Source organism: Chelonia mydas, chromosome 19 (genome assembly GCF_015237465.2).
Source record: "Chelonia mydas isolate rCheMyd1 chromosome 19, rCheMyd1.pri.v2, whole genome shotgun sequence".
NCBI classification, from domain to species: domain Eukaryota; kingdom Metazoa; phylum Chordata; order Testudines; family Cheloniidae; genus Chelonia; species Chelonia mydas.
In genome coordinates, this window is record NC_051259.2 from 15,786,767 (window position 1) to 15,857,826 (window position 71,060).

Below are 71,060 nucleotides of genomic sequence, written 5' to 3' on the forward strand. Positions count from 1 at the left end.
ACTGTATTTTTACACCTCTGCAGCCTGGCCCTGAGTCAGGTGACCCAGGCCAGCTGTAGGTGTTTTACTGCAGGGTGGGTTCCCTCCTGTACCTCGGTGTGCCAGAGCCCAGCGTGTATCCGGCTGTCACTAAAGCGGTGTAGACATGGGCTGTCAGTGAGCGAGGCCGTGTGAGCCCATGACTCACAGCCAGGGCTGAACGGGGATCCTGCCCTTTGATCAGCCCCGGCCCCCCCGCCATCACGGACTCCTTTGCTGCCACATGCAAAACGCACCACCCCGGGGGATGCTGAGGGGAGCCCTGGCCAGCTAGGAGGGGGAGCGCGGCATTGCGCGCCCCAGGCTGGCACAGAGCGGGCTGGTCTCCGGAGGCTGCAGGGGCCGGGGAACGTGGGCGCCCTTCGCAGAGCCCGGGGCCGCTCCAGCGGGTGCACGGCCAGCGGCCAGCCCAGGGACCCCGCGCCAGCCCCGCCCGGCCCATGCGTGACTCAGGCCGGCCCGCCAGGTGCGGGGCGGGCGGGGCCCGGCGGAACGAGCCGAGCGCGGGGGCGGAAGGGGCCGGAGAGCGGCCGAGCGCCGGGAACATTGTAACGCCGGGAGCCGGCTGGAGCGGGGCTTGCTGCGCCCGGAGCGTCCTGCGCCATGGGGGCCTGCCTGGGGGTCTGCTCCCTGCTGAGCTGCGTGAGTGCCCCGGTCCGGGCAGCGCCCTCTGCGGCGTGCCCCGCCGCCCGCTCCCCTCTGTCCTTTCTCCGGGTGCTTCTCTCGGTCCGGTCTGCTCCCGCCAGCCTTCTGGGTCCCTCTTCTTCCCTCCCCTTTTCGTTCTCTGTTTCCCCCGTCCCACTTTTCCTGTCCCCCTCTCCCCTGCTGATTGTCTCTCTCTGCTCCTTTCTTTCCCTCCGAGTTCCCTTTGTTCCCGAGGGCGAAGATCTGCCTTTTTGCAGGGGCTCAGATTTGTTCTTCTCTTCCCCCTGAAATTGACTCTGTCCCGCTAAGCCTTGTTACCTGCGGCTCGCTGGCTGTAACCCTCTCTTGAGTTGCTTTTTGTTCTCTGTTGAAATATAAAGAGTCATTTGAAAGTTTGATATTTTTTTTCTTTCATAAATGAACGTGTTCTCCACTTCTCTTCTAGACAAAATGCTTCAATCACTATAATTTCTTAAAGAGAACAGGAGGACTTGTGGCACCTTAGAGACTAACCAATTTCTTAGTCATCTTTCCAACCTCCTAAACCTTCAAATAAAGCCAACAGTGTAAATTAGGGGAGTGAGGTCAGAAGGAAGTCCATGTATCACCATATGTTGTGCAACATAAAACTTGTGTGGGAGCCTTTTTGTGTCTCTAAATATTTCTAAAGTGTCTAAAATATTTATTGCAAAACTTGATCATGGTATTTAATTTCCTGTCTACAAATTCTTTGCAAATTTTGGATTCTCCCAATCTCCCTAAACTTAAAAGCCGGAGTGTATAAAATAATACAGAACTGTGTATGGCTTATTGTTAAAGTGACTAGTTAGTTGTTACTCAAAGCTTGCACGTATATATACACACACATACGCACGCTTGGTTTTAAAATGAGAGAGGACTGTGTAGCCAGTTAGAGTAATTTGCATGAAATTTGTTTCTTGTTCTTTCAAAGCCAGAAACGGCTTGTGTTTGTGGCATGCATCTTTTGTGACTGTTTATGAGACAAACTTAAGGAAGTTCTTTATCAAGAAAGACTGTGTGGTTTTATGGCTTAAAGCAGCAGTGTAATGTTTTTACATGTTGACATTTTAAAACAAAATTGCAGATTTTGTTAAGGCAAATAAAACCATGAGGTGTAAGGAGGCAGGACCCAATCCTGCGAACACAAGAATGAGTACTCCCAATGGGACAACCCTCATGACCTCGGGTTTGCAGGATCAGACTCGAAATTGGTAAATGTGGCACTAGCATAAATTCTTCACAACAGAAAGTAAAGAACTCTTAAAAGGTAAAACACCCTTCCACTTCTCAGATAGCCAAAAAGAATCCCCTAAACCAGTGGTCCCCAACGCGGACCAATGCCATGGCGCCCACTGGGGCATTTTTGTGCGCCCACAGGACACCACGCCGTGGAAATGCCACCGCCAAGCGTGGCCACCGGAGAACCGTCCACCGAAATGCCGCCGAGAATATGCTATTCCCACAGAAAGGTTGGGGACCACTGCCCTAAACATTACTAGTTTTTTTTCTTTAATGTAGGTATTTTAGTTAGATCAAGTTAAAATAAGTAATGTTTGTCTATTAAATACCAGGGCTTTGTCAGTTTTTAGTTTTCTTTCAAACTGTGCCATGTGTAATTTTAACGTATGGGAGGGTCTTCTAGACTTCTGGGGTAATGTTTGGGAGTTTTCTTTAGCAACACTGTCATCTGATCCGGGCTTTCAGTGGCATGTCCTGTCTTCCTTGTCAAATGTTTCCAGTGCTTCAGACCTGTCTATGATAGGCACAGTAATAGAGTGAAAATGCTTAGGAGCTTGAAAACACACACACACACAAAATATATGTACAAATGTGCTCTGAATCTTCTTTCTCATCTGAAGAAGTGTTTTTTTTTACCCACGAAAGCTTATGCCCAAATAAATCTGTTAGTCTTTAAGGTGCCACCAGAATCCTTGTTGTTTTTGTGGATACAGACTAACACGGCTACCCCCCCCCCCCCCCCCCCCCCCCGATACCTCTTCCTTATTGAATCACGTGTGCCTTTGCAATCGACTCACACCCTCCTTGTGTGTGAAAGCACCAAGATATTGTTAAAGGGACCTACCCAAGATGGAAGTTTAAAAACCAGTTTGTTTTCCTCTAAACACACCTCTATGTGATTACCTGTTGGAAGGAGGCCAATGTAAATTAACTTCAGAACAGGATCACCAGGGCCTACTTGTAGCCGCCAGGCCTAGTAATTATTGCAACACAACTGAGAGTAGTATCAGGTGGCCGATACTGGCTGGAACTGAGATGGTTTCACAACCTGACTAAATGCTCCAAAGGCAGTTGCAACAAGTGGCCTGCAGCCTCCTGCGCTAGGGTGTTTAAAACTCAGTTTGTATGATTTTGAACAATGTTTGGAGGCCTCAGGTAGGAAATGCATCGCAGACTCTAGCTGCACATTCTGTGTGCACGTATGTAAGTGCCAGACAATCAGTCTGTGGTCTGAGAGCACGTGTTGGCAGTTTGCAACCCCAGTTCTGGTTTTCTCCCCCAAAAGCCAGAGGGTCATTCTGGGGGCTGGGACTGTGGTCTCTGTGGCAGATCCACAGCTAGCAGAAATGGTTGTATTTCCTTTGACTTCAGTGGCGCTGTGGCAGTTGACACCAGCTGAGGATCTGTTCTCTTATGGTTATGCACGCGGGCCCCTCACCAAGTGACAGGAATGATGCAACCTCCCTGGCACAGATTATTTGTGCTGCTGGTGGAAATAATCCATGTGGAGGCTGATCCTCTTGCCAGCCGGGATCTGGTTCTGTACTGTGGTATGTGAGCTCATAGCTGTGAGCCTATTTTGGAGGCATTTACACAGTGCACCAGAATTTGGCCCCCAGTGTCAGGTACTGCAATATGACAAAACACATTAGCTGCTCAGTTTCATTTTTGTCTTAAAGCAACCCTTCCTCCCAGTCTTCTGGAGGATGCACTGGTGAGGGAGGAGAGATGTGTGTAATGAGTGGGTTCAGCAGACTTAGGTGAAGTGGTTATGGCCAAGCTTCTTCTGTCTAGAAAGTTTTTAAATTGCAAGCACATGTGAGAATGGAACTGGATAAGTTCCTGTAGGATAGGTCCATCAGTGGCTAGTAGCCAGGATGGGCAGGGGTGCAACCCCATGCTCTGAGTGTTGCTAGCCTCTGTTTGTCAGAAGCTGGGGGTGGACGACAGGGGATGGATCACTTGATGATTGCCTGCTCTGTTCATTCCCTCTGAAGCACCTGGCCATTTTTGGAAGACAGGATACTGGACGAGAGGGACCGTTGGTCTGACCCAGTATGGCCATTCTTATGTTCTCTCTTAAAGTGCAGTAGCCTGCTCTGAGAACGAGGAAAGGGATGGTAAGATATCAAAGAGACCACAGTGCCCAGGGATTCAGTATTACACTGGAGATTAATGATATTTAATACAAAAAAACTGTTAATGCAACACTATAAAGCAGTGGCTCTCAACCTTTCCAGACCAGTGCACCCCTTTCAGGAGTCTGATTTGTCTTGTCTACCCCCAAGTTTCATCTCATTTAAAAACTACTTGCTTACAAAATTAGACATAAAATACAAGTGTCACAGCACACTGGCACTGAAAAATTGCTGAGTTTCTCATTTTTACCCTATAATTGTAACATAAACCAATTGGAATATAAATATTGTACTTACATTTCAGTGTATAGTATATAGAGCAGTATAAACAAGTCATTGTCTGCATGAAATTTTAGTTTGTACTGACTTTGCTAGTGCTTTTTATGTAGCCTGTTGTAAAACTAGGTAAATCTCTAGATGAGTTGATGTACCCCTTGGAAGACCTCTGCATTCTCCTACGGGTACACGTACCCCTGGTTGAGAACCACTGCTATAGAGCACCCAGAATTTAACCAATAGGTAATGAATAGTCATGGCAGAGAATTTAAAATTAGACTCTCTACTCAGGATATGCAAAGTTCTGGTATACTCAACCACTGTAACGTTGTTTACATTCTTGTAGATGTTAAATGTTATGCCTTTGCCAACCACATTATTAATATTTTGCAGGTCACCTTTTAAATTCAGAATGAGAACTATAACTTGAGTTTCCTGGCTTTTGTGCCTGTTGATTCTTGGCAGTAATGCTGCACTTTTGGGGGAGACGGGTAATTTAATTTCTTAGGGGTTTTAAAAAGGAAGAACATGAGTGGCCACTGAAATAAATGTTTACAGATCACAGCATACTTTGGTCTGTAAGGAAAGTAATGTCTGGCACATGTGTCACATGTTAACTTCCTTTATGCAACTTCTTTAAATAACTTTTCTTTTTCAAGCTTAGTAGATCACACATTCCGTAGCGAGAAGATGGTGAATAACTTTTTTGACCGAAAAATCACTCTTTCTGGGCTATCCAACAGGAAGAAACAGCTGCATAAACTTTCAGCCCAGAAGTTTTGTTTGAAACTGATCTGCTGGAAACGGGAACGAAAGTACAGTCTCGGCTGTGAATGTAGCTTTGCTGTCAGGACTAATGTCTCCCAGGCGTGTGATGGTAGCATTGCCCTGCAGTCTGGTGCTGATAGTAAGCTGGACAGCACTCTTAACTGTTCCATACTCAGGCAATATCTTCCCTACTAAAGAGTCTGTCGCTGTGGGATAACTTAACTGGTGTTGGCTATCCTGCTATAAAATCCTAGTGGAAGCTACACACCTGTAGTGCCTTCCACGAGGTCAGCCCTGTACCTGGCCCGCAGATGACCTCACCTGCCTCACGGGAAGTCTCCACTAGGTTTTTACAGTGGGGTCGCTAACACAGTGAAGATGAAACATTGGAGTCTGATCTGGCTGGACTTCAGTTGGGCTACTTGTGTCAGTAAAGTGAGCAGGACTTGGGCCTTTGTCTTGAAAGAGTCTCTCTCTCTGAAGCTGCTCAGCATGCCACAGCCTGTTCATATTATAGGTGTCTGTGACTCCCATTCCCCTACACGGAATAACTTTCTAGCTAGAGACATTCCCCCGCCACCAAGTTTGCTCTGGGGACGGTCTGCTGAAATGAAGCCAGCTGTATTTATTTTGCTACTTCTGCCCTGCTAGTGTGGGGGAAGTGAGCTAAACGTAGAGGTAAAACTCAACTGGGTAGAGATTCTATTTTAAAATAACAAATCTCTAGACGCCCTGGCTTTAACGCCTTTAAAGTCTCCGTCTGCTCTCAGATGATACACAAAGCTGAGTGACTTTGCAAGTGGGTTCACTTAAGAAACAATTTATTCAGCTGCTGCTCTCTCTGGAGCTGAACCACTAAATTCTGACACTTGTACCAACTGGGTTATACTTAATTGGATCCTCCTTCACCCCTGTATAAAATCTGCTTGACTTCACCAGCACCCCGCCCCCCCCCCACTAGTTCACACCATGCAGGGTCGGCATATACGACATTATAGGATCTTTTTGCATTTCTCCATAGATGTGCTGGTACATGGATTTTAAAGACAGACTGGTAACATGTTTGAAAAACATTTTTCACATTAAACCTGAAGACTAATTGGTGCATTGTTAGGCTCTGTTACGCAGTCAGAACTCTTGGGTATAAGCTGTGTGGTGGTGTTTCCTGGTCCCCTTGAAACATTTCTGAAGAAGAGTTCTTTGCAGGTTTTGAGCATGTGCTACTGACATATTCTCTTGGAAAATCCTGTGTATTTTTGTCTCTCTATTAGAATCATAGAATATCAGGGTTGGAAGGGATCTTAGGAGGTCATCTAGTCCAACCCCCTGCTCAAAGCAGGACCGATCCCCAATTAAATCATCCCAGCCAGGGCTTTGTCAAGCCTGACCTTAAAAACCTCTAAGGAGGAAGATTCCACCACCTCCCTAGGTAACCCATTCCAGTGCTTCACCACCCTCCTAGTGAAAAAGCTTTTCCTAATATCCAACCTAAACCTCCCCCACTGCAACTTGAGACCATTACTCCTTGTTCTGTCATCTGCTACCACTGAGAACAGTCTAGATCCATCCTCTTTGGAACCCCCTTTCAGGTAGTTGAAAGCAGCTATCAAATCCCCCCTCATTCTTCTCTTCCACAGACTAAACAATCCCAGTTCGTTCAGCCTCTCCTCATAAATCATGTGCTCCAGCCCCCTAATCATTTTTGTTGCCCTCCGCTGGACGTTTTCCAATTTTTCCACATCCTTCTTGGAGTGTGGGGCCCAAAACTGGACACAGTACTCCAGTTGTTTTTAACACTCTCCAAAAATATTGTGGATGTATTTTTTTCCCTTGAGGATAACAGAAATGTAGCGAGGAACTCAAAACAGCTGTATTTAATTTTTTAATTAGCATTTGCTCCCAGTATACTTCCTTTGGAATCAATAACAATCCATGCGTTTAACATCCTGCTGCCCAGGCACGACCGAAACGGCTTACGGCCCCAACCCAGCAAAGCACTGACGCGCATGCTTAACTTTGGTCTTGCACTCTTGTGATTGTTTTGGTTAGTGTGAAGCCCCAGATGCTTGAAAAGTCACTGCATGAGAACCCCAACTGTCTTTTAAAAATGAAAAGTAAGTATCTAGCTCTCATAGTTGTGGAGAAAAGCCTGAAAATGTGAATCGAGTGTGCCCTAAAGGCTCAGAGAGCAAATAAAAAGAAACCCAAATTAAAAACAATAAAGATCTCATATTTTTTTAGGCCCTACACTTTAAAAACAAACAAAAGAAAATTAATGTTAGGATTGAAATGCATAGGACTATTTGTGCTTAAAGATAAGCATGTGCTTAAGTACACTGCTGGATCAGGGCCTACATTAGTCAGTAGCAATAAATCAGAAAATACCCAACGAAATTACTAAGAAGTTAAATAGAGAAGCATTGCTTTGTTTGAAATACTTTTTTGCATAAATTGCAAGTTTCCCGATGTTTGCATTATCAAAACCAAACAATAGCTGTTTAAAAATTGGAAGCAATTGACGATGCCCTCCCTCTCCCAGCAAACATTAATTTGCATCTTTCTCCCACACAAATTATCCCAACAGAGCTGAACTGAACATGTCTTCTGTATGTTCGGGGTAGCGATGCTGTTATTTCCAGGGAGTGCTGTTTCGCTAATGTGAGTTTCTTCTCACTGGCTTGTTAGAGGGATCAGATCGAAAATATTGTAGGCTCAAGATGAACTCTGGCCTTACATGTTCCAAATTGACTAACAATTATTGGTGCCCAACTTGACACCTTAAGGAGATCTCATTTTCAGAAACCATTGAGCACTTGCCCCTTCTAAGGTGTCTTGTGTCCTTTTGAGAATTGAGGCCTTTGTGTGTCTAAGTAAGTAAATTCTCAGTGAGCAGGTGGACTATATGGTCAAGTGTCATAAGATCTCTGGCAATATTAGATGATTCTCTAATTTGACGTTTGCATAATTTTTAATTCAGGTGACCTGTGAAGTGGGGCAAAAGTGGGTTTAGTCCATTTTTGCTTTTTAATTAGATACAAAAAAAAGTCTGAAAATAGTTTTTTTTTCCTTTCTCTTGTGGGTGTGAGTGGTTCTGTTTGGTTGTTACGTTAGAAATTCAGATGGTGTCAATCCTGTTTTTCCTGTTACTCTGTAAATGCCTGGGGGATCAGTAGCATTATTATGTCACAAATGCCCTGGAAGTGAAACTGTAGCCACTTCTGTACATCATAAAAAAAAAAACAAAAAAAACAAGCCCTAATCTTTCCATTTTAGGTTGTCCTTATTGGTGGAACTATTGATCGTTATTGATGTATGGTCCGGCTATTGTCCGACTTGTGGACATAGCAAGGCTGTTTGCTTTGTTACTGCTCCAGGGCCTTGCTTTAGCAGTATCACATGGTGTTACGTTCTGTGCAGGGAAGTGTTGGGAGGGTGTCACCAGCAGCAGTTATGTTGTAATTCAGTTACACTAATTCTAACATACTGGTTTCCTGGCTATTTTTATCCCCAAATATGGATGTAACATCACTTGGATGTGTCATGCAATCCCCAAGTACGGTTGTACTGTGCCCGTATCACACAGCAGGAGCAGGACATGTCCACTAGGGTGAAGGGTGGAAAATAGTTTCTCTTCTAGCCCCTTGTTTTCAGCGACTCATAATTCTCCAAAACATGAAGTGAGCTGTAGCTCACGAAAGCTTATGCTCAAATAAATTGGTTAGTCTCTAAGGTGCCACAAGTCCTCCTTTTCAGTTTTAGGACTGAAATTTTCCATGGCTGATCTCTGACCAAAGGAGAGTGAGACTGTTTTGAAGCAGAAAATGGGAGAAACAATATTTGTGTTACTGCCTTTAAAAAAAAAAATCACAACTTTTGTTTTTACCCGTTTAAACTATAGGAAAACTGGATGAAATTTTAAAATTGAAATTTGGCCTGGAAACAGTGAGAATTAGCATGGTCCAGTGGACTGAGTCTATTCCTGGTTCTCTCACTTGGGCAAACCACTTAATCTCTCTGTGTCTCAATTTCCCAATCTGTAAAAGGGTTGGTACTCAGCTTTTTTTGAGCTCTGTGGATGAAGGGCTAGATAAGAGCCAGCTGTTAGTATTAGAGTATGACCTTGATTTGGAAAAAAGTTTTGATTTGCCAAAGTTATGGGCACTGGGCAAATCATGTATGAAGTATACATGGGAGAGATTTTCCTTAGCAATTTAGCTTGTGTACACTGCCATGTTTTGGTCTCTGCGCTGGGACAGAATTTGACAACCTTAAACACCCTTATGCTCAAAATTACAGCAGTGACTTTTCATTCCTCATACTTGTCTTAATGTTCAGCTCTTGATTACATCTTAAAAGACAAGGTCATTTTTTTGGTTCCCTCGCTTCTTCCAGAAGTTTTGAGCATGTGTCAGTCAACTAAGGGTGGTATCTTTCTCCTCCATGGTAACTTAATCTTTTCTTCATGGACGTGCTGTCCTAACAAGGACCTACTGCTTGTGTTAGCTTCCTTCCAGATGGGGTAGTGATCGCTGCTTAGGGATTCATAGATAACAGAAACTAATGCTTTCTATTTTTTTATTTTGCTTTTTTCTTAAATCCTCTTGTTATTTCTCCTGCTTTAAAAAACAAACCCTTTGAAAGTTCCATACAAATGAGCCACATTCAGAGAGCAATCAAGTTGCACAATGCAGGATTCAAAAAGCCAGGAAGTCAGAAAGTTAGAGTAAGACGAACACGCAACTTTAGCTCTTCCCCCTTGTGTGCGTGCAGGGTCACGCTGCCTGCTTTAATACAGTACTGACCGTTTTTGCCTAAAAATGTGCAATTTAGTATCCTTTTAACTCCTGACCAAGTGAAAAGTCTCTAAGGTGCCACAGGTCCTCCTTTTCTTTTTGCGAATACAGACTAACACGGCTGCTACTCTGAAACCTGTCATTGACCAAGTGAAGTGAGGCCTCACCATCAGCTCTGGGAGGCATTTCTTGTCTGTCACGTGATTACTCTTGAAGACCACTCGGACCAGTTCCAAAGTTTCAGGCACCAATAGGCAGAACCCTGTTGATTTGGGTGAATATTGGAAAAGCCACTTCTGCATAATGAGAAGTTTAAAACTAGGCAGGTAAATCGTGGCTGTAATATGAAAGGTTGGGTAACGGAGCCCAGCTGAGGTAAACACATGTAAGGAGGGGAATAGGCCCGCTATTGTGGGGAACTTTCCTGGCTTCTGTACTATCCCGGTGAAGTGGGCTAGCAAAAGGATCTGAGTCCTCGCTCCCACTTCCTTTACCCAGTGGCCTCCCTGCCCTTGAGGACTCCCCTTCCACTCTCCTGCCTGGCAGAGTCCTCGCAACCCCAACAAGGATGGGCCCAGGATTCCTGGGGGGCTCGACCCCCAACCCTGCTGTGGTCACACCTAGGACAGGGACTAGGGTGTCCCCACTCTGGGGTACTCTCTCTGCACTGGGCACTTCTCTGACCCACTGACCATTACGCACAAGTTAAAGCAAATGCAAGTTATTTAATCAACAATTTAATTTTAAAAAGAATAAGGGAAAATGGGAAAGGTTGAAGGAAACACATCACCCTGCTCTGTGGCAGGGAACGTCACAAACAGTGTCTCTGGAACGTCAGGGCAGTTCACAGTCTGTTCCTTGTAAGTCCCAGGCCTCCTGCTCAGGCCCTGGCTGTGCTGCAGGGATGCTGTGGGTTGGACACTTGCTCTGGTGGTGGCCACAGGCTCTAGGTGGCAGGGCCCTTCTTCCCAGCGTTGCCCCTGCCCGCTCAGGGTTACCAGTCCCCCTCCGAGTCTGGCCTGCAGAGCTTCCTCGCTGAGGGGTCTCCCTGTGCTGGGCCTACTGCCCAGGGTCCCCACTCGCTCTCCTCAGCTGCTCACGACACCCGGCTCCAGACTGCTCCAGCCCCAGCTCCAGCTCCACTCTGCCTCAGCACGGCTGCTGCTCTGCCTCCAGCTCCCTGGGCTGCTTCTCTGGCCCCTCTGGCTCTGGTTGCTGCAGCTCTGCTCCCAGGACAGGTCTGCTCTGCAGGCTGCTTCTGTGACTCTGCTCCCGGCACTGACCTGCTTCCTGGGCTGCTTTTCTGGCCCCTCTGGCTCTGGTTGCTGCTGCTCTCCTCCCAGGGCAAGTCTGCTGTCTCTGGGCTGTGCCTCTGGCTTTGGGGCTGCAGCTCTGCTCCCAGGGCAGGGTCTGCTCTCTCTGGGCTGCTTTTCTGGTCCCTCTGGATCTGGCCCAGCTCTGCTCTCCAGCGCAGCTTGGGCCCCTGCTTTTTCCTTAGCTCGGCCCCACTCTGTCTGTCTGACCCAGGCAATTCCAGCTCACACAGAGGACGGGACCTCCCTGGCCTCCTGACTCCCTGATTAGCCTGTCATTCAGGCTGACCTGGAGCATTAGCCTCTCCCCATTGCTCCTGGGGGCTGTCAGTCTCAGGGTCCTGATTCCCCATTGACCCTTCCCCCTTTTAGTACTGGGAGCTAGCAACAGTCCCCTTACGCACAGAAGCGTGCGACTCTGCAAAGAAACGCCAAAGAGGAGAACTTCCTTTCCCAGCCTCTGTCAAGCAGCAGTCAGTCTGTCATGCTGGGGGTTTTACGGGTTCACTTTTCGCCGCACAAAAATGCTAAAATTTAAATCCGCTTTCAATTCCTGTAACATTCCCCCCCATGACTTAACTTCAAATGCTCTTTTTTCTTTATGCAGTTTGTCATATAACATATACACACTCCTCTCCAGGAGGCCTCTTCAATTGTGTAACCTGAACAAGACAGTACTTCTACCCCATATTACACTAGAGGCTGTCACGCTGTCTGGAGTGGCTCATGACTCTGAGTGCCTACCACAGGGCAGACACCCCAAATCAGTGGTGTTGTCAGGATTCCCTCCCCACTCTGAACTCTGGGGTAGAGATGTGGGGACCCTCATGAAAGACCCCCTAAGCTTATATTCCACCAGCTTAGGTTAAAAACTTCCCCAAGGCACAAATTCCTTCCCTTGTCCTTGGACGGTATTGCTGCCACCACCAAGTGATTTAAACAAACATGCGGGGGGGGGGCCACTTGGAGCCCTATTCCCCCCCCACAAATATCCCCCCAAGCCCCTTCACCCCATTTACTGGGGAGACTTGAGAATAATATACCAACCAAATAGGTTAACAAGGTGAGCACAGACCAGACCCTTGGGTTTTTAGGACACTAAAAACCAATCAGGTTCTTAAAAGAAGAACTTTGTTATAAAAAAAAAAAAATAAAGTAAAAGAAGCACCTCTGTAAAGTCAGGATGGAAGGTAATTTTAGAGGCTAATAAAAAGATTTAAAACACAGAGGATTCCCGTCTAGGCTCAAGTTCAAAGTTACAAAACAGAAATAAACCTCCCTCTAGGCATAGGGAAAATTCACAAGCTAAAACAAAAAAGAATCTAACGCATTTCCTTGCTATTACTTACAATTTCTGTAATTTTAGATGTATCGTTTCAGTAGGAGCTGGATTACCTGCTTGGTCTCTCTCTTTGTCTCAAGAGGGAACACACAGAGAGCACAAACAAAACCTCCCCCACCCCCCCCAGATTTGAAAGTATCTTCTTTCCCCATTGGTCCTTTTGGTCAGGTGCCAACTAGGTTAATGGAACTGATTAATCTCTTACAGGTAAAAGAGGGATTTTATGCTACCCTTAGCTGTATGTTTATGACAGGTGTGTTCTGGAATTAGATTTCACCAAGTCGGTAACAAATGTGATCTCCTGGATTACCATAACCGTCTTACCATGGAGTCACAGACAGTCCCCTTAGACTCTCCTGTCTATCTTGTCACTCATACAAACTGGATTTAGTGATAAATGGTCACTTACCCAAAAAACCACATCAGGTTCAGGTTGCTTCCGGTCCCAAGAGACCAGTCATTTACCCCCAGATGAATTGGTGCCCGGGATCTTACCCCAAAGACAACGCCTGTAGCCGATCCTGTAATAAACTACCTAAACGTTTATTAACTAGGAAAAAGGAATAAGAGAGTTATTTACAGGTTAAAACAAGGGAACATACACAAACCAATGAGTTACCATCTAAATCCTAAGAGTGATAGAGTTGTAGTGATCTGTCCATTCAAAGTGTCTACAGGGCAGGCCAAGGAATCAGACCCTGGAGATCTTTGGTTTCAGTTTAGAGCCTCTAGCCCTTTAGAGTTTAAACAGCCAAAAAGATGGAAAATTTTCCTGTGGCTTTGTTTTTATTTTCTTCATTCAGCTTCCAAGCTGACAGAAGGAGCTTCCTTGCAGGTAGCATTTCCCAGGTGCAATAGGGCCGTGAACCAACCGATCATTCTTTATGGGCTGTTTGATATCGAGAGCCCTTCTGGGTGGGCAGGGTGATGATTCCAGAGCCTGAGTTCACAAGTTCAGGGCAAACATTTTTTAAAGTTATAAACCAAAACGTATGTGTTTTCTTATAGCCTGGAATCCAGACGTTACAAGGGAGATAAACGCAGGCAGCAGTTGACAAGCATTTCACAGAGTCTAAACACTGAATACAATCCTAGGAGACTAATACCTACTTTGAGCAAAATTAACATACAGGCGACTGCACTGGTCTCCAGCTACGAGGCTGTTAGTTCTTAGCGAATGCCCGCAGCCTGGGCAAGAGCTGGCATCTGGCCTGCCAGCAACACAGAGTCCTTTTCAGGTATCCTCTCAATCCAGTATTCAGACTCTGTTTGCAGTGCACGGCCCGAAGGGAGGAAGGATCCCCCTTGGCAGTGGAATGACCATGTAGCTGCTCTGCTGTCACGTCTTCAGCCTATGCTGAGTTAGCTAAGCCACCGCTCTGCACTCTGGCGCCAGTGGTGCTGGCAGCCTGGCAATCCAGAGCAGGCACGGTCTGACTAGGTGAAAGTGGAATAGGTGCAGTGGAGGCAGTATGGCCTGGTGGCTAGGGCACTGAACTGAGACTAGAGACCTGGGGTCTATCCCTGGCTCTGCCATTGGCCTGCTGTCTGATTGTGGGCAAATCACGTGACAGCTCTGTGCCTCAGTTTCCCCATCTGTAAAAAGGAGGTAACGATACTGACCTCTTTGTAAAGCACTTTAGGATCTACAGATGAGAAGAGCTAAGTAAGAGCTAGGGATAATTATCATCGATACAATGCAAATTGCCCTGCAGAAGCCCGTTATAGTTTGACCAGCCAGTGTGGTTGGAAGCAAACTGTAATAGAACTCACTAAAGCTCTGTGTCAGCACTGGCCTTTCCCCTAGGATTTCTCACTTGGGACAGCTCTCTGGGGGAGCCCTGGTGTAGCAGGCTGGGAGTCCAGTGCTGTTCACCTGTTCAGAGCAGAGTTGGACCACATGGTGGTGAAAACACTGACTGCTAGTCCACACTAGTTCTTCCATCCTCGTTGCTACCACTAGTGCCCTAAGGCACTCGGGGCCAGACTTTGACCTCATTCTGGTTTAACTCCTTTGATTGCAATTGAGTTATTGCAATATTTGATCAGTGTGAGACCAGCATCAGGTCCATAGGCTACAGTGCGCTAAAGGATGGTCTTGTGGTTATGATACCAGCCAGGGACTGGGGAGTTCTAGGTTCAATTCCTGGCTCTATTACAGACTTGCTATGTAACCTGGAAATCAGCTCCTCTGAGAGGAGACTTGTGGGTGGATGCTCAGCTGGACATGAGCTTCCAGTGCGATGCTGTGGCCAGAAGGGCTAATGCAATCCTGGGATGCGAAAACAGGAATCTCGAGGAGGAGTAGAGAGGTTCTTTTATCTGAATTCAGGGCAGTCCTCAGGCCTGTGTGATGCAGGTCAGACTGGCTGAGCACAGTGGTGACTCTGGCCTTAGAATCTCTCAGCCCGGGCTCTGCCCATCCCACTGCTTGTCAGCCAAACCTTGTCATACCCTGGGTCTCTCACCGCCCTGCCTAACCTGTACCTTCCCCTTTGTATAATGGCCCCTCAAGGTTAGGTTTGGGGTGGCAGAGGGAAGCCCTCTCCTTTTAGGCAACCAGGTGCCGTTTTTTCATGGGGGCAGGGACTGCGGAGTCCAGGTTCTAGTCCCGTGGCAGGAAGCAAATTGGCCATGGCACCCAGTACCATCCCTTGTTCTGCGCTGTTTGCTCAGTCTGACTTTTCCGTTGCCAGGTGTCATGTCTGTGCGGCTCAGCTCCCTGCCTCCTGTGCGGCTGCTGCCCCTCCTCAAGGAACTCCACCATCTCCCGCCTCATCTTCACCTTCTTCCTCTTCCTGGGCACACTGGTATCCATTATCATGATCATACCCGGTGTGGAAGAACAGCTGCACAAGGTAAGCAGCATTTCCAGTGTCCCGCCCTACCTCACTGATGTGGGACCTCTGAGCAAAGGCAGAAGCAAAGCGTGAACTGAGGTTGTGGGGGTGGGTGTCAGAAAACGTAACAGGGGAAAGAGGATTTAAATAATGAAGCCCTCTGACATGTTGAAGAAAGGAAAAATGATATTAATACTTAGCACTTAGTGTTCCCTTCCCACCACCCAGAGATCCTAATGTGCCTTATAAAGAGAGGGTGTTATTAACTCTCCTTTCAGATGGGGAAACTGAGGCACAGTGAGACAATGTGACCTATCACCCAGTTCTCACAACTCGCTGTCCATTGGGCCATGCTGCCTCAGTCCCGTTCTGGCATTGTAACTGGCTGAGTAACCAATGGGTCATGAAGACTGAATTAATAGATTAAGTCTAAATTATGCTGTTAGGGGGCTTATTCCTTCACCCGCTTCCTTCCCTGGTCCTTCTCGCATGAACAGAGAGCAACAATATCCGAAGTCCAAAGGTGCAAACAATTTGATGTTTATTGGGGTGAACTTCCAGCAAGCATGATTCCAGTTTCCTTCCTTAGTGTCCTCCTTCCCAGCTCTGACACCACAGAGCCTTACACCTGTGTCCTTGTTCCCATTCCTGCCCTTAGCCAAACATGATTCCAATTTCCTTACCCCCATTCCCTGTTCCCATCTCCCCCTTTAGCAAAACATGATTCCAATTTCCTTACCCCCATTCCCTGTTCCCATCTCCCCCTTTAGCAAAACATGATTCCAATTTCCTTACCCACATTCCCTGTTCCCATTTTCCCCACACACACCCACCCCCTCACTTCCTGATTGTCTGCAGACTATATAGTAAAACTTAAATTCAGCTTAGCTATACTTTAACCAATCATTTTCCTGAAATTTAACTAACCAATCCTAACATATTGTAACATGATTATGTAACCAATTATATCCCACACCTTAATTAGTTTACACCCAGCAAAATTAATTATACAGCAGACAGAAACAATCACAGAACCAGACAGATTATACAGACAAACAATAGCAAAATGGGAACTATAATGACAAAACAATACAGAAGTGAGGCTTTCACATCCCGGCTATTGATAAGTGAGTTCTTGCCAGACAGGATGCTATCAAACTAAGTTTCCTTTTACATTTTCTAGGCACTTCCCTTTCTCTGGAGGTGATAGGCACTATCAGGACAGGATTGTATTCCCAACAGTCCAATAGCACCTTATTTCAATGTGACTAGTTTGGAATGGGAGGAGGTGACCGGTCGCTTCCCAGCTTATGGCTGCCTCTGCTGCTTAGCCAAAGGTCTTAGCCTAAGCACAGGGCCTCAGACTGTCACAGTAAGAGAAGGACCTTACACTGGCAGACAGTGATTTTGATTCTTTCTTTTGTACCTCTATAACTAGCCAAGTGATAAGAATACACCTAAATTCTTAGAGTATAGGCCTTTACAGACAGGCCTGAATATCTATATCCTAACATATGCTAAACTAATTTGCCCTGTGTTATGCAGCTCCTAGAATGTCACCCCATAATTCCTGTGTGGAGCCCAAGGGTGTGTGGTTCAATGAGGGGGTGTCTTTCAGGACCACAGCCAGTCTTCATTTAAAGATGCCCAGGGATGGAGGATCCACCACATCCCCTAGGAAGATGTTCCAGGGATTGAAGTGTGCATTTTAACCCCCCCGCACCATTGCTAGAAGTGGTCACTCCATATTAAGGCTGAGGCTCACTGGTGGGAGATGATACTCCCGCTGCTAGAGCTGTCTGCATATTGCGGACTGCACCCTTGCCAGCAGCACATTCACTAAATGTTTTCTCCCAAAGAGGAACAGTTACATTTCTGGTGAGAACTCGGTGAATTCTCATCAGTCCTTGTGTACAAGCTACAAAGAGATGTTGTGAAACCAGTCAGACTCTGGCTACCAGCTCCCTTTGCCTAAACTTGTAGAGAATTAAAGGCCCCTGGTCCTGCAAATAACTCTGCCTTTGCACAGAAACAGTAAAGGGTTTGCCAGCACAGAGCTGCTTGCAAGACTGGGACCTATTTCCCCTGAAATCCCAGTTAAAAAGGAAAAATAATTACCTAGCATGGTGGAGTGACTAGAGTACTAGACTGGGATATGGGAGGCACGGGTTCTATTCCTGGTTCTGCTGCTGGCCTGCTATGTGACCTTGGCCAAGTCACCTCACCTCTGCTTCCACTCTCACCCCTTTGTTTTGCCTATTAGCTCAAGGGATGGACTGAGTTTTATTCTGGGTTTGTCTACATGGGGAGTTATTCCAGAATAGCTGTTCCTGATTAACTCAGTTCCAGAATTAGAATGCCTTATTCCAAATCAGCTGAATGAACTTATTTTTTGGAAGTTGGTTAAGCTAATTTGGAGACACTCGTTCTGGAATAAGAGCATCCACACATGCAGTTGATCAGGAATCATTAATCTACTTCAGATTCACACCTTACTTTATTCTGGATTAATTTTCATGTGTAGACAAGTCCTCTGTATAAATTCAGTGCCTAGCGCAATGGTCGTGATCTTGGTGGAGTCTCTAGGCACTGCTCTGAGATAATGTTCTGAGGTGCTCACAGAAGTGTTTTCTCCCCATCTCTCCTTGTAACAGCTTCCTGGCTTTTGTGAAGGAGGCAGTTCAAATCTAGGCATCCAAGGTCGTGTCAACTGCAAGTCCTTCCTGGGTCATAAGTCCGTGTACCGCATGTGCTTTGCAACGGCTGCGTTCTTCTTCCTCTTCGCCTTGATCATGATCTGTGTGAGGAGCAGTAAGGACCCAAGAGCAGCAATTCAGAATGGGTGAGGCTACTGTGATTTATCTCACCTCCCTGATGTTAACAGGAAGCGCTTCACTTAAGTCACAATTATTTTAAAATGTTCTTGGCATATTACTAACCAAGCCACTGATTGTTCACAATGAAGTAATTCAAAAAAATCTTGTCTGCTTTATATTGCGGATGCTTTTTCACCTCCATGGTGGGAATCTGCTTTTCAGTTTTCAAGACCAGAAAGGGATCCTCTGATCTGACCTCCTGACTAATGCAGACCACAGAAACACACCAAAGATTTCCTGCAATGAAGGCAATTAGGATTCACCCCCTTTGTAGGGAAGGATATTGAGTCCAATAACTAGGCAACGCCCCGTTTTGTTTTCTGTTTCTCATGCTCTAGCCCAGGGGGTCTCAGACTTTTGTACTGGTGACCCCTTTCACACAGCAAGCCTCTGAGTGCGACCCCCCCCCCTTATATATTAAAAACACTTTTTTATATGTTTAACACCATTATAAATGCTGGAGGCAAAGCAGGGTTTAGGGTGGAGGCTGACAGCTCGCAACCCCCCCCGTAATAACCTCACAACCCCCTGAGGAGTCCTGACGCCCAGTTTGCTCTAGTCCAATTGCATTGTTTAGTTTGCAAACCCTGCAGGGGAACTGGTACAAAGGTAAATCTCGTAATGGTAGGTATGTAACATTTCTCTTAAAATAAACAAACACTCAAATTTTGGCCCTGAATTCCCTGCAGCTCTCATGGTCGAAGCAGATGTTACTGCAGGGTAATGGCCTCCTGCTGCTAGATAAATACTGCGGTTCTTACTCATTTTAAAGCAGGCGTCGCTGATCTATGACTGCTCTATTCCATAAAATGCTGACTAGAGCGTTAATTATTTTCCCTAATGAATGCTGGTGCAAGAAAGGAACAGTTCTTCTGTCTCGCATTATTTAATAGCTGTATTCTGATTGGCTGCTGCATGTAAACATTCTGTTTTCCAAGCCAATCACGGAGCAGATTATCTACAACAGCAGATTTTTTTTTTTAAAGGTAACTATTTTCCTGACCAGAGAGAGGTGTGGCTTGTTTTTGACTGGAAACAGGGCAGCCGGCCAACACCTGCCATGGATTCCATGCGCTATAAATAACACGAGTCAACTGCACTTCTGCTCGTTGGTTGAACTCCAAGTAGAAGTAAAGAGCGTCAGTGGGCGTAGGACTCGGCCCAGATGGGCCTCACCAGCTTGCTTCCCTTCCTCGGTCTCACATGGCTTTTCTTGGCTCTTGTCTTCCCATCCAGGTTTTGGTTCTTCAAATTCCTGATTTTGATTGGAATCACAGTGGGCGCTTTCTATATTCCTGATGGATCGTTCACGTCAGGTAAACACACGTACATGTGTAAACACATCCATGCCTGTCCGCGGGTTACCTGCGACCTAGGCTGTGCCTTAATACAACTGTACAGTCAGTGTTTACAGGCTGCTCTTCCTGTTGGTCCTTGGAGTCTTGCACAAATATCGGGACGTTCTCAGGCGCGGTCATAGAATCACAGAAGATCAGGGTTGGAAGGGCCCTCAGGAGGTCATCTAGTCCAACCCCCTGCTCAAAGCAGGACCAATCCCCAGTTTTTGCCCCAGATCCCTAAATGGCTCCCTCAAGGATTGAACTCTCAACGCTGGGTTTAGCAGGCCAATGCTCAAACCACTGAGCTATCCCTCCCCTCTAAGAGGTCCCGGCCTCTTAAATCCACTTCCCTTGGTGGTCTGCTGGAGCCCAACTTTAGCTAGCTCAGGGCCTTGATGCACTGCTGGTTCACGCAGGTCTTATACCTGGGGTGGGGTGCGTGCCCTGGGGTGCCCATTGTAGGACAGATAAAAGAGCCATGGAGAGTGTCTTTACCAAGTTGCCAAACTTTTGAGCACTGCTCATTTCCCCCAGCTGAGGGCAGTGGTGCATATACAAGTGGGACTGACTAGCTACAGAAGCGTGGTATTAATGCCTTATTAACTGCTCGTGCGCCTGGCCTTCCAGGGATAGGAAAGTCGCTGCTGGTGGGTGTGCACCCTGCAGAGCCAGGACAGGCCACAGAAGGGAAGTGGCACTCTCCTCGTGGCTGAGGCGGGTTTCAGGATAGCTTAGCTGACTAACAGCAAGAAATAAGTTATGACGCAAACCCAGTACTGATGCTGCTGTAATCCAGTGGCTGTATTCTGTGTCTTAGCAACAGGTCCTTGTTTGTGTAAGGGCTTGTCTGCACAGGGGACTTAATCCAGATAAGATAGGGTGTGAATTTGTAGTACTAGAAATATTCTGCTATAGCTGTGTGGGTGGACACTCTGATTCTGGAATAGCTATTCTGGTCAGGTTCCCTGCGTAGACAAGCCAGAAGAGTTAACAAGGGGGAACAGCATGGTGTCTTGCAAGATCCATAGCAACTGTAAGCTGGTTGATAAAGTGTGTCCCTTTACACCTGCCTTATGGCTGCATGTTCTTGGGCCGGCCCCATCGCACTCTGCCCAAGGCATTCCTTTTTTTGCAGACACAGTTATTTGCCCCGAAGTTGTTACCTAGAGCTCAGCTGCCTTCTGTGGTGGGAGTAAATTTCCCAGCATCCCTCTCTACCGAGAGAGCAGGGCTTTTATGGCTCCAGCAGAGTGAGATCTTGTTGCACGGTAAATTGACAAATCCGGCTCATCATTCTGGTGCAGCAGTTTTCAGTGCTGGGAGAAAGCCCTTCAAGGTGGGAGTGGGGACCAACTCTGTCCTGTGTATACTTTCCATGCCACGCTGCTGCTGTGTCTGTTACAGCATTGTCCTCTGGCCCTGGATTTGTCATGCACCCTTTCTGTTCATGCTTCTTATTATGGTTCTGTGTATAAAGTGTTCATCTATGTTTGAATCAATTGCAGATTGTCCAGGGGGTCACTAAGTTGCTTATAACCATTTACAACAGCTTCTACTGCTGTGCTTGTAACCCTTTGTAATATGCCCTCACTCCTGTCTGCAACATGCTATAACAGTGTCCCCAGCCTTTCTTGTGGGAATAGCATATTGCTATTCCTAGAAGACTATGGCGAGCGCCAAACACCCCGCCGCCGAAATACTGCAGAGAAAAAAGCAGCTGCGGGAAGAAGCGCCACCGCTGAAATGCCGCCGAGAAAGGGCAACGCTTCTCAGCAGCATTTCAGCAAGTGATGACGTATGAGGGTGTGATATAAGTATAAAACCAAGCCTCTCCATTAGCTGGGGTGGGGACAGAACGTCCATTAGTCCCTCCATAGGAAATTATCTCCCATTTCTCTGCCAAAGCAAAATTCCCATTTGGGGGAAAAAATCTAACTAGCCCCTGGTGCAGCCTGAGCCTTTGGGAGCAGACTGGGATGTAATAGGATCAATACTGTGTGTCTGATCACATGGGCACGCTGGCAGCAGAGCGACATAAGAAAATGACTCTCCAGGACAAAAGGGTTTGTGTGTTTCCTGATCTGGTTCATCCGTGCGGTTAGCTTGCTTGTGCTTGGCATAGCAGTCACGTGCTTGCAGTCTCACGACTGTGAGAGGAAAAAAAGCAGAGATCTGGGAGGGAACATCCAGCTGAAAATAGAGCCAGGAGCAGAAACCTACACAGCAAGGCTGTGAAAAAGAAGCAGGGAGGGAGAGAGCTCCATTAAATGGAATAATGCGGCATGGTGAAGGATCCTTCGGGTACCAGCCTGGCTGTCTGTTGCAGGTGAGAGCGGGTGGCTGTCTCCAGTGCGGTCTCAGGCGAGGTTAATTGATTGTTACAGTGACTCTGTCGCTGGGCTGTTTGATCTCAGACTGGCAGATCAGTCTGTCTATTGCTGGGTGCTCTTTGAAGAGGCTGCGAAAGGTGGCATCCGGAGCATTGTATGGAGGCTCTTCAGCTGAGTTTTTACCACTCTCTACCGGAACAGCGCAGAGAGGGAGAGCGAGCTGCTCTCTAGCTTGAGACACGTGGTGGTTTTTTGACTCTGTCTTGGTGGGTGGTCTTTCTTTTCTGTTTGTACAGTGCCTAGCACAGTTGCGCCCTGCTCCGTGACTGGAGCTCAAAGGCTCCAGTGCAATACAGATAATAACTAATGCTCTAAGCTGAGCCCTAGGATACCCCATGGATGTTTGGGGAGTGCCAAGCTAGCCTTGTTAGATGTGTTCATTACCCTGAATTAACTGGTAATGGGGTAACAACTGGTACGGTGTTATCTACACTCAGGAGAAGTTGTGTCCTTGACTCAGGTTAGCTAAATCTGGTTAAAATGGCATTGATGACATGGAAATTCTGCTTTTAACTCAGGTTAGCAGCATGAGTTCATCTCCTGCCTCCCATGTAGGCTTTAACCTGTGGTACAAGACAAGTGGCTATGTCTTCACTGCTGTTTTAACCCCAGTTAAGAGCACACCTCTTTTGTAGTTTAGTCAAGGTCCCAGTATGAGCCAGTATGTGGGGTGGGGGCTGAGGAAGAAGAGAAGCTAGCCTAAAGACTTATGATGAAGTCTTAAGCACCCCTTTCTGCAACAGGAACCTTCCTTCGTATCCCAGAGGACGGACAATTGCCCATAAGGTCTCCCTGGAGCTGATCTCAGTAGGATGCACTGTGGAGTGCTTGCTCAGAAAGGATGCATTACTGACATGCATCATTGTCCCCTCAGCAGCTCATTGCTTGGGCAGAGAAGCTAGGAAGAAGTCTCGTCTATTGGCTTCATCCCCAGGGGACTCATTGGTATTGTAGAATCATAGAAGATTAGGGTTGGAAGAGACCTCAGGAGGTCATCTAGTCCAACCCCTGCTCAAAACAGGACCAACCCCAACTAAATCATCCCGGCCAGAGCTTTGTCAAGCTGGGCCTTAAAAACCTCTAAGGATGGAGATTCCACCACCTGCCTAGGTACCCATTATCAAAAACTTATAAAAATTCCCAGCATTAACTCCTTTCTCTCTTTCTCCCCACTCCAGTGTGGTTCTACTTCGGTGTGGTGGGGTCTTTCTTCTTCATCCTCATCCAGCTCATCCTTCTGATTGACTTTGCCCACTCCTGGAGTCAGATCTGGCTTCGTAATGCGAACGAAGGCAACGCCAAGGGCTGGTATGCAGGTCTGTACAGAGCGTATTTTGCTTGATCCACCCAAGTAGATTCCTGTCTCTTTGTGAAATGGGGAAGATAAGTTGATGGGGCCCCTTCAGTGTTAAAATCCAATCAGCTTAAAAGTTGGGTAAGACCCTGCTCCTTCCCGTTGTGGTGGCTTAAGGATCACGTTTCCCTGCCGGTAGCATTTCTCTTCCCTACAGCCGTGGGACCGTGCAGGAAGATAGCGAAAGTAACTACACACAGGCTACAAAAACAGACTAACCCCTTTCTGTGAGTTCTAGGGATCTCAGCGGTAACCTGTGCCCATAGCAGGTCAAAACTTCACAGGGTGTGAAACCCATGCAGGGCGTGTGACGTTTAATTCTGGGCTGGTGTCTGGGCCCAGCCAGGTTCTGCCCACTGCACCTAGTTCCATCCTCTCTCCTCCCCAGCCCTCTTCATCTTCACCTTCCTCTTCTATGCGGTCTCCCTCGCGGCCGTGGTGCTGCTGTACGTCTACTACAACAAGCCTGACGGCTGCACGGAGAACAAGGTGCTGATCAGCCTCAACCTGATCTTCTGCGTCATCGCCTCTGTCGTGTCCATCCTGCCCAAGATCCAGGTGAGGGGGGAACCGGGCGGCTGTTGGAAGCCTGCCAGGCCACAGGCTGCTTCGCCCCCTGCAGCTCGCACGCCATCTGGTGGCTGAGCAGGGAACAGCGGCTGAGCTGCACGCCTGGGTTAGGCCCAGCGGCAGGCCCAGTTCGCAATGGCGATGAGTTACTGGTGCTGAAGTCGGTACAGCCCAGCCTCTGTGAAACCGTCTCTGCTGGACTGGCTGACATGAGGGACTCTTGAAAGCAGAGTTAATATTCAAGCAATGGTCTGCAGCAAGGCTGCTCAGATCTTGGCTCGCAAGCAGCATGTGGCCATATAGAGCGTCTCAACAGCTCCAGCAGGGTGTGCTGGGCTCCCTGCACTCTGCTTGTGTCTGTCCGGCAGAGTGCTGATCACAGGAGCACTCTCTGTGCTGCCTGATATGGGCAGTGCAGAGTGACTGGGCCTGTAATACAGGGCCCTGCTGTGGGATCCTCTTGTTCCTTGTAGCAGCCAGGAGAAGGGGAAGAGGCGAAGGGAACTTCTGCCGCTCCTCCTGGCAGCCAGCTTGGTGAGATGGGGAAGGGTGGAGGCGCTCTGGGGCTGTGCCATAAGCTGGCATTGGTAGGCAGCACTGGTCCAGCCTTCCAGATTGCTGAGCCAAGGTCACCTGCTGCTTTTTGGTCCCTCTGGTTGCTCAGCACCGAGAACCCCTGGCTTGCGGTATCGTCAGGATTGGGAGGGGACATCTCGCAGGATTGTTTGATGCTTCTAATAACCCGGCACAAAATTAACCTGTGGAATTTGCTGCCACAAGACCTCACTGAGGCCAAGTGCCTAGCAGGATTCAAAACGGGGTTAGCCATGTCTATGAATGATGAGCATATCAACAGTTACACTACGTAGGGGTATAAAACCTTCTGCTTCAGGGCATAGGCCAACAACTGACTGTTTGGGGTCAGGAAGAAACTCTTCCTTTGGGCAGGTTATCCCAGAACTGCTGCCGCAGGGTTCCTTCGCCTCTCTCTGAAGCATCTGGTGCTTTCAGTTCAGATTTGCTGGGCTTGAAATCAGTGGCTTGTCAGGGCCTGTCTGGGACAGGGGGCTAGTCCAGTTGCTGGGGGTCTGTTGGGCAGGGGTCAGGCTAGCCCTAGCTGTGCTCGGGCATACTCAGCAGCAGTAATGGGAGGAAGATTTTTTCCTTTCCCTCCAAATCCCCCAGGAGTCTTTTGCTGGAGTTGCCCTGGGCTGGGCTGGTAGCGTGTGGTGCTTTGCCAGTGCCGGCAGTGATGCTGCCTGCTGGTCTGAGCCCTGTGGTTGGTTGTGCTGGGGACCGGGCCGACTTTGAATGACCCGCTCCTCGCCTTTGCAGGATGCTCAGCCTCACTCAGGCCTGCTGCAGGCCTCCATCATCACCCTCTACACCCTGTTCATCACCTGGTCAGCCCTGGCGAATGTACCAAGTAAGTGACACTGGCGCTCGAGGGCTTGCAGCCGGTGTCTCGAGGGTGAACCTCGTGAACCCTGCCTCAGCCTCTGGGGAGACCCTGCCCATGGAGCTTGGCAAACCAGCTTCTCTGACGAGCAGGGGGAGGCAGCATTCGAAGGCGCGGATGCTGGCCAGCAGAGGCTGCAGGTAGCCTTGGATCAGCCTGGGATGGCACAACACCGTCCAGAAAGGCTAATGCAGGGGGTGTCTGTCTCCTAACCCCCCTGACCAAGTCCTCTCCTTGCTCATTCCCCTCTCCCAATGACTATGTGACCTTTTACTGTCTGGCATCCAGCTGGCTTCATTGCCCCTCGTGCACCCAGCTCCCCTCACTGGCGATTGTTACCAGTTACCAACTAGAACCGAAGCCAGCGAGTCCCAGGAGCTGTAACTGCTGCTTGGTGCTGACCCTTTCCAGCCCTGCAGCGGGTGGGTTGTAGCTATAGGCCCCACTGGCTGGGCATTGTGACGCGTGCCCAGATCCAGCCCAGCCCAGAGGGTGCGGGGTGTGCACCAGCCCGGCACCCCGGCCAGTCCGGGGCTCGTGTGTGTGTTGCATGAGGATTGTTGCCCCCACTCCAGCGTGAAGGGGGTCTGAGCTTCAGAGGCCGGGGAGTGGGAGGGGGGCTGTTCAGTAGTGTTGGGCATTCCCCTTCAGGTCTGTACTGGAAAGCAGACGTGGGGGGAAGGGACACTGGTCTCTGTGAAATAAGCCCGGTGCAGTGCACACCGAATACCTTTGCCATTGGCTCTCACCTCGACCTTTGTTAGCAACCTCCGCAGGGCTCCCTGAGCTGGGCAGTGCGTTGCTCCTGACCCTCTCTCCCCGCAGCAGGGCCGGGTTCACTGGGATGGCGGGAGGAGGAGCAGGGAGTTACTGCGCTGCTGGTTGTGCCTTTTCTCCAGCCGCCAGGGCCGCCAGCCCAACGCCTCCCGCCAGAGCCGCAGTGACCTGCTGGCCTGAGTGGGTGGAAAGTGCCTTGCTGCTTACGCTGGCTTTTGAATTCCTTTTCAGACAAGTACTGTAACCCGACGCTCCTGGTGAGGAACAGCACCGCCGGCCTCGCGGCTGACGGGCAGGTGACTCAGTGGTGGGATGCCTCGAGCATTGTGGGATTGGTCATCTTCCTCCTGTGCACACTCTTCATCAGGTGAGGGCTGAGGCTGCTGCGGCTCTCCTGCTGTGGCCGACGGGGAGTGTCTGCCCGAGTCTCTGAGCCATGCGGGGAACCCCCTGGCTCCTCCTCCTCCCCAGCGGTGCTCAGCGTCCTGTCCCCTGCCGCGGAGCAGCCAGAGCAGGGGGACTCCGGAAGTTGGCGTGAGGCGTTTTAGCAGTGCTGGCCTAGGAGCTCCTGTGCAGTGTCCCCCCACTCAGGGCTTTCTCCTGAGGGTCGTGCAGCCCGGGCTCGACAGAGACGTCCCCTGAGTGAGATGTAACTGAGGGCAGAGCCTGGCCTGCTGTGGCATTTGGCTAACGACCCATTCGTCGTGAGTGAGCCAGAGGGATGGGCGAGGAGGGGAGGGGAGGGGAACTCACCTGCAGGCAGCATCCAAAGCCGGCAGGAGTATAGAGCTTCTGAGCCTCTCTACAGTGGACTTAACTTCTCCCTGATGTCTCTGCTCTCAGCGTCCGTTCCTCAGACCACAGCCAAGTGAACAAGATGATGCTGACTGAGGAAAGCCCAGCCATGCTGAGTGGTGGGGACCCGGGCGTGGAAGATGGGGCACATCGGGCCTATGACAACGAGCGGGACGGAGTGGCCTACAACTACACCTTCTTCCACATCTGCCTCTTCCTGGCCTCCCTCTACATCATGATGACGCTCACAAACTGGTACAGGTAGGAGCTGCCACCGCCTCCCTCTGAGTCCGCACTGGGGTCCCGCTGCGAGTGCCAAGAGCCGGTGCTTCTGGCTGGGGGCTGCAGGGCAGAAAAGGGGGCCACGCCTGCATGGGATCAGTCTTGCTTGGCAGCACAGCATAGTGCCCCAGCAATGACTGGCTGTGCCGAGGCATTTCCACGGTGATTTGGGGTGGAGGGAGCAGTCAGTGGAGCCTCTGTGTCCCCAACCCATGGTGTGGCTGTTCTCCCTCCCACTCATACTGGGCTAAGGAAGTATCAGACCCCTCATTACTGCTCACAGAAAAGGTTAGGCCTGCAGTGGGGTTATCCCTGAAGCACTTTAATCTCCTCATGTTTTTGGGTTGTTGGGTGAGGCACTGGGCTGGAAATCAGGGAACCTGGGTTCTATTCCCAGATCTGCGTTGCAAGAAAAATACTTCATTGCTCTGTGCCTTGGTTTCCCCATCAGTCAAACAGCGATGATGCCACTGAGTCACCTTTGATTTCAATGGCAGGGGAAGGCTCCCCCAGACGCAATCTGTGTTGTAAACGTGCCACTGAGCCCCCATCGCAGATACTGAGAAGCACAGGGACAAACACTCCCATCTATTTAACCATAGCAAGAAATCTCTGAAGGCAAAATTCACGCCAGGCAGAGCCCTGTGAGGCTCCAGCAGGACTTGAGTGGTGCATAGGCCTTGCGCGGGTCCTCTGCCCCAGGAGAGTTTCACCCTGGCTGGCTCCAGAGCTGGTAATACGGCCCAAGGCTCCATGCCTTTCCCCGTCCCGTCCCTGCCGCTCCCCCCAGCAGGCCCATAGGGCGAGAGGCAGAGGAGTATTAGGCGCTCTTGGCCTGGTGTGACTGACAGCTTTCCCAGCTAATCAGCAAGCCCTAGCTGCGTGCAGCCTCCCAAGCGACTTTGTGGCTCTGCTCTGAACGTGGCGTTTGTGAGCTGTGCAGCTCAGCTCGCTGGGGGCATGCGGCCCATGGCAGGCTTCCCCCCCCCCCTTTTTGCTGCCACAATAGCAGGGTTGCCTTGGTAACCAGTGCAGAGCGGCAGCAGCAGCCGTGCAGGCTGGGTCCCCTTGGAGGTGTCCTCAGCTGAACTCTGCCAGACCTGCGAGCAGGGAGCTTGCAATGGAGCGTAACCTCTGGTGAGAGTCTGGAGATCATTGCCTGGTGGGGGCTCTGCAGGCTCCATTGAAGTCAGGATGATCTGGCTGTTGGAGAACTTCACCTGGGAGACTAACTGCCCCCTTTATCTGGGTCTGTCTATCGCTGCCCCCTGTCCTGCCCCTCCCCTCTCTCCCTGGCTATTTATAAAGCACTAGTCACTCAGCCACTTCTCCTGTCCCTGCTCTGGCAGCACAGTACAGTGACTTTGCCCTCAGCTCCTCGCTGACAGTCTGCCTTGTCAGTGCAGGCATCAGAATGAGCTCCAGTTTGCTCCCCAGCAGCTGTGCAGTGTCCAGCGTGCTCTCCCCTTAGCTGGGCCCGTGTCCGGCTCTCGCTGTCCATGGGGCAGCCTTGGTTCTGCAAGGGGAAGTGGGGGCAGGTGGTTTCAATTGGCAGTAACGCAAGCTGGTGTGGAGTGACCCTTGTGCTCACAGGGTAGCACCCATTTAACTAAAGGTGGGAATTTAAACTGGTGCATGACTAGTTAATGGAATCCCCCACACTCCTTGCCCCATGCATGAGTGACCCCCTACAGTCAATGCATCCACTTGGGTACAGGATTTCAATTCCTTATTTCTCCCCCAGCTACAGAGCTGGGCACAGGGAGGGGAATGGGCAGGAGATACCAGTTGGAACTAGACTACCCGGTACGTTGCAGTGACCCGATTTCACCTGACTGCGGGAGGCTTGTGTTTGGTGTTTCAGGCCCGATGAAGGTTCCCAGACAATGACGAGTCCGTGGACTGCAGTCTGGGTGAAGATCTCTTCCAGCTGGGCTGGTCTCCTCCTCTATCTCTGGACCTTAGTGGCCCCCATCCTACTCCCTGACCGAGAGTTCAGCTGAAAAGGAGCTGCAGATCACCATGATCCAAACCTGCTGGACAGCTCGGACTCTCCAAGCCAAGGAGCACTGTTGCCAAAGGCTAATCCCTGTCCCTATACTTGTGTCTGTAGCTGGGTTTGGTTCTCATGGTGGGGAAAGCCAGAGCTATGGATGAACCCTGGACTCCTATTTCTGCACGGAGACCTGTTTATCGGAATTGTGCCTTTCTTTGTTTATTGTTTTAAAAGGGAAAAAGTGCCAACTTCACCCACAAGCTAAAGACTTTCCCTGCTTGGAAGTGTCTGAGGAAATGGGTTTATGGGTTGTTTTACTATTGTAGATCTCAAAGTTTGTCTGGTGTTTCAGCGTGGCCTCCATGCTGCTCTTTTGCAAGGAGGCAGTTGAATCACCTTTGAGAATTTTTGTTTTGAATCAGATGCTTGTACAATGCATTCTTTGACTCCTGTTACCCAGGGAGCATTTTGTATAATACTTGCAGAGCCCATTTTGGCATGTACCTGTCTATGGACCTGCAAAGATTTAAATAAATGGCCAGAATTCAGAATCAGTTGGCATTGGTTGAGTATCAGCCATCCCTGTATAATCAGCGGTCGGCGCAAGGGAATATTCTAACTTCATAAACTGGCTTTCAATAGATCAAACCGTCTCACTGTTACAAGTCTCCAGACACGTGGCTGAGGAAGAGCTGTAGCCTTGGAAACATAGCGGAAACCTTTCACAAATTACACCGGATTTACACCATCCAATCGCATCAGCCTTTCTCCACGCAGGCCCCTCCCATGAGCAGTCAGTGCACTCGAAAGCCCCTCCCTCCAAATCATTATTCCCTGAAGCCCCGAGTCCAAACTGACAGCAATGGCCGCCGCAGGGAATTCTGTGATGCTCACAAGCGATTGCCTTGGAGAACAAGAATGATATTTACGATATAGTTGTCATTCTGAAACCTCCTTGCCACAGTGCTCTCTGCTGTTCATGTTACCCCTTATGTGCTTGGCCCTGCACAGGTTGTACAAGGACAAAGTGGGGTGAAATGACATGCTGAAATCCATCCGATCTTTCCCCATTAGCGGTCTAGGATGAGATGCTTCAACAGAACTAGGAGCAGAAATGAAAACGGTTGCGCTGTGACTGAAAGAGTCTTGCCTGCCTCTTCAACCCCATGGCACCGTAAGGTCCCGATCCTGTAACTGGATCCGTGTAGGAGCAGCCTACACCCTGGGTACTCCAATGGGAATTCATGTAGGTGCAAGGATCCTCCCTCTCTGGCTGTTTTCAGGATTGGGGCTGAAATCCTGATTCCTGTGTCCTATGAGGCAGGTTTTCCTTTTGGCTGTGAAGCGTCTTTGCTTGTTTTGTTTTTTTGAAAAAGGGAGATTGTGCTGCCAATAAAAGAGTGGTTTGAATTTTTTTTTTTTTTTTTTGCAAATCCCTTTGTCCAGCAACGTGTGATGTGTACGGTACTTAATGCCCAGGGAGCTCTGGAGTAGGCAGCATGTCCAAACGCAGTCCCCATGGAAGAACGGACACTAAAGTCACGATGGGCACAGGTAGCAGCCGGCAAATGGAGGCGTGGTCAATGTGGCTGGAATGCTTTGTGCAGCAGGTGAGTTCTCGGAGGCAGGAGAGGCGGTGTGGGCCTTTTGGATAGCTCAGTCGTAGAGCTGGGTGGGAAAGAGTTTAGAGATTTCTCCTCTGGTACTGAGACCTTTCACTGTGGTTTGACAGGAGGGCGGGGGGCAGAGAGAGGGAGCAAGCGCGCTCCCTGGAACAGCCAATCACCTGCTGGTTAGGGTACTCGTGGGATGTGGGAGACCTGCGTTCAGGTCTTACACCCCCCCAAGAGACACAGCTGTGCCGAAGTAAGTTGTCAGTGTAGACCAGCCCTAGTCACTGGGATTCGAGAGACCTGGCTTCTATTGCCAGCTTCGCCCCCGACTTGCTGTGTGGCCTTGAGGCACAGAGTGCGACCTACCTCACTTCCCCAGCTGAAGAAAGGAGGAAGATGGGTGCTCTCCTTTGTCAAGTGCTTTGACAGCTAATGACAAGTGCTGCTTCAGTGTGGTACATTATTTGGGACACTGTAAGGGTCACAAGGCTCAATGTGACCTAGTGGATAGAGCACTGGGTTAGGACTCAGGAGACCTAGGTTCAGTTCCTAGTTCTGGCCTGCTGGTTACTGCCCCATGCCTCAGTTTCCCCATTTGTAAATGAGGCTAAAGATACTGACCTGTTTTGTAAAGTGCTCTGAGACCAATTGGAAAAAAGTGCCATGTAAGAGCTAAGTATTTATGTTAAGTGTAGAAGGCAGCGGAAGGCTGAGACTGGGAAAAGCAGACACAGGAGTTAAGAAAGGAGTGGGACAGGAGGCGAGAAAGACATTAACTTAGGCGGGTGTTGATTCATGGGATTTTTGAAGGTGACCTTCATGCAGAAGTGTCTCATACTTCATCCCAGCGAATGGTGTCTAGAGCAGGAGGCAATGTTCCCTTTCCTGTCTGCACGGGGGCCTGTTTTGTTCCCCCAAAGGGGTTTCTGCAGGTATGGGGAGAACTGATCATGAGGCAACATCTGGCTTAGTCCTAGTTTTTGCAGTTCAGGAAGCCGAGGAACTCCCAGCTCTCCTCCCTCCCTCCCATACTCCGGGGATTCTCTCACCATTCTTACTCGGTGTTGCAGGATCCTGAAGCCTCCTTGGCTATAGCTTTGGGGGAGATTATACAAAAGATGATAGAATCGTAAGTATCTTGTGCATAAAAAGCACAACCATAAAGGGGTTATGAAGTTAAGTCACAGCTAAGTTAGTGCACTTCAGCTGGGCCCATTCTGCACACAGAAATATCCAGGGCCTGATTCTCCCTTGCTCTGCAACTTGTATCATTTACACCAGGCAAAAAAGGTGGAATGTGCCCCCCATGCAGGACAGCTAGTGCTGTGCCCTGGTGGCAATGACAGCACAAAGTACAGGGAGACAGGATCTGGCCCACAAGCTCCTCAGCGGATTCAGAGCAGGCCAGTGCTGATACAGAGGCCCAAGTTCACGTGTTTGTGCTGGCTGCTGCCCCATTGTGAGTTCTCTCCATTGGCCTCGTTCTTGTTCGAGGCTGAAGAGCAACCTGAGGAACTGCTGAGAGCCTTGTGCTCCCTTTGAGCTGCAGCCATTCCTACAACATGGCCCAGTGATTGTATGGCTGAGCTTTGGGGCCCAGGACTGGAAAGTCCCAGGCCTTCAAAGCCCATGACCGCTCAGACTCTGGCAGTTCCCTCTGTCTTGAGGGCATGTCTAACTACAAAATTAAGTCGACCTAACTTACCTGGCATATAGCCGCCGCAGTAATTACATTGCTTGTGGCTGTCTATGCTTTGCTCCTTGTGTTGGCGGTGCACATCTTCATCAGCAGCACTTGCACCAACTGAACTGCTAGTGTGGGACGACTTCCTAAAGCCAGCAACAGTTGATGTAAGCAATGCATTGTCTACACTGATGCTACATCGACATTTACTCTGTCTCTCTCGTGGAGGTGGAATTATTGTTGGCATAGCAGGCAAGTTATGGTGGCGGGAGCAAAATTTTACTATAGACACTTCCATAGTTAGATGATGTAAAGTTGCCTTCGTCGACCTAACTCTGTAGCGTAGACCAGGCCTGGCAGGGATTCTCTGGAGCTTTTGTTGCTTGGTGCAGAGAGAGTCTCTTGTATAGAGCAGGAGCAGCAGGAATCTGGGCTGGGGGCCTTAGCCTAGTGGCTCTCAACCTTTCTAGCCTACTGCACCCCTTTCAGGAGTCTGATTTGTCTTGCTTACCCCAAGATTCACCGCACATAAAGACTACTTGCTTACGAAATCAGACATAAAAATACAAAAGTGTCACAGCACATTGTTACTGAACAATTGCTCACTTTCTCATTTTTACCATATAATTATAAAATTAATCGATTGGAATATAAATACTGTACTTCCATTTCAGTGTACAGTAGACAGAGCAGTATAAACAAGTCATTATCTGCATGAAATTTCAGTTTGTACTGACTTCGCTAGGGCTTTTTATGTAGCCTGTTGCAAAACTAGGCAAAGAGCTAGATGAGTTGCTGTCGCCCCTGGAAGACCTCTGCATACCCCCAAGGGTATGTGTACCGTGGGCTGAGAACCACTGCCTTAGCCTACCCTAGGACTCTGCAGCAGTCCCTCCTCGCCCCCAGGCAGTTGGCTGGAGTGCTACAGTCACGTGGATGTTCTTGTTCCAACGCTGTCACCAGCACTGTTCTACCCCCCACATACACCAGCCCTAATCATGGGCCAGGACCCCATTGTGTTAGGATCTGTACAAACAATAGTGGACAGTTCCTGTCCCAAATAATTTTACAATCTTAAATCTTGTCTATCTAGATTGTACGCTTCAGAGCAGTCCGTCTACTGCTGTGTTTGTGCAGTACCTGGCATGGTGGGGCTCCAATCTCGGTTGGTCACTCGTGTAATAAAGGTGATTATGTATAAGTGCCTGTGTTCATCCCAGTACTCACAGACAACAAACAGCAGGAGCCCGTGAATCAGAGTGAACCTGAATTCGTGCTGTTATTTATGGAAGTATTAATGAACAAGGGTTTTTACAATTCACCCAGCTCCAATCCAGAACACTTTATTAAACAGAGGCAAGGGAATGCGAGGAACCCGTTGACTCTTGCTATGGATTGAAGGCAAGTATGAGTTCCATGTTCTTGCCACCAGATGGTGCTCTCAACCTACCTTTGTGAACCCCTGTGTTGGCGTCCCCCGCAATCAGCTAATTCCAAGGGAGACTGGAATAAAGGAAGATGTTTTCGTGCAACACGCTTCAGTGATGCATAACAAATTCCATCAGCATTGGCCACATGCTCAATACAGCAGCACTCCACGCCCTGCCATAGCAGGGCTTTCTGCTCCAGGGGTGAAGGCAACTAGTGTGAAACGCTGATCTTAGCTTCCGCTTCCCTGGGGCCCCATGGAGAATGCTCAGGTCAGTCACGAGCTGATGTGCAGATGCTTTTAAGCTCTCCAGCAGGACAAGGCCACAGACTTCGGCGTACTCTGAAGGTGGAACGTAACCATTGTTTCCCTTCCACCAACGCTCATGCACGCTGAGGAGCACTTCATTGAGAGCCAGGACAGGTGGGAAACGGCACAGGTTGGGATTTGGAGGATAAGTGATGTCTGAGCTTGATTTGCTTCAGGCTCAGTTGTTTGTGTGGCAGGCTGGATGTGTCCCCTTGGCACAAACACGGGGCTGGCACCTCTGGGTGCTCTCCCCTGTGGCAGATCCCAGAGCTGGCAGCTCTTTTCAGCCGCCCAACTTCCTGAGCTGTCTGGCTAAGAGAGCGCCAGCTGCCCATTCCCACAGCTCTGTGCACCTGCCTACACCCTTACCCTCCAAGAAACCCTGCCCACTTCCACCAGCTGGCAAACCACAGATATTCATGGGCTGAGGAGGGCATTTCTGAGGGTTCGCGTAGCTGGGTGCTGAGGCAGAGAAAAGACTGAGCTGGTGAACCAAAGGTTTGGCGATGGAGGCAGCTGTCATCTCTGCCTGCTCTTAGAGAGGGCAGCCTCCCCCTGGAATCAGGTGAGAACAGAACTTGGGTGGGCATAGGGCAGAACTTAAACCAATTCACAGTGTCTACTCTGGGCATGCTGCCTTGTTGGTACTTTCACTGGTCCAATGCGGCCACGTGAAGCAGAAACAAGTAAATGCTCTAGTGAGAGGAAGGCTGGTCCAGGGGTTAGAGCACTAATCTAGGATGTTGGAGAACTGGGATCATTGCTCTGCCATAGTCTTCCTGTGTGCCCTCAAGCAAGTCATCTACCCTTTCAGTACCTCAGTTTCCCATCTGTACAATGGGTATAATAGCACTACCTCCAGGGGTGTGTGAGGGTAAATATGTTATAGTGTGAGGTGCCCAGCTCCCCCAGTGATAAGCACGTTCGAGAGAGAGGATAGGTACAGGTCCAATCCCTTATTTATTGCCGTTTGCTGGCAAACTGCGGTTAGTCCATGGGACTGGGACTTAGAGCTCATGGGCTCTAATCCCAGCCCTGGCACTGACTCACTGTGTCACCCCTGTGAAACCACCGGAGCATGGGACCTGGTCTGCCCCCGGCTGGGGGCAGCTACGGTTCATGAGTCAGCTCAAAGCCATTGTTCGGTTTCCCCGCTACCCCCTTATCAGGCAGCAACGATCCGGAGACTGAGTCGGAGCTGGGTCCCTGCCCCTGAGGCTGAAACGGCAACCGCCAGCACAGAAGCATTTGCCACAGGCAGGGCACAGGGACTCGCTGCTGTTCCCGGCGCGGGGGTGGCTCGGCAGCGGAGCAGTCTGACAGCCTCTGGGCAGAGACTCGACCTCTTCCCCCCACTGCATTCACCACAGGGCACCTCAGGCTGAGCTCACGGCCCTTCTGTCTGCAGCCCTGGCTGAATCAGCAACTTGAATCCAACCGGGGAGGCGGGGCACCGGGCCCAGGGTGTGAGCCCAGAAGTGGAGGGCAGGCAGGAGAGCTGCGTGCGAAGGGGGGCCCTGCCTACCAGGAACCGCCATGGCAGGGGGATGAATCCCGCGCTGGCTGCTGTTGTGACGTAGCACTTGCCTGCCCCGCTGCTACGGAGGGTTAACGCTGGACAATGGGGCATGGCCATGGGCAACTTCCCCAGGAGGGAGGGAGTCCGCTCAGCTGAGCGCTCATGCTGGGGGGGCCAAGCGCTGCCGGATCTGGGCCAAGGCCTCACCCCATCGGGTGGGAGGGATTGAAAAACCAGCCCCAGGGCCCTGAAGGCTCCCCTGCCTTTAAAACACCCCCAACCAAGTGCCTCCTGCTCCCACTCAGGCCCCAGGGGCCACTGCTGGGGGGCAGGGAGGGGGCAGCCAGGGCCTGACAGGCCTGGTGGTCCGAGGTGCTGGCACTCTGTCCAGCAGGCCAGGTGAACTGGCCCTGCTCCCACACCACACGGAGCTCAGCCTATGCGGGAGACCCAGCCTGGCGCTGTGCCCCTGCCATGGGCCTGCGGGATCCCTTCACCGCCCAGGGAAACTCCCCCAACCCCCCCAGTGGGCAGCCTCTCCAGGAGAATTAGCCCTTGTCCTGGCCCCTTGCAGAGGGAGGGCCTGAGGCTGCAACCCCCCGCTCTCTCCTGAGGCCAAAGGATGGGGCAGAGTCTGTGTGTCATGTGGCACTGGGGACAAATCCACCCCGGGCTCCCAGGACACACCCAGCAGCCACGTGGCGATGCCCAGGACTGGGCTAGGGTCCTCAAGGCCGGAGAAAGTCTCTGCCCAGCACTTGTCCTTGCTGCCCCTTCAGCCCCAGTACGCAGCCCCATTTGCCCATGCAGCTCTGGCTCACAGGCCCATTGCTATGGTGCCTCTGCCTGCCAGCCCGCGTGCCTGGCTGGAGAGCCCAGGGGGCCGGGAGTGGGAGCTAGGGTTGCCAGGTGTCCGGTTTTCAACCAGAACGCCCGGTCGAAAAGGGACCCTATTGGCTCTGGTCGGCACCACTGACTGGAGAGGTTAAAAGTCCAGTCAGTGGGGCTAAGGCAGGCTAGTCCCTACCTGTCCTGGCTCCACGCGGCTCCTGGAAGCAGTGGCATGTCCGACCTCCAGCTCTTACGCCTGGGGTCAGCCAGGGGGCTCCGCACCCTGCCCTGTCCACAGGTGGCAGTACTGCAGCTCCCATTGGCCGGGAACCGCAGCCAATGGGAGCTGCGGGGGCGGCGCCTGTGGACAGGGCAGCACCCAGAGCCGCCTAGCTGTGCCTCTGTGTAGGAGCTAGAGAGAGGACATGCCGCTGCTTCTGGGAGCTGCTTGAAGAAAGTACTGCCCTGCCCCTGCACCCCAACCCCCTGCCCCAACCCTGATCCCCCTCCCACACTCGGAACCCCTCAGTCCCAGCCTAGAGCCCCCTCCTGCAGCCTGAATCCCTCATCAACAGCCCCACACCAGAGCCCGCACCCCCAGCTGGAGCCCTCACCTCCTCCTGCACCCCAACCCCCTGCCCCAGCCCAGAGCCCCCTCCTGCACTCTGAACCCTTTGGCTCCAGCCTGGAGCCCCCTCCTGCAGCCTGAATTCCTCATTTCTGGCCCCACCCCAGAACTTGCACCCCAGGCTAGAGCCCATACCCCTTCCCATACCCCCAACCCCCTGCCTCAGCCCAGAGTCCCTTCCCACACCCTAAATTCCTCATTTCTGTCCTGACCCCAGAGCCTGCACCCCCAGCCCTCACCCCCTCCCGCACCCCAGCCCCCTGCCCCAGCCGGATGAAAATGAGCACGTGAGTGAGGGTGGGGAGAGCGAGTGATGGGGGGGGATGGAGTGAGCAGGGCAGGGCCTCGGAGGAGGGGCGGGGCTTTGGAAGAGGGGCAGGGCAGGGGTGTTCGGTTTTGTGCGTGTATAAAGTTGACAACCCTAGGGGGAGATGCATCCTGGGAGGTGGGGGGATGAAGGTACCAAGGGCTGGGAGGCTCAAGGTAGGGCTGATGGGGGCAAGGGTGAGCGCTGGAGGTGCAAGAGGGGCAGTGGTATGGCTTGTAGTGGTGAGCGAGGGAGTGATGAGGGCCGGAGGGTAATGAGGCCACAAGGGGAGACAGCAGGGAAAGCCAAAGGGATGGGTAGGAGGCCTAGGGAAGAGAGTCAAGGGGAAAGAGAGGTGGTAGGGCCCTGTGGGTGAGGAAGGGAAACACCTTGGAAAGAGGTGAAGACACCCCAGGAAGGGGAGCAATGCGGGGGAAGGGGGGGGGGTTGGAAACCCAGCATCTACACAGAAAAGTGAGGTAAAAGGTGAAACCAGAGAGAAAAAGACACCCGCTAGAGGGACTGGGAAGAGGAAGAAAGGGCTGGAGCCAGAGTGGGACAGCCTTAGGGTGGGAAAAGAGGGAAGAGGCCAGCAACTTGGAGGGGAAATGCCCCAAAGCAGGACAAGAAAAGCCACTGCAGGAGGGAATGTAAAACAGGAGCAGAACTGGAGCTGTGAGAGCTGATTCATTTTCAGCAGCAACTAGACACCAGAATATTACACTGGATCCCCTGCAGCGTGTTTCGGGGCATGTACTGGGGTGATGCCATAGGGTGAGGTGGGCTGGGAGTTGTGGCTGTGGCTAGGAGGGGATGCAGGTACCCAGTTCCTGTGTATGATGGAGTGAGCTGCCTAGCCAAAATACAGGGTGTACGCTGGCTATTTTTTATACTGTGACCTGATTCGCATTGCCCTCCATACCCAGCCCTGGGTGGGTGTGCAAATCCCAGGTTATGGACACCACTGCTTAGTTAGCCAGGTCCATGTGCAAAGCAGGGATTAGCTCACACGCTCCTGGTTGTGCACGGACAGTTGAGTGTGCACAAATGCCTCCTGCCTGTGACACTGAACATCAGACCCAAGGCACTTCTATGGCCGTTGACGACCCTGAGACGTTGTGATGTTTATATCTGCCTACTATGGGGTTCTCACACCTATCGCTGAAGCATCTGGAAGGGGCCACTGTCAGGGCCAGCACGCTGGCCTAGCTGGACCTTATGTCTGAGCCGGTCTGACAATTCTTTATGTGCACACTCCTCTGCATTTTAACAGCCCCTGACTTGCCCACTAGCAAGTTCCCCCAGTCCAGGTCTCCAGCTAAATAAAGGAGGGGCTTTGACTTTATTGTGGACTAAACATTTTATTTCCAACTCTTCTAGAAGCAGGAGGTTGCACCTGGTGCTTCAGCCTGTTCCCACCTTGTCCTTCATTCTCAGTCTCTCTCTGCCTTCCCATGTTGGCCTGGGTAGCTGTGGGCCTGGGGACAAAACTGACACGGCAGCACAAGAAGACAGCTCACCTACCAGCAGCTGAACTCAAGCAGGTGTCTGCACTTATCCCATAAATCCTATTCTCTTCTGATCAGCAGCTTTAATGGGTGAAGCCACTGCTCTGCCTGGGAGCACCCAGAGAGGAGGGCTAGGAGGGAGTGGAAGGGGGAGAGAGATCCAGTCTAGGCCATCTCCACAGCAAAGACTAACAAGGGGAGCATGCTAACTAACTAACTAACAAGTCTGCATGCCCTCTTCTCCCCACATCTGGGCATGGGGAGCTGGAGTTGCCCTCCTCCCAGGAGGACCACAGATATTTAGGAAACATACTAGTTTAATATCAAATCTTAGGCCCCAATTCTCAGGTGTGGGTGACTCCCTTGGGTGCAGGGACCAAGGTGGGGCCATAAGTGGCTTTACACTTGTGACCGGGGTCCTAGTGGGGAGCTAGCTATGGTCATTCAATAAGGGTGAACTGCAAAGAATGGGGCCGACAATCCCCATAAAGCTGGTAGATATTCCAATACTTAGATTCACCAAGCCAGCATAAAAGAGCTTCTTTATTACCTTACTGGTTACTCAGAAGTCCAAACAACACAGTTCCCTTAAAGTGATCCAGCCTCAGGCCTCCATCCAGGTACCCACGTCAAATATGATGAAAATTTCTGTAAATCTTATTTCATCACATAAAAGAAAAGGTTATACCAATCCCAGAGGATCGGGCACATCACCTCCCAGGTTAATGAATGTTTCAGATCTTACCCAATACATGCTACAGCCAATTCTTATTAAAGAAACTTAAATTTATTAAAAAACAAGAGAGAGAGAGAGAGAGTATGGTTAAAAGATCAATATACATACAGACATGAATTCAATCCATTGAGTTCAGATTCATAGCAGAGATGGTGAGCTTTGTAGCTGCAAAGAGTTCCTTTAGAATTCAGTTCATAGGTTATAGTCCAATGTCCAAATACCATATTCAGGGTGTACCAGCATAACTGGGACCTCAGTCTTGCGACTCAAACTTCCCCTGACGAAGCCTAAGCAGATCTGAGATGACTGAATCAGGACCCAAGGATCCTTTAGACAATTTCATGTCTTTTGACAAGTTGGGAGTTTAAAGGTAATTAGGATGACTTTGAAGGAGATCCATCACCAGTACTAAGCTATAGAATTAACATAAGGCAATTTGCTTGTTCCTCCACCATTCACAGATGATTTGCTATAATTTCAAAGAGAGATGAATACAGAGATATCCCATGTTTACAATTCATTTAAATGATAGGATCTTCTTTTGACCTCTGAATTATCAGAGTACAGCATAGACAGGGACTGTTGATTACATTGTCGACCCTACTCATACATATGTAAATACACAAAAACACAAACATTATCGCCCCTCATGTCTTTTGAGGGTTATTTATTTTGCAGGTTGTTTAACCCTTTCTAGCCATGCGTCACAACACTCCTTTGTGCTCCCCCACTATGGGGCCTGCCCTGGCGTACATTAGAGCAGCCCCAAGGCCAGGCTGTCCTAGCTCCAGGAACAGCCAGATTGTAGTCATGCTCCAGCTACATCACCTTTCCCCGGTTATGTTTCCTACCTGCCCCCTATGCCAGGAGCTGCAAGTAGCCTTTACCCTGGCTGTGTCCCACATAGGGATTCCTTTTGCACCAGGGGAAAATTCCGCAGTAGCCAGACCCATTGACACAGTGGCACAAAGCGTCTGCAGTATGATGAAAAATCATGCCCTTAGTCACTGCAGCAATGAGCCCATTAGCTTTAAATCCTAACCCAGGCAATTCCAGCCTTTTCCTCTGTCTGGGAAAGAAGCTGCTAGATGCTCCCTCCAGTCATTTCTTGGGCAGCCAGCTCTGGGGATTGTAAGGTTTTTCACCCCCATGGAAAGGGAATTGCTGGGTGGAGGGTGGCCATTGGGATGCTCGGTCTAGGAGCCTTCCCCAGGGTCAGTGTCTGGGTGCCAGCATGGGATATTTGGAAGGCTAATTAGCAGATTGAACACCCAGCTCTAACTCATCCGCAGAACCATGAAACATGCGCGAGACAAATACAGCACCACAGGCAAGAGTAGCTGGGTAACAGCATGCCCTGGCACGGGCGCAGGGGCTCCAGAGACCACTACCAAGGCCATGCCACACGCAGCTTGGCCAGTGGGAGAGACCCATGCTAGCACGTTCTGGGAATCGCTGGGTGATGGGGCTGTGTACCACCGAGCAGAGAAAGGGAGGAACACGAGGAGACAGGCAGTGCCCAACATCTCCAACAGCAACACTCCCCAGCTCAGAGGAACCACTGGCCACCAGGACACAGGCCTCACGCCTCACCAGGAAACTAGGGTTTCACAGCACACAGGCAAGCATATCATCTGCCAACCAAAATTCCCAGAGAATTGGCCAGGGCCTGTCCACCTCTACCCGCCCTTCCGTGAGCAAGACACAGTGTGCAGGATAGGCGCAAACACAGCACATTGGCCCTGCCAGGGGAATGGCTGCAGGAGCCTAATTCCCTCTGGGAGCAGCCCAGCCAAAACACGTACATGGACTGGCAAGTCAGGTCTCTAAACTCCTGTGGGTTTTTTGGTATCTGCCCCGGGAAGTGCTCAACCTAGGGCCGTCTCAAAGCAGGGAAGAGAGGCTGAGCAGTGGCACACTCTCACCTCCATGATATCAGAGGCAGTGCATGTGGGGGTTAGAACAGAGGAGTAGGAATCAGGACTCCTGGGTTCTTCCCTTGACTCGTCGTGTGAGCTTGGGCAAGTCATTTTGGGCCAGATTTGTAAAGGTATTTAGGTGCCTAACTCCCATTGATGTCTATGGGAGTTAGGCGCATAAAACTAGCTCTTTAACTCTGTGCCTCAACTCTCTCCTCTCTAAAACCCAGGCAATAATGCTGAGCTGACTAGCAGGGCTACAGGCTGACTTAATGAACCAACGTTTGTAAACAGCTCTGAGATTGTGGGCTAAAGGCTGCTATTAAAGTGCCACGTATTGTTCCCACATTAATACTGTAATTGTCTGGCACGTGTGTGTGTGTTGCTGTCACCCTCTACTGCCTCGAATCTGCACTTCTGAGCTCTGTGTCGTACGCCCTGTACTGCCAACGGCTGACAGGGATTCTCAGTTACCTCCAACAGCAGGGCTGGTGCTTTTGGAACGGGAGGATCTGGGTCTACCCCTGCCACCTCACATGGTCTTGGGGGAGGGGACACTGTCAGCTGTGCACTCCTACCTGGCCAGGCTTATTTCACACTGTTGGCACCTCCCTCCTGCAGGGGTTGAGATGACAGGCAAGATGGGACTCCCTTGGCAAAAAATGTTTAACTTCAAGTGGAGAGACAGCGACTTGGAGGTTGGGCTCCTAGAGCTGCGAGCATGGTTCAGGAAATGGCCCAAGCCATCTGACCGGTCCCTGCTGGTGACCCCACCCTTGTGCCCTTGGGCTTTGACAGACTTGCACGGAGCTGGTTCCAGTGAGCTGGGACTATTGTTAGTATTGGGATAAAAGTAGCACCTAGAGGCGCCAAGCAAGATCAGGCCCCATTGTGCTAGGCACTGTACAGATGTACAAAGAGAGACAGCCTTGGCGAGTTTACAGTGTAAATAGGCAAGACAAAGGATGGGAGGGAAACAGAGACATAGCGAGGGGAAGTGATTTACCCAAGGCAGCCCAGCAGGGCAGTGGCAGAGCTGGGACCAGAGCTCAGGTCTCCTGACTCCCAATCCAGTGCCGATCCACTAAACCATGCTGTCTCCCTGACCCAGGCTCTCAAGCCTAAATGCCTTAAATACAAGGACAGTGATGCAGTGCTGTAAGAGTAGCCCAGCACTCTGGAAGCTCCTCTCCTAGAGCATAGATGGCAGGTGCTGGAAAGCAGCCAGCAGCATGAGCTTGCAGCACAACTAGAGCCAAGAGATTGTCTCTTGGTACAGGAGCTGTGGGAGCCTCTGTCCAGGTCTGCTCCGCATGACCTGGAATGAACCCCCATGAAATCCCTCCACTGGTCATGGTCTCCACCCAGAACCATACATCAGCCTAGACTTCCTGAAATATCCAGCCTAGGTCTAGAGACTGTAGGGATGGGTGCATTAGAGAGGCCATAGGTTAGAACTGCTCAAGCTCTCTGCAGGTTCCCACCCCCCCGGGCCTTTCTCTAGGAGACGGGGGACAAAGGACGTATCCCTGCAGCTTCTCTTCCAGACTGTTCCTGGTGCCAGTTCCCCTTTTCAATTTCTGCTCCTCCTGGACCCTGGGCCATCCTTGCTGAGAGCTCCCTGCACTTTAGCAGCAGCTCCCCAGGTCTCTCCTTTTCCAGGGCATATCTCTGCAGCATCATCCTGCTGATTGGAACACGTGCGGGCGGCTGCCATTGCAGTCTCCTCGGCCGAGCTCTGAGAATGCAGCTGAGCACCAGCAAATCCCTGCAGGTCTGGCCCTGCAGAAACACTTACCAAAAGCTGGATTCCTGTAAAAACCCATTTACGGCAAGCCAGAGGCGCTGCTAACAGACCAGATATGCCAGGCGGCCGGAACACAGGAAGGCTCAGAGCCTGCGGTCCAGACTGCCGTGCTGGCTTCTCCAGGAGCAGAAGCCACTCTCTTCATGGTATTGATCACTGCACTGTGGAGCTCTGAGGCTTTCTCCACCTCCCCACAAATCAAAGCCACTTTGCATCTTTACCTGCAATTAGCAGAAGCAGACACTTAGTGCCCCAGCTCTAATCTCCTGCTCTGGGAGCCAAGCAGATGAATAGCACAGGTGGGAGTCATTTAGGCTTTCAAGAACTCTCCTTCATTCCCAGCGTGGTGGGATGCTATGAAGAGCTGGACCCTCAGAGGAGCCTACACTGGATGGGGATGGACACATTATAACTCACTAGAGATCACTCCCATTGCCTTTGGTGGGAGCTGCAGGTTCCCACACAGCCCCGCTCCATCCCTGCAGCCTATCCTGCACTAAAGCCATCACAACTAGATATGCAGCTAAAAACCATCTCTATGCGGGGAGACTTAGCAAAAGCCAAGCAGAACTGTCTCCAATTGCAAGTCCAACCCATCCTTCCAGGGCATGGAGGGGGCGTATGCGTATCTGGGAGTTCCTGTGTTTGGGCTCATCATAGCGTCTGTCTCACAAGTACCAAGCCCCGCAGCAAACACCATCCACCTTCCCCAGTATCCCTAGAAGCCAGAGCATCACACACGTCAGGTCCATCAAAGCACCCCATACGTCCAATTTACAGCCTGAGATTAACAGGCCAGGTAAGTTAGTTCTGTGCTGTCGGCTGGACAGCACAGAGGCCACCCAGTGCGTTATGCGCCTCCATGATCTGTCCTGAGCCAAATCTAGCATGTTATGAGGTAGGTTGGCTGTGAGGACAGGTATCTGTTGACGTCGTCCAGCCATTGTGTTTTAGGTCTTCTGGGGGGGGCTTTTCCATCCTGCTTTCCTTGGGTCCAACTCGAAGATGATTCTCATGGGGCAGTCAGTAGGCATTCGGCACAGATCACCATGCCACCTTGGAGAGCATTGGGTGACTGAGAGAATGGGACCTGTTTAGTGAGGAAGAGGACCTCTTCATTCAACTTGAACTAACTACCACTGGATGTTTTCGATCATTCGGAGATGCTTCATCTGACTGGTGTCCAACTTCTTTTCAATCCATGTTTCAGTCTTGTAGGTCAGAATACTGACCACAAAGGATTGTATAGCCTCAGCTTCGTCTCTCTACTTATTAAGGATGCTCTTAATGAGGTGTTCCATTGCTGATGATGCTTTTGCAGTGCAGGCTTCAAGTTCTTTCTTGATGCCACCCATGTTATCAACAACAGAGCCGAGGTAGGTGAAATCACTGACAATCTCGACTGGGTGGTCACTCACTGAGATGCTAGAGCCCGCAGCATGTTCAAAATCGCCAACTGGAAGACTAATTTTCAGGCCAACTTTCGCTGCTGAGCTTTCCAGGGCTTTCAGCGTCACAACTAGCTCGTTCATTGATTCAGGACCTAGTGCGAGGTCATTGGCAGAATCAGCGTCATCAAGGTACATGCCTAAACCTCGTTCACTTAGTGTCTGAAAAAGCACAGAGTCTGTGACAGCACTGAAGAGTTGTGGGGCAACAACACAACCTTGTTGAACACTCAACCTAATTCAGAAGAAGGCAGGACTTTTCCCAGCTACAAGAACACAGCTTGAGGAGCCGCCGGACAGAATGTTCTACAGAGCTTGTCAAGGAGTTTCAAGGTCAGCCAAAGCAATGCCCTGCCAACAGAGTCAAACAAGTCCTTGATATCCACAAATACAATGTGAACGGGGCGCTTGAATTCTTGAACCTTCTCAAAAAGCTGGCGAACGGTGAAGATCTGCTCCATCATGGAATGGCTGGGAGCAAAGCCAGCTTGTTGTGGTCTTCTTGATATCCGCGGCTTGGGCCAACAAGATAGAGGCAAAACTTTCCCCAGGACGGATAAAGGAGTAATGCCACGATAATTACAACAATCCCATTTGCCACCTTTATATTTCCAAAGCAGTAGAATAATGCCTTTTGCCAATAGGATGGGACTAACCTGTTTCCCAGTTGATACTGAACAGTGTCTGCAGCCACAAAAGAATAGCTGGTCCAGCACTTGTTATGCAGAAATTCCACAGATTCCTGCCACCATATTTCCCATAAGCATCTTTACAGGTCTGTGGATTTTGTCAATAGTGAATTGGCCAGGATCATTTTTTGCAGAATGGGTCAATTCCGCAACTGCTTTAATATCAGGGTCCAAACATTTTGGGGGAGGGGGCAGTTAGCAGCTGGCTGAAATGTTCATTGCAGTATGCCAGGCACTCCACTTCTGCACTGATTAGCTGGCTAGGACTGGAGTAGACTACCCCCCAGCGAATGACCTTTCTCATCAGTAAGGTTGCACAAGTGTTTATACAAGGAGACAACATTGTTCCTGGCACATGTTTCCTCGAGTGCGATGGCTGACATAGTCCACAAGGCACAATGGCCTTCCCTGTCCAATAAACAGAATCACCTGACTCACTGTTTCACACACAGTCGATGAGCATCACACTCAGGTCCAGCTTCCTCTGCCTCTCACCCCCTTGCAATTATCTGTTTCACTGAAGTACTATAAACAAAACTAGCGTCCAACCATGGATTTGTACTGTTTGGTAGCATGGACTGTTCATAGCTCCTTGCACAGGAGGGCAGCAGCTTGGTACTAGAGAAATTATTTCAGTGGGAGAGGGAATCAGGCAAAGAGAACAGGTATTCACTACTGCTGTGCTCAGCTTTTAAAAAGAATTGCACCACAACTGACAAACAGTGTTTCACCCAGATCTACATTTCCATGCAATCAGTTAAAGAGGACTGGTACCATAGTGCCGTCTGGAGACTCTCAGCAATGCTATAGCGATGCAGGGATGGGGTGGCTCCCATGTAATGAGAGATGACTCCAGGCATACAGAGAGCACAGCCAGCAACAGGTCTCAGATCTGGTACTCTTAGCACTGATAGCACACACCACTGTCACCTGAGCCAAAGGAATTCTCCCTCAGCTGTGAGGTGGTATCAGGCTCTGTCGGGCTGGGCCAGCCATGAGCTCTCAGACACAGGACAGTAGTGATAATGGATGATAGCGCCTTTTGCTGCTAGGGCATCAGTAAAATCCAGCTCCAGCCAGTCATTACTGAACAATGTTACTCTGCTGGCTGCTTGATGACCGATATGAAATGAGATGTAGGACGGACACCATTGCAAGTGGCTTTAATCATGCCCTGTATTGGGAGTCTCAGGCCAAAGGTTAATCAGTGACACTGAGCCACTCTTGCAGGGGGTCCCTCAAGGGCAGGTCTTGGGGAGGATTGCGCTGCTCATGAGGAGGACTTTGGGCTCCAGGGCTGTTGACGCAACCCCTTTCACCACATTCTTTGAATTCCTATCTTTGAAAAAGAGGTTGCAGGACACTCACACAAACAAGTGGACGCTCCATTAGGAATGGTCAGTGGCTGTACAAGGGAGAGGGGCCTGGGCCTGGCGCCTAGCTCCTGTGCATGGATAGATGCCTGCTGGGTTCTTGTTCCAGGCTGGCTGTCCCCTACACAAGCTCATTGTTACTGTTGCTATGCAGAGGGGTCTGAGCTCACCCGGAATGCAGCGAAGGTGAAGGTGACTCATTGGTCCATCCTCATGGCCCCACATGGGTTCAGCTGCATGGTCCCCATTGAATCATGCAGCGGAATGCCCCCCTCCCCCGCCCCCCGGCTGAATGGGGACCCTGTTGTGCTAGGCACTGTACAAACACAGCACAATGAGATGGTCCCTGCCCCAAAGAGCTGACAATCCTAGTATACGACAAGAGATAACCAATGGATACAAGCTGACGGGGGAGAGCAAGGCAACAACAAGCCCTTCAGCACTGAGGCATGTTAGCACAGCAGGGTGGACGATACTCATGCTGCTGCCACTTGGGCTGTACCTGTTCAGGGGGCTTTGAACTCCAGGGCTGTCAGATCAGCACTAAACTCACCGCAATCCCCTGAATGTAGCTAGCTCATACGAGCCTCCATGCTGGGTCAGAGCGTGGGCCACCTTGCCCAGTATCCAGTCTCCAACGGCAGCCTGGAGCAGAGCCTCCTGGGGAGTGGACACCGTGACGTGAGGACCAAGAGAGGCTGGAATAGCCAGTCACAAGAATTAACCTCGGAACGGAAGAGGGGCTAGTAATGCTGTTAGTGAAAGCATCTGTGCAGCTGGAAGTCGGGAGTTTCCACTCGAGCTAATGGGAGACACTAGACCATGGGCAGGAGCAAACAGACCCTCAGCGGCGAAGCCGGAGATGGCAAAGATCTCTCTGGTCAGTCGCTCCAGTGCAGAATTTCACCCTATTCCAGACTCTCATGGGCTTTGTCTTGCCTTGCAGGCCAGTCCCACCAACAGAGCCGATTGGCTCATTTCCACCCCTTTACTCCGCTTGCACTCCTTGGGCCACCTTTCCTCCCTGGTAACAGCCTGCAAACCACTTGGTGTGGATGACTCTCAGGCTAGACCATGTTCAGCCCAGTGAAGTCAAGGAGGTTGTGTGTGGAGCGAATGAGAGCAATGCTAGGCACTCCAGGTCCCTCAGTGCTACGGGGTCATCAGCATCCCGGCGCTCAGAGCGTAAAACCAGCACGGGCTCAGGGGACACAAAGCCAGTGCCCTGCATCTCAGGCGTAGGCCATACTCCCAAACTGGGTCCCCTTCCTCGGCCTTTCATGCCTTATGGCAGCATCTGCGGTTCTTTCCTTCACCAGGTTCACTTCCTGCTAGCATCTATTATACCCTGCCAAGGGTTCCCAGGCTAGCCTGCTCTTAAAGGGCTAGCACCCTATCTCCATCTCCTTCCCCACCACCACATCTGTTAGCCAAACAGTGCCTTTTGGCGTCCCAGATGAACCCTCAGCAGTTCAGTTATACCTGCAGCGCTCTGTACAAATGTGCACGGATTATGATGTGATTGGAATAACAGAGACTTGGTGGGATAACTCACATGACTGGAGTACTGTCATGAATGGTTATAAACTGTTCAGGAAGGGTAGAAAAGGTGGGGGAGTTGCACTGTATGTAAGAGAGCAGTATGACTGCTGAGAGCTCAAGTATGAAACTGCAGAAAAACCTGAGAGTCTCTGGATTACGTTTAGAAGTGTGAGCAACAAGGGTGATGTCATGGGGGAGTCTGCTATAGACCACCAGACCAGGAGGATGAGGTGGACGAGGCTTTCTTCCAGCAACTCGCAGAAGTTACTAGATCGCAGGCCCTGGTTCTCATGGGAGACTTCAATCACACTGATATCTGCTGGGAGAGCAATACAGCAGTGCACAGACAATCCAGGAAGTTTTTGGAAAATGTAGGGGACAATTTCCTGGTGCAAGTGCTGGAGGAACCAACTAGGGGCAGAGCTCTTCTTGACCTGCTGCTCACAAACCAGGAAGAATTAGTAGGGGAAGCAAAAGTGGATGGGAACCTGGGCGGCAGTGACCATGAAATGGTCGAGTTCAGGATCCTAACACAAGGAAGAAAGGAGAGCAGAATACAGACCCTGGACTTCAGAAAAGCAGACTTTGACTCTCTCAGGGAACTGATGGGCAAGATCCCCTGGGAGAATAACATGAGGGGGAAAGGAGTCCAGGAGAGCTGGCTGTATTTTAAAGAATCCTTATTGAGGTTACAGGGACAAACCATCCCGATGTGTAGAAAGAATAGTAAATATGGCAGGCGACCAGCTTGGTTTCACAGTGAAATCCTTGCTGCTCTTAAATACAAAAAAGAAGCTTACAAGAAGTGGAAGATTGGACAAATGATCAGGGATGAGTATAAAAATATTGCTTGGGCTTGCAAGAGTGAAATCAGGAAGGCCAAATCACACCTGGAGTTGCAGCAAGCAAGAGATGTTAAGAGTAACAAGAAGGGTTTCTTCAGGTATGTTAGCAACAAGAAGAAATCAAGGAAAGTGTGGGCCCCTTACTGAATGAGGGAGGCAACCTAGTGACAGAGGATGTGGACAAAGCTAATGTACTCAATGCTTTTTTTGCCTCTGTCTTCACGAAGAAGGTCAGCTCCCAGACTGCTGCACTGGGCAGCACAGCATGGGGAAGAGGTGACCAGCCCTCTGTGGAGAAAGAAGTGGTTCGGGACTATTTAGAAAAGCTGGACGTGCACAAGTCCATGGGGCCGGATGCGTTGCATCCGAGAGTGCTAAAGGTGTTGGCGGATGTGATTGCAGAGCCATTGGCCATTATCTTTGAAAACTCATGGCGATCGGGGGAGGTCCCGGACGACTGGAAAAAGGCTAATGTAGTGCCCATCTTTAAAAAAGGGAAGAAGGAGGATCCTGGGAACTACAGGCCAGTCAGCCTCACCTCAGTCCCTGGAAAAGTCATGGAGCAGGTCCTCAAGGAATCAATTCTGAAGCACTTAGAGGAGAGGAAAGTGATCAGGAACAGTCAGCATGGATTCACCAAGGGCAAGTCATGCCTGACTAATCTAATTGCCTTCTATGACGAGATAACTGGCTCTGTGGATGAAGGGAAAGCAGTGGACATGTTGTTCCTTGACTTTAGCAAAGCTTTTGACACGGTCTCCCACAGTATTCTTGCCAGCAAGTTAAAGAAGTATGGGCTGGATGAATGGACTATAAGGTGGATAGAAAGCTGGCTAGACTGTTGGGCTCAACGGATAGTGATCAATGGCTCCATGTCTAGTTGGCAGCCGGTATCAAGTGGAGTGCCCCAGGGGTCAGTCCTGGGGCCGGTTTTGTTCAATATCTTCATAAATGATCTGGAGGATGGTGTGGATTGCACCCTCAGCAAGTTTGCAGATGACACTAAACTGGGAGGAGTGGTAGATACGCTGGAGGGTAGGGATAGAATACAGAGGGACCTAGACAAATTGGAGGATTGGGCCAAAAGAAATCTGATGAGGTTCAACAAGGACAAGTGCAGAGTCCTGCACTTAGGACGGAAGAATCCAATGCACCGCTACAGACTAGGGACCAAATGGCTAGGCAGCAGTTCTGCGGAAAAGGACCTAGGGGTGACAGTGGACGAGAAGTTGGATATGAGTCAACAGTGTGCCCTTGTTGCCAAGAAGGCCAATGGCATTTTGGGATGTATACATAGGGGCATTGCCAGCAGATCGAGGGACGTGATCGTTCCCCTCTATTCGACACTGGTGAGGCCTCATCTGGAGTACTGTGTCCAGTTTTCGGCCCCACACTACAAGAAGGATGTGGAAAAATTGGAAAGAGTCCAGCGGAGGGCAACAAAAATGATTAGGGGACTGGAACACACGACTTATGAGGAGAGGCTGAGGGAACTGGGGATGTTTAGTCTTCAGAAGAGAAGAATGAGGGGGGATTTGATAGCTGCTTTCAACTACCTGAAAGGGGGTTCCAAAGAGGATGGCTCTAGACTGTTCTCAGTGGTAACAGATGACAGAACAAGGAGTAATGGTCTCAAGTTGCAGTGGGGGAGATTTAGGTTGTATATTAGGAAAAACTTTTTCACTATGAGGGTGGTGAAACACTGGAATGTGTTACCTAGGGAGGTGGTGGAATCTCCTTCCTTAGAAGTTTTTAAGGTCAGGCTTGACAAAGCCCTGGCTGGGATGATTTAGTCGGGGATCGGTCCTGCTTTGAGCAGGGGGTTGGACTAGATGACCTCCTGAGGTCCCTTCCAACCCTGATATTCTATGATATAGGGATGTTAATTCAGATTTGTTTGTTTGCTCTAAATACACGAAACGAACTATATCAGACCGAAGTGCATCTGCACCGCTTTATTATGCCAATTTATATTGGGTCCACACAGCTCCGCCCTTCTTCAGATTAGCCACACAGCGCTCTGGGCAGATATCTCGTTGCGAGGTGGATAATTATAATTTTTGCCATAGTTCAGAGTTGGAAATTCATAGAATCATGGAATATCAGGGTTAGAAGGGACCTCAGGAGATCATCTAGTCCAACCCCCCAATCCCCAATTTTTGCCCCAGATCCCTAAATGGCCCCCTCAAGGATTGAACTCACAATCCTGGGTTTAGCAGGCCAATGCTCAAACCACTGAGCTATCCCTCCCCCACAGTTGATGCCTAGCAACATGAAGTGACTTGACCAAGGTCACATAGGGAGTCCCTGGCAGAGCGGAGGTGAAAACTCAGGCCATGCTGACTCCTAGTGCCCTGTTCTCCCCAGAGCTCTCTGTAGCTAACTGCGAATGACACCTTGAGGTGTGACACCTTTACCCAGCAAATGCCATGTGAAACAGCCACAGGGACATACTGGGGTCCAAATAATCATTTTAACTCTGGGCCCAGCTACGGATACACAGAACTTCACTGGTGTGTGGGGGGGGAGGTGGCGGGGGGGGGGGGGGGGTCTGGTGACTTCTGAAACAGTGAGCACCACTAGAGGGCTCATAAACTGTTTAAAGGTATACACCACCCAATTCCTGGACACTGCCTGCATAAAAGACTCTCACAGCTCCAAACTCAGCTGTGTTTCTTTAAGGCCTCTCTGAAAGCTGAGACAAGTGGGCACAGGAGGCCGCTGAGAGATTGATCACCTGCCTCCCCTGCTCAGTAAATCGCAGCCAGTAATACAGGGAGTGACTTGCTCTGCCGAGCTTTCCTCTCCTAGCTAGAGACAATGCTTAAGAGCATTAACAGGCTCCAAGGGCAATTATTTACTAAGCGATGTGTAATGATGTGTTCTCTTTTGATTTGATTGCTGTAAAAGGTAATAAGTGGATTGCCTCCCTATTAGCCTCAATCAAGCCAGCGCGGTGACATCATGTACATTTCCCACTAATTGGTCTTAATCCACTTGTTTCAGTTTTGGTAGGTTTTGATGACTCAAGTGGGAGAGGAGGTTGGGAGAGAAGGGCTACTGGGGGAGGGAGTTTACACTTGAAGGAATTTTTAACATTTAAGTCCCCTTTGGGGGAAGGGCAGCAGGAACAATTAGCGAGGCCCAAGGAAATGGGAAGCTGGCACTAGCCTGGCAAGAAAAACCTGAAAGTGGCTCAGAGGCCAATGCTGAGATTTTTTTTGTCTGCAGGGGTGGATGCTTTGGGGGTGGACCCCAAAACTCAGGAGGAAAGCACGGGCAATAGCAGGGAATTTTAACTTCTCTGAGTCCAGACCCCACATGGCTGTTGTGGGGCTGGCTCTTCCAAAGGGCTGAGGGCCAGGTTCTCAAGGGCTCAACACCCACAAGCAGGGCACGACTGTGAAAAGCGTTTTAGCAACCAGCATGCAGAGCTCCTGTGACGCTCCGGGTGACTGTAAGGGGGTATTTATGCTGGGGTTTGTGTCTGTGTGGGTCTGCTGGTGTGTTTGCAGATGGCTGTGCATCTCTGTGTAAGCGGGGGAGTAGTCCCGCTATTGTGGGGAACTTTCCTGGCTTCTGCACTACCCCGGTGAAGTGGACTAGCAAAAGGATCTGAGTCCTCGCTCCCACTTCCTTTACCCAGTGGCCTCCCTGCCCTTGAGGACTCCCCTTCCACTCTCCTGTCTGGCAAAGTCCTCCTAACCCCAACAAGGCTGGGCCCAGGATTCCTGGGGGGCTCGACGCCCAACCCTGCTGTGGTCACCTAGGACAGGGGCTAGGGTGTCCGCACTCTGGGGTACGCTCTCTGCAATGGGCACTTCTCTGACCCACTGACCATTACATACAAGTTAAAGCAAATGCAACATATTTAATCAACAATTAATTTTAAAAAGAATAAGGGAAAATGGGAAAGGTTGAAGGAAACACATCACCCCGCTCTGTGGCAGGGAACATCACAAACAGTGTCTCAGGAATGTCAGGGCAGTTCACAGTCTGTTCCTTGTAAGTCCCAGGCCTTCTTCTCAGGCCCTGGCTGTGCTGCAGGGATGCTGTGCGTTGGACACTTGCTCTGGTGGTGGCCACACGCTCTCAGGCTCTAAGTGGTAGGACCCTTCTGCCCAGTGTCGCCCCTGCCCTGTCGGGGTTACGATCCAAGTCTGGCCTGCAGAGCCTCTTGGCTGAGGCGTCTCCCTGTGCTGGGCCTGCTGCCCAGGGTCCCCCGCGGTCTCCCCAGCTGCTCACCACACCCAGCTCCAGACTGCTCCAGCCCCAACCCCACGACTCTGCCCCAGCCCTGCTGCTGCTCTGCCTCCAGCTCCCTGGGCTGCCTCTTTGGCCCCTCTGGCTCTGCTTGCTGCAGCTCTGCTCCCAGGACAGGTCTGCTCTGCAGGCTGCTTCTGTGACTCTGCTCCCAACACTGACCTGCTTCCTGGGCTGCTTTTCTGGCCCCTCTGGCTCTGGTTGCTGCAGCTCTGCTCCCAGGGCAAGTCTGCGCTCTCTGGGCTGTGCCTCTGGCTTTGGGGCTGCAGCTCTGCTCCCAGGACAGGGTCTGCTCTCTCTGGGCTGCTTTTCTGGTCCCTTGGGATCTGGCCCAGCTCTGCTCCGCAGCTTAGCTCGGGCCCCTGCTTTCTCCTTAGCTCGGCCCCACTCTGTCTGACCCAGGCAATTCCAGCTCACAAGGAGGACGGGACTTCCCTGATTAGCCTGCCCCCCCCTGTCATTCAGGCTGACCTGGAGCATTGGCCTATCCCCATTGTTCCTGGGGGCTGTCCGTCTCAGGGTCCTGATTCCCCATCAACCCTTCCCCCTTTTTAGTACTGGGAGCTAGCAACTAAAACACCCCCACTGAATGTTAATAAGGGGGCAACAGTCCCCTTACAACTGCATTTGTGTGTGTGTGAGTGCACACGTGCATTGGAAAGGTGGGGTGGAGGATCACCAGGTACAGAAGCAGTGACCATCAACAAGAGGTGAATATCAGGTGGCACAAAGCATGGTCCCAAGCCAGAAGAGAGTGACTGTGCAACCCATGGGACAGAAGAGAGATAGAGACACCATGACACTTTCTACTCCCGTGTACCAAATATGAGGGAGGACAAGAACGAGAGTTCCTTACACAGTCAGGGATCATAGACGAACATGTCATCAATATGCCTGACCCCAGGGGAAAGAAGAGAGATGCATCATGTTACGGCACAGCCAGCAGTGAGCACCGCTGACAAATGGACCCAGGAAAGCAAACCCCAAACAATGTATAGCCCCGCCTTTGGGGGTCAGACACTCCTCGGACAGAGACTGGAGGGGCCTGTCTCTTTCTTACACTTTTGCAACACTTGCAGAACTTGCCATGCAGTACGAGGAGATCTAAGGTGGAGATTCTCTTGCAGACTTGCCAGACATGTTATAGTTTGCTTTGTTTGCTTTTTAATTTGTTCAGACCTTTTCCCACCCGGTACAGTTAGTACTTCGCTGCTCCTCCCGCTGAGATGCAAAATGAAATGGTCACGAGCAATAAACCCATTTGGCAGTGGGCCGGGGAACAGTTAGCTGTGAATTGTTAAAATGCCCACCAGAGTGTTAATTGTTATAACTCCTAATGTATGTAGTGCTGCAAATGTGCCCTTTTTTCCAAACACATTCAGACCTGCTCCCTGCCCTGGAGGTCTTCACCTGAGACAAACAACTCACAGACAAGGCAGGGCATGCGGGAAAGGTGAGGGAAGGACTGGGAAGTATTGTCGGTGAGAAGGTAGGCAAATTTCTTGGGAGAAACAGGATTTAAGGAGAGACCTGAACCAGAGAAAGGAGGGCGGTCTTGGGGCATCAGATCAGGGGAACTGTCTCAGGCACAGGGGCGGCATGACAGAAAGCAGAGAAGCTGTGATTCAGCAAAGCAAATTCTTCAAGGGAAGTGTGGTGCTTTGCTGACTCCTGGGCAGAGTGGGACATGGAGCTAGGGTGACCAGACAGCAAGTGTGAAAAATCGGGATGGCGTGGGGGGTAATAGGAGCTTATATAAGAAAAAGACCCCAAAATCAGGACTGTCCCTATAAAATTGGGATATCTGGTCACCCTACATGGAGCAAACCATGGAGGAGATTGGAGGAGGGATGATGGAGCAATTCAGAGTTGGATTAGGGCGGAGGGCTGGGGAGTGCAAGTAAGTGGGGAGATAGGAGACATAGAGGGAAGCAGCAGCCTCTCTTACGTTAGCAGAAATACAAATTATTTGAGGGCCTGTCTCTAACCAAGATCACCTTTGAAAAAAAAAATTGCATTCCTACAGGCATAGGAGTGACTTGCTCAAGGTTACACAGCAAGCCAGTGGCAGAGTCAGGCCTACACTCCAGGAATCCTGACTCCCAGGCCCCCCGCCTTTACCACTAGTGATCAGCACTGTAAAACAATCCCAACTCATGAGAGCCAACCTCGAAACATGCTCCAGCGACAGCCTCATCCCGAGAAATCCGCTGAGTCGGATCCTCTTGTCGAGATTAATTACCCTCGTTATTCCTGGCCTTGTCATAACAGACTCTGCCTGTAAGAGAGTCGAGTGTCTACTGCCCCGTTCTTCAAACATCTCGCTGCAGAATGAGCTCTGCACTCCGCCAGCCCGGTTTTTCACAGGGCTGATTTACAGACGGTAATTACTGCTCACTGCTAACAGAATCGCACCAGATAAATGATGCTTGACTTCAGGAAAGAGAACGTCAGCCTGGGAATCAACGTTCGGAGGACAGGGAAGGGCTCTGGAACTCATTGTGACATTCAGGAAACTATAACGGCTGACCCTGGCCGACTGAACCCCAGGTGTTTGGGTGCCAGCATGATGTCAAACGTGAGTTCAAGTTCCCTCCCCCGGGAAGGGAGTAGGCTGGTACAGATTGCTAAGAACCAGCAGAGAGTCTCCCCTTTAGCGCTGCAAATCATGGCAGTGGTTATTTCTTCCTGATGCCCAGATGAGAAGTGCCTTGTCACTGTTCTTGGGCTTGTTGTCTCGTGGGGCTTAGTGGAAAGTAGAATTTGAACAAATCCAGAACGACAGGCCATGGCCCCGGATCAGGATGTCTCTCTTCGTCATACAGGCCCGGTACAATTCTTTCCCAAGCCCTGCTGGGTAACGCTGTGGGTATGAGATGGTTAAGACATGTCTTTCTGATCATTCGGCAAGACTGCTTCTGTACTGGGTATTAGATTGCTTTATGCTGGGCCAATCACACCACCATTCAGACTCATTCCTGCCATTTTGTGAAGTTCTGGTATTCTCCATACACCCTGAACTACATATCGCCCTGCAAGGACCCTGGAATTGCAATGAGATTGCAGCTTCAGCTTCAGAGTCCTCTCTCACTGAAATCACTGGATGTCGACCCCTCAAAAGTAACCAGGCCAAACATGTCTTATACAGGTTTGCAGGTGTGTGGCATTGCTAGTCGCTATTTTACTTAGTTCTAATTTCTGAGGGGAGGCTGGGAAGCTGCTGAAAATGGCACCCATGTTTATCTGTATTATCCTGAGCCTCTGGAGAATCCGGGTGAGCAATAGGGCTCTTTGGTAAGGTGTCAGTCACCACCAGGGAATTCATTGTGCATAGTCTCCATTCTGGTGCCTGTCTCTGGGAAACTGGGATGCCTTTTTTTTTCTGTGTACTGCACCTTTACATTTCTAAACATTCTCCCTGTGTGCAGAAAGAGCAGCCATTTTATTCACCTGGTTGCTGAAGACTGTCACATGGGAGTCACACACACTTTGCTCACCCCTAGTGACTTTAGTTATGTTCTTTCTTGTTGTTTTCTTAATATAAAATAAAAGCTATTTTCCCCAAAAGGACCTGGCTGCTCTTTGGGGATGGCAAACCCTAGCAGCCAAAGGCAGGGCCTGATAGTGAGTACAGGCGTTGGGAGCTAGAGCTCCTGCATTCTTTCCCTGACTTGGGCACTCATTTGGTATTTCTCCTTGGGCAAGTGTCTTGTACTTCATTAACTGACTGAACAATGAGGATAATAATAACTAGCATGTTTTTTCCATAGCTCACAAAGAAGGTCATAATCATTAGCCCCATTTTACGTGTAAGCAGAGTCAGGATGGGCTCCACCCTGACATCTGGTGGTGAGGTGTGGCAAGTTGTGGAAAAGAACTTCAGGGGCTGATCTCAATTTGCATAGGCACACCCACCCCGCCTAGAATGAGGCCATAACTGCCCAAATGGTCACTTTGGCTGTTGTGGGATCCCCAGTGTCTTTGTTATTGGGGCAGGAAGAGTAAATTGTTATTACCCTGATTATGGGAACTGTGCTTGGAACTGTACTTGGCCTTTTGTTATGATGGAGGGACTCACCATCAACTGAGTAGCACTCGCTAGGCAAGGGACATGGGTTCCAAAACTCTGTGAATTGAGAGAGACTTGAGACAGGTATTAGTACCTGGTGGTGTGGGCCCCTTTGTGAGGGCCTGAAGCACCAATTGCACCTCTGTCTCTCTCCACTGTGGAATGTCAGAGCTAATTTTGGGTCTATTAAGAGTCTTGCTGCAGGCACTGTGCTGCATTCACTTTGGCCTTATGGTGCACCAGCACTAAGGCCCCCACTACTATGAGCTGAAATCACTGAGAGCTGAAATCACTAAGAGCTGAAATCACTAAGAGCACTGTGTCAAGTAGTGGGGAGCCAGAAGATCTAGAGTGCAGTGGTGCTGTTCGTGAGACAGCGGCGTGTTCGTGAGACGGTGAGCTGAGCAGAGCCGTTCGTGAGACGGCGAGCTGAGCTGAGCAGAGCCGTTCGTGAGACGCGGAGCTGAGCGGAGCCGTTCGTGAGACGGCGAGCGGAGCTGAGCGGAACCGTTCGTGAGACGGCGAGCGGAGCTGAGCGGAGCCGTTCGTGAGACGGCGAGCTGTGCAGAGCGGAGCTGTTCGTGAGACGGCGAGCTGAGCTGAGCGGAGCTGTTCGTGAGACGGCGAGCGGAGCTGTTCGTGAGACGGCGAGCTGAGCTGAGCAGAGCTGTTCGTGAGACGGCGAGCGGAGCTGAGCGGAGCTGTTCGTGAGACGGCGAGCGGAGCTGAGTGGAGCCGTTCGTGAGACGGCGAGCTGTGCAGAGCGGAGCTGTTCGTGAGACGGCGAGCTGTGCAGAGCGGAGCTGTTCGTGAGACGGCGAGCTGAGCTGAGCTGAGCGGAGCTGTTCGTGAGACGGCGAGCTGTGCAGAGCGGAGCCGGTCGTGGTGGAGCAGAGCCGTTCGTGAGACAGCGTAGCAGAGCAGAGCCCTGTGGGGCAGTCAGCTTCAGGACACGTAAGGTACCCCTTACCTCTTTCCCCCACACACAGGCATATCTTAGCCAGACTGGGGAGTAACACTCTGCAGATGAACTTTTGAACTCTGGGGCTGGACTTTTTGGATGTTGGGTGATTTGAGGATTGCTGGACTCAAGAGACGTTTGGGTTCTGGGACTCAAGAACCTGAGGGAAAGGAGGTGGCCCAATTTTCTGGGGTGGGTCTTTGCTCATGGTTTGGTTAATGAACACTAGTTGTGGTGTTTCCCCAATTTAACGCTGATGTCGTTTACCTCATGTTATTAAAGATTCTCTACTACACTGAGACTCTGTGCTTGCGAGAGGGGAAGTATTGCCTCATTGAGGCGCCCAGGGGGTGTGTAAGATTTTCCCAGGTCACTGGGTGGGGGCTCGAGCCAGTTTTGTATTTACTTTGATGAGAGGGAACCCCTGTGTACTGAACCCGGCCCTTGCTGCTATCAACTTGGCCTGGCAGAAGGGTTACATTTTTGGGGGCTCGTCCGGGATAAGACTGGGTCAGTACCCCTCGCAAGCACATCTTAGGTGAGTCATTAAATTGGGAAAACCCAGCATCTGGTTGTTGTTGTTTTGATCTGTTATATTTGGGAAAGAAATTACAGTTTGTATAATGGCTCTACATTTGCTAGAGGATTGGTGCAGGGGGATGAATATTAACCCTAGGAACTGTGTCCTGGTGACCGGGGTGCCGGAGGCGTTCGATGAAGGCTCGATAGAGCCTACCTTAAGGGCATCCACTGAGTACCTGAGTAAGTGTAAAATGCGTGGGCGCATATTTGTGAGGGAGGATGGAGATTTTGCGGTACTGTGTGAACTGCCGTCGGCTGTGGACCCTCTACAGGTTCCAGGCACGATAGCAGTGGAAGATGGTGAGTGGAAGGTAATAACTACTGGGAGCCAGCCCTCACCAGCCCCTGCCTCTGAAGTGGAGTTTTTAAAGAAAATGTCAGCCTTTTTGGGGAAAGAGGGGAAGACCTTGGCTGATATGCCGGGTCTGTTGGGCCTTGACCCAGGAGTCCCACCCCGGGAGGCTGCTCCATCACCTGATGAGTGGGTGAAGGCTTTGGGGCAAGCATTAGAGAAGGTTGTGCCACCCCATCCTGAGTCAAGCCCCTATCGTAAACTAAGGTTGTTTTCTGGGGGTCCCACCCCAATACCTGGGGAGGAAGCATTTGAACCCTGGCTGGAACACACCACTGAAATGCTGCAGGAGTGGGCAGTACCTGATGCTGAAAAGAGAAGGCGACTAGTAGAGTGCCTCAGGGGGCCAGCCCTAGATGTGATTCGCACCCTGAAGCTCAGTAACCCTGGGGTCAAGGTAAAGGACTGCCTAGAGGCCCTTGATCATGCCTTTGGGAGAACCGAGGGCTCAGAGGATGTTTATTGCAAGTTCCTCAATGCCAGGCAACAGAAGGGAGAGAAAGTTTCTGCCTACATGCAGAGGTTGGAGAAATTATTACAGAGAGCCATCATGAGGGGAGCAGTAGCGGTTGAGCAAATGGACCGGACTAGATTGGCTCAGATTGTGAGGGGAATTCAATATCAGAACCCAATCCTTCTCCACCTTCGATTAAGGGAGCGCCAAGACAATCCACCGGGTTACTCTCGACTGATAAAAGAGGTCCGAGAGGAGGAAGAGAGGCAGGCAGCTGGTGAGGTTTGGGAGGTTCAGCCACCCCAGGCAACTGCCACAACATCCATACGAATGCCCAAGACGCTGATGGTGAATCCTCAAGAGGAACTTACCCAACGAGTGCAGGTCCTGACACAGAAAGTGGCTGAACTAGAGAATACTATCGATTCAGCAAAGACTTCAGGGTACAAGGAACCCCGCGTTACCGCGGTCCAGAAGACTACATTTAGAACCTCTGCCCCACCCCGGCAACACAGGAAAGGGCAATCCTCCTTCTGCTACCGGTGTGGCCAGGATGGGCACATTGCTGCCAGGTGTCAGAATGCAGAGAATCCCCCGCTAGTATACCAAAAGCTGAGGACCACCTGGGGAAAGTCGGGAAACGGCCCCAGGGCCTGGGAAGGGAGCCGCCTAGGCCTGCAGGGTTTGGAGGCTCCCCTGCGAAGAACCATGCCACCCGAATCCCACCAGGATTGATAGGACCTCGAGCAGAGGTCACTGTAAAGGTTGAAGGGACAGAATGTAGAGCAGTGCTTGACACGGGATCCCAAGTGACTATCATATTCCAGTCCTTCTACCAGCAGATGCTTATGCATCTGCCTATACAGCCCTTGACAGGGCTTGGCCTGTGTGGTCTCAGCATGGATGAATACCCGTATCAGGGGTATGTCATTGTACACCTGGAATTCCCAGAAGAGATCGCTGGGGTAAGACAGGAGGTGGACACTGCAGCTTTAATATGCCCCGACCCTAAAGGTGTCTCTGATGTGTCCGTGCTAATAGGGACCAACTCCAGCCTCTTTAAGGTACTTGCAGATTACTGCAGACAACGAGCAGGGGACCAATACCTGAATACCTTGGTGATACACACACATTGTGCCGCAGCCTACAGAAAAATTGAGGACGCAAAAAGAGTGATGCCTGATTTGCCGGTGGGAGCATTGAGGTACACAGGCCCGATCCCCTTAGTGGTGCCTGCAATGACAGAAAAGGAGGTGATTGTCATGAGTACCTGCCTGAAAGGCAGTAAGAGAACATTAGCAGTGGTAGAGCAGCCGACCGAGGGAGGGCTCCCTGAAGGAGTGCTGGTTCTTGGTGGAGTCATAACCCTACCTGCTGAAGCCCAGGAAGAGGTGACTATACTGATTGCTAATGAAACAAGTCGTGATATTTTTGTGAAGCAAGGACAAAAGATAGCAGACCTCTTTGAGCCCGAGTCAATTGTAACCCCCCAGTGGGAAACTCAAGTTCCAATGATAGACCCAGCAAAGTTTGACTTTGGAGATTCACCAGTGTCCGAGGAGTGGAAAGATCGCCTGAGGAAGAAACTTTGTGAAAGATCCAAGGTGTTCTCACTGAATGAGTGGGATGTGGGATGTGCAAAAGGAGTAGAACACAATATCAGACTCCATGACTCTCGACCTTTCAGGGAGAGATCTAGGAAGATTGCTCTCTCTGAGATGGAAGATGTGCGACATCATCTTCAAGAGCTGGCTGCGAATGGCATCATTACAGAGTCCCGCAGCCCATACGCCTCACCCATTGTGGTAGTACGTAAAAAGAATGGGAAAATCCGGATGTGTATTGACTATCGCACCCTAAACAGCCGTACTGTGGTCGACCAGTACACTATGCCTCGAGTGCAAGATGCCTTAGACTGTTTGCTGGGAAGCCAGTGGTTCTCTGTGTTGGATCTTCGAAGTGGGTACTACCAGATCCCTCTGGGAGAAGAAGATAAGGAGAAGACAGCCTTCATCTGCCCATTAGGGTTTTATCAGTTTGAACGCATGCCCCAAGGGATTTCTGGAGCACCTGCCACCTTTCAACGTCTCATGGAGAGAGTTGTGGGAGACATGAATTTACTGCAAGTGTTAGTTTATTTGGATGACCTGATTGTGTTTGGAAGAACCTTAGAGGAGCATGAAGAAAGACTTCTTAAAGTGCTTGATAGGTTGGAGGATTATGGTCTGAAGCTTTCAATTGACAAATGCCAGTTCTGCAGAACCTCAGTGAAGTATGTGGGTCACATCGTGTCCCAAGAGGGTGTGAGTACTGATCCTGATAAAATAGAAGCACTCACTACATGGCCACGTCCAAGTAACTACAGAGAACTCAAGACCTTTCTCGGATTTAGTGGCTACTACCGCAGATTTGTGAAAAACTATGCTACAATTGTAAAGCCTCTGAATGATCTTACCAGGGGACATCAGTCCAGCAAGAACAAATCTAAGTCCAAGAATAAGGGGAGGTCCCCAAAGCCCCCCGTGCAGAGACACTATGGCCCATTTGAACCATTTGGGCCACGGTGGGATGAGAGATGTGAAAGGGCTTTTCGAGAAATCATTATTTGCCTAACTCATGCTCCAGTCCTAGTTTTTGCTGACCCAAGCAAACCATTTATCCTGCATACTGATGCCAGTTTGGAGGGTTTGGGAGCAGTCCTGTACCAGGAAGTGGAAGGCAAACGTAAACCTGTAGCCTTTGCCAGCCGAGGATTGTCTGATAGTGAAACTCGCTATCCCACCCACAAGCTGGAATTTTTGGCCCTGAAATGGGCCATCACTGAGAAATTTCGAGACTACTTGTATGGTGCTCAGTTCCAGGTGTGGACAGACAACAATCCACTGACTTATGTGTTAACAAGTGCTAAGCTGGATGCTACAGGGCAGAGATGGGTGGCCGCCTTGGCTAGCTATGAGTTCAGCATTCAGTACCGATCAGGGAGAAGCAATGTAGATGCAGATGCATTGTCCAGGCGTCCGCAGGCTCCAGAAGTTGCTGTGATACCCACAGATGGAGTGAGAGCTATTTGCAGTGTGAGTCGCCGAGAGCCAGAGGCCCGTGAGAGCCTTCAGGGATGTGTTGCAGAAGCTTTGGGCCTGCCCCCTGAATGCATGCCTTCTGCTTCAGTGAACTATATTGCCTTGGACCAATCTCCTTTGCCCATGCTCAATGCGGCTGACTGGCAAGAAGCCCAGCGACAAGATATTGACATTCGTGATACACTACTTGCCAAAAGGGAGGGGCGAAGCCCAGCTGCGGTTGTCCCACCTAACCCGGAGGGTAAACTACTATTGAGAGAATGGACCAAACTAAAACTGATTCAGGGAGTGCTACACCGAATGACCACTGACCCTTTACAAAAACAACGAGCACAACTAGTGCTGCCAAAAAAGTACAGAGCCCTGGCCATGAGGGCTCTGCATGATGACTTTGGGCATTTAGGGATGGAGAGGACCCTGGAACTTATTCGTAGTAGGTTCTATTGGCCCCGAATGGCTGAAGATGTTCGCAGGAAATGTGAGACTTGCGCTCGATGTGTTCAAAGGAAAACTCTGCCCACGAGGGCTGCATATCTCAAGAACATCACCAGCAACAAACCTTTGGAACTGGTATGCATTGATTTCTTGTCTGTAGAGGTAGACAAGAGGAATGTTGGGAACATTCTAGTAGTGACTGACCATTTTACACGGTATGCACAGGCATATCCCACACGTGATCAGAGGGCCACGACCGTCGCTCGAGTATTGTGGGACAAATATTTCTCAGTCTATGGATTCCCGGCTCGGATACACTCTGATCAGGGGCGGGATTTTGAGAGTCACCTTCTGAAGGAGGTGCTGAATATAGCAGGAATTAAAAAGTCTAGGACAACGCCTTATCACCCCCAAGGTGATCCTCAGCCAGAGAGGTTCAACCGAACCCTATTAGATATGTTGGGAACTTTGCGACCAGAGCAGAAGGCAACCTGGAGCCAGCATGTCGCATTTCTGGTGCATGCCTACAATGCCACAAAGAACGATGCTACGGGAGTCACCCCATATCTGTTGATGTTTGGGCGAGAACCAAGATTACCCATAGACTTGTGCTTTGGTGTATCAGAGGATGGAGATAGCTATGAAACTCACCAGCAATATGTATCCCAACTAAGAGAAAAGCTGCGGGATGCTTATCGCTTAGCTACCGCTGCAGCTCGGAAGAACGCGGACCGCAACAAACATCGATATGATGCTAGAGTGCGTTCGCAGGAGCTCCAGCCGGGGGACAGAGTCCTGCTGCGAAATTTGGGTATTGCTGGCAAACACAAGATAGCTGACAGATGGAAGGCAATACCTTACCTGGTGATGGAAAAGCTGGGAGATCTGCCAGTCTACAAGATCAAACCTGAAGACGGTCCAGGGCAAATAAAGACGGTGCATAGAAACCTTTTGCTCCCTGTGGGGGAATTGGTAAGCATCCCTTATGAGACGGGCCACGACAGGGCAGCCGGGCAGAACAGAGGTGCTAGACCAAAGCCGCCATCCAACACAGACAGCGGGCCCCGTGCAGCTAACTTACCCCTATTCTGCACATCTGAGAGTGAGTCTGAGGAGGAAGACACAACCCTGGTGTATCCTGGGATGGAGACAAGATTTCAGTCTCGATCAGCTGAACCAAACGAGAGTTTTCCCTCTTCCACCCTAAACCCCATGGCGGAATTATTTAGGCCCATTTCTGACACCCCTGTGCCGCTGATGAGACCCTCGTGTGACGACACACACAGGTTATTGGACAGTGGAGACACACAGGTAGAGGATGTCCTGGGCACCTTGGACCCTCCAGCGTTAGAACTAGGAGTGCAGGGGCCTACGCCAGTAGTCGAGGGACCCTCAAAGGAAGCCTCTCCATCCGTCAATCAAGAGGATGTTCCCCCTACCTCGGCAACAGAGATTCTCAATAGACGAGACAGGGTGATAAGACCAGTAAAACGGTTGACTTATGATGCACCTGGGGTGACTAGTGAGGAGCCAATACATTTAGCACACAGGATTGTGGAAGCCAAAGTGGGCTTTCTGAGGCCCTTTGGAGGAAACCAATGAGTTGGTATAAAGGGAGTATGATTTGTCGGGACGCCAAATTCTCGGCTGGGGGGAGGATGTAAGCAGAGTCAGGATGGGCTCCACCCTGACATCTGGTGGTGAGGTGTGGCAAGTAGTGGAAAAGAACTTCAGGGGCTGATCTCAATTTGCATAGGCACACCCACCCCGCCTAGAATGAGGCCATAACTGCCCAAATGGTCACTTTGGCTGTTGTGGGATCCCCAGTGTCTTTGTTATTGGGGCAGGAAGAGTAAATTGTTATTACCCTGATTATGGGAACTGTGCTTGGAACTGTACTTGGCCTTTTGTTATGATGGAGGGACTCACCATCAACTGAGTAGCACTCGCTAGGCAAGGGACATGGGTTCCAAAACTCTGTGAATTGAGAGAGACTTGAGACAGGTATTAGTACCTGGTGGTGTGGGCCCCTTTGTGAGGGCCTGAAGCACCAATTGCACCTCTGTCTCTCTCCACTGTGGAATGTCAGAGCTAATTTTGGGTCTATTAAGAGTCTTGCTGCAGGCACTGTGCTGCATTCACTTTGGCCTTATGGTGCACCAGCACTAAGGCCCCCACTACTATGAGCTGAAATCACTGAGAGCTGAAATCACTAAGAGCTGAAATCACTAAGAGCACTGTGTCAAGTAGTGGGGAGCCAGAAGATCTAGAGTGCAGTGGTGCTGTTCGTGAGACAGCGGCGTGTTCGTGAGACGGTGAGCTGAGCAGAGCCGTTCGTGAGACGGCGAGCTGAGCTGAGCAGAGCCGTTCGTGAGACGCGGAGCTGAGCGGAGCCGTTCGTGAGACGGCGAGCGGAGCTGAGCGGAACCGTTCGTGAGACGGCGAGCGGAGCTGAGCGGAGCCGTTCGTGAGACGGCGAGCTGTGCAGAGCGGAGCTGTTCGTGAGACGGCGAGCTGAGCTGAGCGGAGCTGTTCGTGAGACGGCGAGCGGAGCTGTTCGTGAGACGGCGAGCTGAGCTGAGCAGAGCTGTTCGTGAGACGGCGAGCGGAGCTGAGCGGAGCTGTTCGTGAGACGGCGAGCGGAGCTGAGTGGAGCCGTTCGTGAGACGGCGAGCTGTGCAGAGCGGAGCTGTTCGTGAGACGGCGAGCTGTGCAGAGCGGAGCTGTTCGTGAGACGGCGAGCTGAGCTGAGCTGAGCGGAGCTGTTCGTGAGACGGCGAGCTGTGCAGAGCGGAGCCGGTCGTGGTGGAGCAGAGCCGTTCGTGAGACAGCGTAGCAGAGCAGAGCCCTGTGGGGCAGTCAGCTTCAGGACACGTAAGGTACCCCTTACCTCTTTCCCCCACACACAGGCATATCTTAGCCAGACTGGGGAGTAACACTCTGCAGATGAACTTTTGAACTCTGGGGCTGGACTTTTTGGATGTTGGGTGATTTGAGGATTGCTGGACTCAAGAGACGTTTGGGTTCTGGGACTCAAGAACCTGAGGGAAAGGAGGTGGCCCAATTTTCTGGGGTGGGTCTTTGCTCATGGTTTGGTTAATGAACACTAGTTGTGGTGTTTCCCCAATTTAACGCTGATGTCGTTTACCTCATGTTATTAAAGATTCTCTACTACACTGAGACTCTGTGCTTGCGAGAGGGGAAGTATTGCCTCATTGAGGCGCCCAGGGGGTGTGTAAGATTTTCCCAGGTCACTGGGTGGGGGCTCGAGCCAGTTTTGTATTTACTTTGATGAGAGGGAACCCCTGTGTACTGAACCCGGCCCTTGCTGCTATCAACTTGGCTTTGGGTTTGTGAGGTTTTGTTGGCATGTGCAAGGCTCTTTGTGTGAAATTATGCTCTATGTGGGTCAAACTGCATTCTCAGATACCTGGGTGTAATTACAGTATGTGCCCATTAAAGGCAGTGGGGTTATACTGATGTCACCTCTTTACCAGTTTGTAGCAGGTGAGGGGACATTGCACCTCAGCTTTCCACTGCTGGAGTGATGTGGATAGAGCTGGGCAAATAAAGGATTTTTCAGTTTGTGGGGGAAGGGGGGAGAGGTCAAACAGCAAAATCTGGGGCGTTGGGGGGTGGGGAACAGGTTTGATTCAAACCAAAATAAATTTGTTTGACTTTTTCATTGAAACAAGAACCCAAATCAAGCAAAATGTTTCAATCCCGTCAAGCCAAACTATTTTTCGGAGGTTTTCGTTTGGATTCAGCTGGTTTGGATGGCTTTCCTCCTTCTTTGTGCTTTTTTTTTTTAAAATTGGACGAACTTGAACTCAAACCACTGTTTCAGATCGAAAAGGCAAAACCAAAACATTCCAATTCTTTCAAAACAATTTCTCATCCAAAATTATTTGTTGAATTTGACCCAAATAATTCCGGGCCACGAAAAATGCATTTTTTAACAACAAAAAACAGTTTGTCAAAATTGTTTTGCCCAGGTCTAGCCGTGGATTCTGGGCACTTTCTTATGTAACTTGCTTTAGCTACATGTACCCAATCGTGCTGGGACACATCATCGTGAAAGGCACACAGGCAATCCCGTTTCAGAACTCTCAGCCAAACACCAGTGGCTGGTTCTCATGGGGCCACACTTTCCCAAGCACGGACTCTAACTACCTGACGGCAGAAACCAAACACTTGCTGCTTGCGTCAGCTACCCCAAAGACAGGGCATCACCAAAACCTGTCATCAAAGACTGAACAGTGCTTGCATGCTAAGGAAATCATCTAAGACCCTGGGTATGTCTACACTGCAAAAAAACCCCGCAGCTGCCACTCTCAGAGCCTGGATCTGTAGACTTGGGGGGTCACACTATGGTGCTAAAACTACTGGTGTAGACATTCTCACCTGGGCTCTGAAACCCTGGCAAGGGGGATGAGTGTCAGAGCCTGAGTTCCAGCCCCAGCAGCAATGTCTACACTGCTATTTTTAGTGCTGTAGTGCAAACCCAAGTCTGTAGACCCAGGCTCTGGGACTTGCAGCCACGGATTGTTGCATTTGTTTGCAGTGTAGACATGCTCTACGCGCGACAAGTGCCATTTGCTGACTCCCACCAGTGCCACTGAGTGCAGAAACAGGCCAAAAGTGTGAAGCATTGTTAGAAATCTGCTGACTCTGCCCCCAGAAGCAGGTGCGCTGTTTGAAATTTGCTTTTCCAGTCCCCAGGGAGAATGGTTTCCATTGTACAGTTTAGCATCCAACTCTTTGGTTTGGTTCTGTTTTCAAAGCCGTTGGCCTGAAACAAACCAGAGCATGAAATGAACCCTGTCTGGCAAAGCCTCTCCAACTTGTTCTTTTTAGCAACACTCACCTGGCTGGGGGATTAGAGGTGAGAAAGAGGGATAGAACCGCGCTGGAATACAGCTCTGCATTCCTGGCTGTGGGAACCCTCCGGATGGGCAAATCCCTTGTCCCAGAGCACTAGGTTTTGGTTTTCTTCCCCCAAAGAGGTGCTCTGAGTGAAAAAGGAGGATCTGATAGCCGAGAAGGGGCTGTGAGAGGAATGTCAGAGGCACTGTAGGGGCTTTGCGGGCGGAATGCTGCTGTAATTTTATATTGTCTAGCTAACGAGAGCAAAGGAAATATTAATTGCATTAGTGATGGCTGAGAGCTCCTTGCCCCCAAACCCAGCTTCCTTTCTCAGGAAGCTTTTAAATCAAAGAGGCAAATGCACATTGCACAGCCTGGGAGGGGGGCTGGGTGCCAAAGTTTGAGCAGGAACTGCAGAGCAGAACTGGGAGGGGCAAAAGCAAACAGCGGCACCTTTTGGTTTGCAGGGGGCGATCCTGCTGCACACAGACCAACCAGCCCCCATTCCTTGGGCGTACTGATGGGTGGAGCCCTAAATACCCAGCTAAATGTGTGTACTTCAGCCAAGATGATTTCATGCAGCTCAGGGAGTGTACCAGAGTAATGCCAGCCAGGAACATGCCATGTTGCCGGCCTAGAGGAAGTGTGCTATGGTGCAAGAACATATCAGAGTGAAACTAAGAGTGCACCAAAATGCCACCCAGGAATGGGCTGTAAGAACAGCCAGACACGTAAAGAACCGGCCAGAAAGGACCATTGTGCTCATCAAGTCTGATCCCCTGTATAGCGCAGGCCAGAGAAAATCCCTGAAATTGCTTTGAATGTCTCATGGGGAATGCTAATGGCTGGAAGGGACAGTGCAGTGCTGTGGGCATCCTTGCTACTGATGTCGTGAGATCTCCCTAAAGCTGCAGGTTCAAACCCCAGCAGCTTCTCTGCTCTGAATGGGATCAGCTGCTGTCTGTACTCATCAGCGTGTGTGCACCTTTCAGGTGCAGTTTTATAAGCCAAGCCCCTTCCTTAAGGGCCCTCTTGTGCTCTACATAAGCTCAAGGGCTAGTTCGATATGTTCCCAGAACCAGCTGCACACAGGGGAGCTGAGTGGCTGCCCCAGCTTTGAGAGACGCAGGTCCCAGACCAATAGTGCCTGCTTTTCAGAGGCATCTTGCTTTAGTCAGGAGGAGCTGCAGGCCCAGAGAGGGCTGCTGCGGATGGCTCGGCTCTGCTTTCATAACCTCCCTCTTTGCCAGCTGCAGAGCAAGATTTATGGGGAGCCAGTTGCTCCTTTGGCCTTTTGTTTCCTGCCACTGCAGCCGGCAGGTGGGCAGCGCGCCCTGAACAGCAGACCCTGCCGCTGGCAAACAGAGCGATCTGTGCGGCTGAGGGACTCTGGGGAGATTAGGTCAGCCTCCGTCTCCTACCCCACGCTGCTGACACACACACAAAGCTCGGGCCCTGCCTTTGCACCTTCCTGTCCTGAGGCTGCCAGCCCCAGAGACAGGGAGCGTACCAGAGACTGGCTGGGCTAGAGCCCACGTGGAGGAGATGCCCTCCACGACTGAGGTCAGAGAGCCTCGTATTTCTGGTCAGTCTGGGCCCCATTTGTGGCCAGCCCTTTGGCTCTGACCACAGACTGCGTCAGGACTGCAACGGCCCCTGCAGCACAGACAGCTCAGCTGACATGACTGGGTGACCCGAAAGGGGGATTCTGAATGGAGATTGACGGACACAGATGGCCCCTGTGGTTCTCCCTGGCTCCCAGCCCCTGCTGCCTAGTGTCATCGCACAGGGTTTTCCCAAATCCTGGGCTGGATTTTGCAGCCAGGAAAAGGAGTGCCATCTGCACAACAAAGATGATTCAGCACCTGGAGCGACACATACTAATAATCCCTAGCGCCATTCACCAGCACATCTCATAGCAGGTCAGTATCATTAGCTCCATTTTACAGGATAGGTAAACAGAGGCACAGAGAGACAGTGACTTGCCTAAGATCATGGAGCAGAGCAGAGCAGTAGCTAAGTTGGGACCTAGGTCTCCTGAGTTCTAGCCCAGTGTTCTGGCCACTAGGCCCTGCTGTCTCCCTCCCCTAGCATTCCCTTTACTCACTGTACTCTGATCAGAAGTGACACCCCTCCCTCACACACACCTTGACACATCCCATGCTCCCCATAATCTCTTCCTCTCTGTCCTTCATAGATTCCCTGCCTCTACCTTCCACTGCTGCCGCCCCTTGGCAGGTGTGTCAGTGAATACAAAGGGACTCCACACACTCCCTGGGCCCCCAGAAGCCATGTTCCTCATTCCTGACTGAAGGGACCCCTCTAAGGGGAGTGGGGAGTTCAGTCTGTGGAGACTGTCAGGGGACCAGTGTGTGCTGGAGGTGGGGCAGGGGAAGCCCTGCCTGCTAGGAGCTGGGCTGAGACGCCCACATTGTGCTGTGTAGGCCAGTAAGTCCCTCCCAAACTGAAATGGATTTACACCACTGGCCTGGGTGTAAAGGGCTCCATGTCCCATGTCTGCTGCTTGTTCTGAGGCTGCACAAATCAGGCAGCAGGTG

General features: G+C 50.6%; 1 protein-coding gene across 1 annotated transcript; it reads left to right on the forward strand.

The window, feature by feature from the left end:
• The first annotated feature begins 366 nt into the window (after positions 1-366).
• SERINC2 (serine incorporator 2) lies at positions 367-29,804 on the forward strand. The gene is made up of 10 exons (XM_037881904.2): positions 367-681; positions 15,271-15,432; positions 18,069-18,256; positions 19,527-19,606; positions 23,199-23,336; positions 23,763-23,932; positions 25,280-25,370; positions 26,412-26,547; positions 27,024-27,236; positions 29,122-29,804. The coding sequence occupies exons 1-10, from the start codon at positions 643-645 to the stop codon at positions 29,258-29,260; spliced, it is 1,356 nt and encodes a 451-aa protein (XP_037737832.1). The 5' UTR covers positions 367-642; the 3' UTR covers positions 29,261-29,804.
• The last annotated feature ends 41,256 nt before the right edge of the window (positions 29,805-71,060 follow it).

Coding starts and splice junctions, on each gene's coding strand:
- SERINC2 (XM_037881904.2), top strand. CDS start 643: ATGGGGGCCTGCCTGGGGGTCTGCTCCCTGCTGAGCTGC. Junction 682..15,270: donor TCTGCTCCCTGCTGAGCTGC/GTGAGTGCCCCG, acceptor TTCCGTTGCCAG/GTGTCATGTCTGTGCGGCTC. Junction 18,257..19,526: donor AGAGCAGCAATTCAGAATGG/GTGAGGCTACTG, acceptor CTTCCCATCCAG/GTTTTGGTTCTTCAAATTCC.